The 72,089-nt window shown below is 43.0% G+C and overlaps 1 protein-coding gene across 1 annotated transcript; it reads right to left on the bottom strand.

Moving 5' to 3' along the window:
• Positions 1–26,132: 26,132 nt before the first annotated feature.
• On the bottom strand, positions 26,133–27,328 carry LOC147985181 (uncharacterized). The gene is made up of 2 exons (XM_087541454.1): positions 27,045–27,328; positions 26,133–26,562 (listed from the first exon to the last, which is right to left on the bottom strand). Exons 1-2 carry the CDS (start codon positions 27,326–27,328, stop codon positions 26,133–26,135), a joined length of 714 nt encoding a protein of 237 aa, XP_087397580.1.
• Between the last annotated feature and the right edge of the window lie 44,761 nt (positions 27,329–72,089).

Below are 72,089 nucleotides of genomic sequence, written 5' to 3'. Positions count from 1 at the left end.
TAGTATCTCTATTGGCAAGTTTAATTGTGACATCAATATCTTCTAACTCAGCAGGTGCAATTTCATGCTTGATTTCTTTATACAAGTCATAAGGTATAACACTAGCACTAGCACCCATATCACATAAGCCATGATAACAATGATCTCCTATTTTAACAGAAATAACAGGCATGCCTACCACGGGTCTATGTTTATCTTTATGACAAGGCTTAGCAATTCTAGCAGTTTCACCATCGAACTGAATAACGTGCCGATCAATATTATCAGACAGGAGATCTTTAAAAATAGCAATATTAGGTTCTACTTTAACTTTCTCAGGAGGTGTATAAGTTCTAATATTGCTTTTACGAACAACAGTTGAAGCTTTAGCATGATCCTTTACTCTAACAGGGAAAGGTGGTTTCTCAACATAAGAAGTAGGAACAATAGGATCATTATAAGTGACAGTCTTTTCTTCAACTTTAATAGGTGCAGCTACTTTTACTTCTATGGGAGGATGATATTTAAACCACTTCTCCTTAGGGAGATCAACATAAGTAGCAAAAGATTCACAGAAAGAAGCTACTATCTCAGAGTCAAGTCCATATTTAGTGCTAAACTTACGGAAAATATCGGTGTCCATAAAAGATTTAACACAATCAAACTTAGGTGTCATACCTGACTACTTACCTTCGTCAAGGTCCCAATCTTCAGAGTTGTGTTTAATTCTATCCAATAAATTCGATTTAAATTCAATAGTCTTCATCATAAAAGAGCCAGCATAAGAAGTATCGAGCATGGTGCGATTGTTTTCAGAAAGCCGAGCATAAAAACTTTGCATAATTATTTCTCTCGAGAGCTCATGATTGGGGCATGAATATAACATTGATTTAACCCTCCCCCAAGCTTGAGCGATGCTTTCTCCTTCGTGAGGCCAGAAATTATATATATAATTGCGATCACGATGAACAAGATGCATAGGGTAATACTTTTGATGAAATTCCAACTTCAATCTTTTATAGTTCCATGATCTCATATAATCACATAGCCTATACCATATCAATGCGTCTCCCTTCAAAGATAAAGGGAAGACCTTCTTCTTAGCAACATCATCGGGTATACCTGCAAGCTTAAATAATCCACAAACTTCATCCACATATATAAAGTGCTCATCAGGATGCTTTGTTCCATCTCCTATAAACGGGTTAGCTAGCAGTTTTTCTGTCATACCCGAAGCAAATTCAAAAGGAGTTTCATTTTCAATAGGTTCAGTAGGTTGAGGAGCAACTCTTTGCACTACTGGATGGGGTGAAGATACCCCGAACAAGACCCTCAGAGAATTACTTTCCATAGTAACAAGTGACAGTAAATTTCAGCACACTATATAAATTTTTCCTTACCAAATTACACCTACCAAAGGCGCTACACTCCCCGGCAACGGCACCAGAAAAGAGTCTTGATGACCCACAAGTATAGGGGATCTATCGTAGTCCTTTCGATAAGTAAGAGTGTCGAACCCAACGAGGAGTAGAAGGAAATTATAAGCGGTTTTTAGCAAGGTATTCTCTGCAAGTACTGAAATAAGTGGTAACAGATAGTTTTGTGACAAGATAAATGGTAACGAGCAACAAGTAACAAAAGTAAATAAAGTGCAGCAAGATGGCCCAATCCTTTTGTAGCAAAGGACAAGCCGGAACAAACTCTTATAATAGAAAAAGCGCTCCCGAGGACACATGGGAATATCGTCAAGCTAGTTTTCATCACGTTCATATGATTCGCGTTCGGTACTTTGATAATTTGATATGTGGGTGGACCGGTGCTTGGCTGCTGTTCTTACTTGAACAAGCATCCCACTTATGATTAACCTCTAGTGCAAGCATCTGCAACTACAACAAAAGTATTAAGGTAAATCTAACCATAGCATGAAACATGTGGATCCAAATCAGCCCCTTACGAAGCAACGCATAAACTAGGGTTTAAGCTTCTGTCACTCTAGCAACCCATCATCTAATTATTACCTCACAATGCCTTCCTCTAGGCCCAAATAATGGTGAAGTGTTATGTAGTCGACGTTCACATAACACCACTAGAGGCTAGACAACATACATCTTATCAAAATATCAAACGAATACCAAATTCACATGACTACTAATAGAAAGACTTCTCCCTTGTCCTCAGGAATAAACGTAATTACTCACAAAGCATATTCATGTTCATAATCAGAGGGGTAATAATATGCATATAGGATCTGAACATATGATCTTCCACCAAATAAACCAACTAGCATCAACTACAAGGAGTAATCAACACTACTAGCAACCTACTAGCACCAATCCCGGGCTTTGAGACAAGAATTGGATACAAGAGATGAACTAGGGTTTGGAGATGAGATGGTGCTGGTGAAGATGTTGATGGAGATTGCCCTCTCCCTATGAGAGGTGCGTTGGTGATGACGATGGTGATGATTTACCCCTCCCGGAGGGAAGTATTCCCGGCAGAACAGCTCTGCCAGAGCTCTAGATTGGTTCCGCCAAGGTTCCGCCTCGTGGCGGCGGAGTCTCGTCCCGAAAGATTTTTTTTATATTTTTCTCATAGAAAGACTTGATATAGGAGAAGATGGACGCTGGAGAGCCACCAGGGGGCCCATGAGGTAGGGGGGCGCGCCCCCACCCTCGTGAGCAGGGTGTGGGCCCCCTGGCCTTCATCTTTGGTGAGGATTTTTATTTATTTATTTTAAGATGTTTCATGGAGTTTCAGGACTTTTGGAGTTGCCCAGAATAGCTCTCTAATATTTGCTCCTTTTCCAGCCCAGAATTCCAGCTGCTGGCATTCTCCCTCTTCATGTAAACCTTGTAAAATAAGAGAGAATAGCCATAAGTATTGTGACATAAAGTGAAATAACAGCCCATAATGCAATAAATATCGATATAAAAGCATGATGCAAAATGGACGTATCAGTTGTGCATGATCTAAATATTTTGTGTGGTGAGATGGAGCATAGCCAGACTATGTGATTTTGTAGGGATAACTTTCTTTGGCCATGTTATTTTGAGAAGACATGATTGCTTTGCTAGTATGCTTGAAGTATTACTATTTTTATGCCAATATTAAACTTTTGTCTTGAATCATTCGGATCTGAACATTCATGCCACAATAAAGAAAATTACATTAAGAATTATGCCAGGTAGCATTCCACATCAAAAATTCTGTTTTTATCATTTACCTACTCGAGGACGAGCAGGAATTAAGCTTGGGGATGCTTGATACGTCTCCAACGTATCTATAATTTTTTATTGTTCCATGCTATTATATTATGTGTTTTGGATGTTTAATGGGCTTTAATATACCTTTTTATATTATTTTTGGGACTAACATACTAACCAAAGGCCTAGTGCAAATTGTTGTTTTTTTGCCTATTTCAGTGTTTCGCAGAAAAGGAATATCAAACGGAATCCAAACGGAATGATCCGGGAGACTCGGAGTGGACGTCAAGAAAGAAGCGAGGAGGCCACGAGGCAGGAGGGTGAGCCCAGGGGGGTAGGCGCGCCCCCACCCTCGTGGGCCCCTCGTAGCTCCACCGACGTACTTCTTCCTCCTATATACACCCATATACCCTGAAAACATCCAGGAGCACCACGAAACCCTATTTCCACCGTCGCAACCTTCCGGCTCTCTGCCGGAGGGGGAATCGATCATGGAGGGCTTCTACATCAACACCATAGCCTTTCCGATGATGTGTGAGTAGTTTATCACAGACCTTCGGGTCCATAGTTATTAGCTAGATGGCTTCTTCTCTGTCTTTGGATCTCAATACAAAGTTCTCCTCGATTCTTATGGAGATCTATTCGATGTAATTCTTTTTGCGGTGTGTTTGTCGAGATCCGATGAATTGTGGGTTTATGATCAAGATTATCTATGGACAATATTTGATTCTTCTCTGAAATATTTTATGCATGATTTAAATATCTTTGCATGTCTCTTCGAATTATCAGTTTGGTTTGGCCTACTAGATTGATCTTTCTTGGACTGGGAGAAGTGCTTAGTTTTGGGTTCAATCTTGCGGTGTCCTTTCCCAGTGACAATAGGGGCAGCAAGGCACGTATTGAATTGTTGCCATCGAGGATAAAAAGATGGGGTTTATATCGTATTGCTTGAGTTTATCCCTCTACATCATGTCATTTTGCCTAATGCATCACTCTCTTCTTATGAACTTAATACTCCAGATGCATGCTGGATAGCGGTCGATGTGTGGAGTAATAGTAGTAGATGCGGAATCGTTTCAGTCTACTTGTCGCAGACGTGATGCCTACATGATCATGCCTAGATATTCTTATAACTATGCACTTTTTTATCAATTGCTCGATAGTAATTTGTTCACCCACCGTAGAATTTGCTATCTTGACAGAAGCCACTAGTGAAACCTATGGCCCCCGGGTCTATATTCCATCATATTATTTTCCTATCAATTTGCTATTTCTATTTTGCAATCTTAATTTCCAATCGATACAACAAAAATACCAAAAATATTTATCTTATTGTGTTTATCAGATCTCAGTTTCGTAAGTGACCGTGAAGGGATTGACAACCCCTTTATCGCGTTGGTTGCAAGGTTCTTGTTTGTTTGTGCAGGTACGAGGGACTTGCGTGTAGTCTCCTACTGTATTGATACCTTGGTTCTCATGAGGGAAATACTTACGCTACTATGCTGCATCACCCTTTCCTCCTCAAGGGAAAACCAACGCAAGCTCAAGAGGTAGCAGGCGCATGCGTAGGCGAGTCTGTCACACCCCGCCGCCTCCCTATCACACCCCATGCGCCTGTCAACCAAGCCAGGGTGTGACATGGGATTGTGCCGTTGTAGCCAAGTGAAAAGATTCGCTAAGTGGAGGAGGCGGTTTAACTCGGGCTAGCTGTGGTAGTGTTCTTGATTGGCTCGAAAAAATAATCGTCTATGCAAACTGCAATGCTTTATTGACAGCACATCTTCGGTCCCATACCGAACTGCACAGCGGACTGCATTTTTTAGGTGAGGGGGTACTAGAGTTATTTGCTAGTTTTGTGTCGTTGGGCTTTGTTTGTTTTCGGCTGTGAGAATTTGTTGGGTCTGTTGGCGTAACGCCCATGATGCGGCTATATCTCCCACGTGTGGGAGCACGACTCGGTTGTGTCACCTTCTCGGTAACATCAGCACCTGCAAACTGGGTTTGGAAGTAATATGTGAGTCACGGGGACTCAGCAATCTCACACCCTCGCGATCAATACTATTTAAGCTTATAGGTAGGGAAAAGGTATGTGAGGTGGAGCTGCAGCAAGCACTAGCATATATGGTGGCTAACATACACAAATGAGAGCGAGAAGAGAAGGCAAAGCACGGTCGTGAACTAGGAGTGATCAAGAAGTGATCCTAGAACAACCTACGATCAAGCATAACTCCAACATCGTGTTCACTTCCCGGACCCCGCCGAGAAGAGACCATCCCGGTTACATACGCGGTTGATGCATTTTAATTAAGTTAAGTTTCAGGTTTTCTACAACCAGACATTAACAAATTCCCATCTGCCCATAACCGCGGGCATGGCTTTCGAAAGATCAAATCCCTGTAGGGGTTTCCCAACTTAGCCCATCACAAGCTCTCACGGTCAACGAAGGATATTCCTTCTCCCAAGACAATCTGATCAGACTCGGCATCCCGGTTACAAGACATTTCGACAATGGTAAAACAAGACCAGCAAAACCACCCGAATGTGCCGACAAATCCCGATAGGAGCTGCACATATCTCATTCTCAGGGCACACCGGATAGGTCAAGCTACGAGTAAAACCAGCCCTCGAGTTGCCTCGAGGTGGCCCCGCAGGCTGCCCATTTCGGACCAACACTCAGAGGAGCACTGGCCCGGGGGGGTTAAAATAAAGATGACCCTCTGGAGCGCGACTCCCAAGGGAAAATTAGGTGGTGGTGAGGCAAATGGTAAAACCAAGGTTGGGCCTTGCTGGAGGAGTTTTATTCAAAGCGAACTGTCAAGGGGTCCCCATAACACCCAACCGTGTAAGGAACGCAAAATCAAGGAACATAACACCGGTATGACGGAAACTAGGGCAGCAAGAGTGGAACAGAACACCAGGCATAAGGCTGAGCCTTCCACCCTTTACCAAGTATATAGATTCATTAATTAAATAAGAGATATTGTGATATCCCAACAATATCCATGTTCCAAACATGGAACAAACTTCATCTTCACCTGCAACTATCAACGCTATAAGAGGGGCTGAGCAAAGCGGTAACATAGACAAACAACGGTTTGCTAGGAAAGGTCGGTTAGAGGCTTGACATGGAAATATGGGAGGCATGATATAGCAAGTGGTAGGTATCGCGGCATGTCAATAGAGCGATCAACTAGCAAGCAAAGATAGAAGTGATTTCGAGGGTATGGTCATCTTGCCTGAGATCCCGCAAGGAAGAAGAACGAGTCCATGAAGAAGACAAGCGGACGTAGTCAAATGAATCCCCACAACTCCGGAACGACACCGAGGCTAACGAGAGGAACAACCCGGAAAGAAGCAAGCAACATAGTAAACAACCCTCACATAAACATGGCATGATGCACAACCAAGTATGATGCATGTCCGGTTTAATGAGGCATGGCATGGAAAAATGCACAAACAATTCTACAAATTAAGTGGAGCTCAATATGCAACTCCATTGCATATTGATGAAACACCACGTGACTTATTTAGTTCTCTCCCGTTTATGTACTCAACAATGTTAAATGTTGGTTAGCATGGCAAGAGTTGAAGCATACATAAACTAACTACCTAGTCAAGTTTAAATGAGGCCGGAAACAACAAACAACAATTCCGGAAAATCCTCATGTGCATATTTTTAGGTTTGGTATTGTTCTGCCCTAAACATAATTTTAGAGTTGTTAAACATGCGAGGTAAATCCACCATGTTAAACTAGGCATTTTTCTACCCCATTTACATCTAAAGTTTGTTACGTTCGGAGTTACGGTTATTTAGTTATGAATTAAAGCATTTTAACATGGCATGTGAACAAAACTACACAAACAGCCTTTTAAACATTTTAAACATGGATGAAAATTGTATATTATGAAACTAGATGAAATTCTAGGCATTTTACGTATATAAAGTTTTTACATGAGATGCACGGTTATTTAGTTATAGGCATTGCAAAATAATGGCATTTCTATGAATATGCATGCAGTGGAAGAATAAAGAAAAACACAGAGAAGAAAAAAAATATGTGCGGGCCAGATTGAACGTACGGTGCAAGAGGCCCAGGAAGATTTGGACCACGGGGCGGAGTGGGAGTGTGGGCAAAAAAACAATGAAAGTGACAGGGAAAAATTGGGGAGACTGGGACTCAAACCCTGGACCTCCCGCTTGCAAAGTAATAGCACCCTGACCAGTGAGCTGAACGCGTGTTTGTGATAAACCTATGCGCGTGGAGTACTTTGACATATGGCCAGAGGGCTGAGCCTTTGGCCATGGCTACACGGAGAACACCGGCGTCGATGGTGTCGAGCTAGGAGACGACATCTCGCAAAGCAGAGCGGCGGTGGGCCTGCAGAAAAAGGCGAGGGTGCTCGCTACAGGATGTGCGCGTACAGTGGCTCGACCTCGAGCTCGCTCTCGACTCGGGCACGACATGGCGGGCGATGCTACGTCTCCAACGTATCTATAATTTTTGATTGCTCCATGCTATATTATCTACTGTTTTGGGCAATATTGGGCTTTATTATCCACTTTTATATTACTTTTGGGACTAACCTATTAACCGGAGGCCCAGCCCAGATTTGCTGTTTTATGCCTATTTCAGTGTTTCGAAGAAAAGGAATATCAAACGGAGTCAAAACGGAACGAAATCAACTGGAGAAGTTATTTTTGGAAAGAAACCTACCGGATAGACTTGGACCCTACGTCAGAAGATGAAGGAGGTGCTCACGAGGGTAGGGGCGCGCCCACCCCCCTAGGGCGCACCCCCCTACCTCGTGCCCCCCCTTCGGTCCACCGACGTACCTCTTGTACCCATATATACCTACGTATCATAAAACTTCCAGAACAGAGATTAGATCGGGAGTTCCGCCACCAGAAGCCTCCGTAGCCACCAAAAAACCAATCTAGACCCGTTCCGGCACCCTGCCGGAGGGGGCAATCCCTCTCCGGTGGTCATCTTCATCATCCCGGTGCTCTCCATGACGAGGAGGGAGTAGTTCTCCCTCGGGGCTAAGGGTATGTACCAGTAGTTATGTGTTTGATCTCTCTCTCTCTCTCTCGTGTTCTTGATTTGGCACGATCTTGATGTATCACGAGCTTTGCTATCATAGTTGGATCTTATGTTTCTCCTCCCCCTCTTCTCTCTTGTAATGAATTGAGTTTCCCCTTTGAAGTAATCTTATCGGATTGAGTCTTTAAAGATTTGAGAACACTTGATGTATGTCTTGCCGTGGATATCTGTGGTGACAACGGGATATCACGTGATTCACTTGATGTATCTTTTGGTGACCAACTTGCGGGTTCCGCCCATGAACCTATGCATAGGGGTTGGCACACGTTTTCGTCGTGATTCTCCTGTAGAACTTTGGGGCACTCTTTGAGGTCCTTTGTGTTGGTTGAATAGATGAATCTGAGATTGTGTGATGCATATCGTAATATCATGCCCACGGATACTTGAGGTGACATTGGAGTATCTAGGTGACATTAGGGTTTTGGTTGATTTGTATCTTAAGGTGTTATTCTAGTACGAACTCTAGGGCTGTTTGTGACACTTATAGGAATAGCCCAACGGATTGATTGGAAAGAATAACTTTGAGGTGGTTTCGTACCCTACCATAATCTCTTCGTTCGTTCTCCGCTATTAGTGACTTTGGAGTGACTCTTTGTTGCATGTTGAGGGATAGTTTTATGATCCAATTATGTTACTATTGTTGATAGGACTTACACCAGTGAAAGTATGAACCCTAGGCCTTGTTTCAACGCATTGCAATACCGTTTACGCTTACTTTTATCATTAGTTACCTTGCTGTTTTTATAATTTCAGATTACAAATACCTTTATCTACTATCCATATACCACTTGTATCACCATCTCTTCGCCGAACTAGTGCACCTATACAATTTACCATTGTATTGGATGTGTTGGGGACACAAGAGACTCTTTGTTATTTGGTTGCAGGTTGCTTGAGAGAGACCATCTTCATCCTATGCCTCCTACGGATTGATAAACCTTAGGTCATCCACTTGAGGGAAATTAGCTACTGTCCTACAAACCTCTGCACTTGGAGGCCCAACAATGTCTACAAGAAGAAGATTGTGTAGTAGACATCAAACTATTTTCTGGCGCCGTTACCGGGGAGGTTAGCACTTGAAGGTATATCTTTAGATCTTGCAATCGAGTCTTTTAGTTTCTTGTTTTATCACTAGTTTAGTTTATAAAAGAAAACTATAAAAAAAATTGAATTGAGTTTGTCTCATACGCTTCATCTTTTTAATATCTTTCGTGAGTATGATGGAAAGGATAATTGTGCTCAAGTGCTAGAAGAAGAAATCTATAAAATGTTTAGCACTAAATATTTGAATGATGAGCATGATTGCAATGTTGTTAGTATGAATTCCTTGAATATCCATGATGCTAATGATATGCAAAGCCACAAGCTTGGGGAACCTATGTTTGATGAAGATGATATTTTTTGTCCCCCAAGCTTTGATGAGCAAATTTACTATGATGAAAGCATGCCTCCTATCTATGATGATTATTGTGATGACACGTATGCTTTAAAGAATAATGATAACAATGAAATTTTTCATCTTGATTTCAATTTTCAATCCCATGATAGTTACTTTGTTGAGTTTGCTCCCACTATTAATCATGAGAAGAATTTTGCTTGTGTGGAGAGTAGTAAAATTTCTATGCTTGTAGATCATGAAAAGAATGCTTTAGGCTCTGGTTATATTGTTGAATTCATTCATTATGCTACTGAAAATTATTATGAGGGAGGAACATATGCTTGTAGGAATTGCAATAATATCAAGTTTCCTCTCTATGTGCTTAAAGTTTTGAAGTTATGCTTGTTTTACCTTCCTATGCTAGTTGATTATTGTCCCCACAAGTTGTTTTCTCACAAAATCCCTATGCATAGGAAGTATGTTAGACTTAAATATGATAGTCATATTCTTCATGATGCTCTCTTTATGTTACAATTCTTATCTTTTATATGAGCATCATTGAAATCATCATGCCTAGCTAGGGGCGTTAAATGATAGCGCTTGTTGGGAGGCAACCCAATTTTATTTTTGTTCCTTGATTTTTTGTTCCTGTTTAGTAATAAATAATTCATCTAGCCTCTATTTAGATGTGGTTTTATGCTTTTAATTAGTGTTTGTGCCAAGTAGAACCTTTGGGAAGACTTGGGGAAAGTCTTGTTGATCATGCTGTAAAAAACAGAAACTTTAGCGCTCACGAGAATTACTGCCATTTTTATTTGGAGAGTGCTATTTAGTTAATTCTTCTTGAATATGATTAATAGATAAATTCCTCAGGTCCAGAAATTTATTTGAGAATTTTATGAGTTCCAGAAGTATACGTTTGATCCAGATTACTACAGACTGTTCTGTTTTTGACAGATTCTGTTTTTCATGTGTTGTTTACTTATTTTGATGAACCTATGGCTAGTAAAATAGTTTATAAACCATGGAGAAGTTGGAATACAGTATTTTTAACACCAATATAAATAAAGAATGAGTTCATTACAGTACCTTGAAGTGGTGATTTATTTTCTTATACTAACGGAGCTTACGAGTTTTCTGTTAAGTTTTGTGTTGTGAAGTTTTCAAGTTTTGGGTAAGGATTCGATGGACTATGGAATAAGGAGTGGCAATAGCCTAACCTTGGGTATGCCTAAGGCACCCCAAGGTAATATTAAAGGACAACCAAGAGCCTAAGCTTGGGGATGCCCCGGAAGGCATCCCCTCTTTCGTCCACTTCCATCGGTAACTTTACTTGGAGCTATATTTTTATTCACCACATGATATGTGTTTTGCTTGGAGCGTCAATTTATTTTGTTTGAATTTGCTTTATGTTATTTAGAACAATTTTTTGCATATTTTATTTCAATAAAAGTGGCATTGATAGCCTTTACTATGCCTATGTCACAAGTATACATGTTGCTGTTTGAAAACAGAAAGTTTACCGCTGTTGCAATAATTCCCTAGAAAAGTCAGAATGTGATAAAATGTTTAAACCTTTTTCATATTAAGCTCTGATAAATTTAATACAGTTGGAATTTTATTTAATAATTTTTGGAGCTAGGGAAGTATGGATGTTGCAGCATTTTTTACAGACTATCCTGTTTAGGCAGATTGTTGTTATGTTTGCATTGTTTGCATATGGTTGCTTCTTTAATGATTATATTTGAGGATAGGACTATTAAATATGCAGAGGCATTTAGTATGCAATGTTGAATAACAATTTTAGTTATTTGCAACAGTAGAGTATGATAAGGTTTTGGCAATGGTTTATACTAACTTATCTCACGAGTCCTTGTTGAGTTTTGTGTGGATGAAGCTTTTGAGATTTAGGGAGATCGTGATATGAGAGGAATTAAGGAGACACAAAAGCTCAAGATTGGGGATGCCCAAGGCATCCCGAGACAATATTTCAAGAAGTCTCAAGTGTCTAAGCTTGGGGATGCCCCGGTTGGCATCCCACCTTTCTTATTCAACAACTATCGGTTAGTTTCGGTTGATCCTAAGTTTTTGCTTCTTCACATGATGTTTGCCATTCTTAGAATGTCATTTTATTTTGATTTGCTTGCTGTTTGAATAGAATACCAAGATCTGAAATTATTAAATGTTAGAGAGTCTTCACATAGTTGCATAATTATTCGACTACTCATTTATCTTCACTTATATCTTTCGGAGTAGTTTGTCATTTGCTCTAGTGCTCCACTTATATCTTTTAGAGCATGGTGGTAGTTTTATTTTGAAGAAATATATGAACTCTCATGCTTCACTTATATTATTTTGAGAGTCTTAAATAGCATGGTAATTTGCTTAAAATCCTAATATGCTAGGTATTCAAGAATAATAAAATTCTCTTATGAGTGTGTTGAATACTATGAGAAGTTTGATACTTGATCATTGTTTTGAGATATGGAGATGGTGATATTAGAGTCATGCTAGTTAAGTAGTTGTGAATTTGAGAGATACTTGTGTTGAAGTTTGTGATTCCCGTAGCATGCACGTATGGTGAACCGTTATGTGATGAAGTCGGAGCATGATTTATTTATTGATTGCCTTCCTTATGAGTGGCGGTCGGGGACGAGCGATGGTCTTTTCCTACCAATCTATCCCCCTAGGAGCATGCGCGTAGTACTTTGTTTCGATAACTAATAGATTTTTGCAATAAGTATGTGAGTTCTTTATGACTAATGTTGAGTCCATGGATTATACGCACTCTCACCCTTCCACCATTGCTAGCCTCTCTAGTACCACGCAACTTTCGTCAGTACCATACACCCACAATATACCTTCCTCAAAACAGCCACCATACCTACCTATTATGGCATTTCCATAGCCATTCCGAGATATATTGCCATGCAACTTTCCACTGTTCCATTTATTACGACATGCTTCATCATTGTCATATTGCTTAGCATGATCATGTAGTTGACATCGTATTTGTGGCAAAGCCACCATTGATAATTCTTTCATACATGTCACTCATGAGTCATTGCACATCCTGGTACACCGCCGGAGGCATTCATATAGAGTCATATCTTGTTCTAAGTATCGAGTTGTAATTCTTGAGTTGTAAGTAAATAAAAGTGTGATGATCATCATTATTAGAGCATTGTCCAAGTGAGGAAATGATGATGGAGACTATGATTCCCCCACAAGTCGGGATGAGACTCCGGATGAAAAATAAATAAAAGAGGCCAAAGAAGCCCAAATAAAAAAAGAAAGAAAAGATGCCATAAAAAGAGAAAAGGCCCAAATAAAAAAATAAAAAAATGAGAGAAAAAGAGAGAAGGGACAATGCTACTATCCTTTTACCACACTTGTGCTTCAAAGTAGCACCATGATCTTCATGATAGAGAGTCTCCTATGTTGTCATTTTCATATACTAGTGGGAATCTTTCATTATAGAACTTGGCTTGTATATTCCAATGATGGGCTTCCTAAAAATGCCCTAGGTCTTCGTGAGCAAGCGAGTTGGATGCACACCCACTAGTTTCTTTTGTTGAGCTTTCATACATTTATAGCTCTAGTGCATCCGTTGCATGGCAATCCCTACTCACTCACATTGATATCTATTGATGGGCATCTCCATAGCCCATTGATACGCCTAGTTGATGTGAGACTATCTTCCCCCTTTTGTCTTCTCCACAACCACCATTCTATTCCACCTATAGTGCTATGTCCATGGCTCATGCTCATGTATTGCGTGAAGATTGAAAACGTTTGAGAACATTAAAAGTATGAAACAATTGCTTGGCTTGTCATCGGGGTTGTGCATGATTTAAATATTTTGTGTGGTGAAGATAGAGCATAGCCAGACTATATGATTTTGTAGGGATAACTTTCTTTGGCCATGTTATTTTGAGAAGACATGATTACTTAGTTAGTATGCTTGAAGTATTATTATTTTTATGTCAATATGAACTTTTGTCTTGAATCTTTCAGATCTGAATATTCGTACCACAATTAAGAAGAATTACATTGAAATTATGCCAACTAGCATTCCACATCAAAAATTATCTTTTTTATCATTTACCTACTCGAGGACGAGCAGGAATTAAGCTTGGGGATGCTTGATACGTCTCCAACGTATCTATAATTTTTGATTGCTCCATGCTATATTATCTACTATTTTGGGCAATATTGGGCTTTATTATCCACTTTTATATTTCTTTTGGGACTAACCTATTAAACGGAGGCCCAGCCCAGATTTGCTGTTTTATGCCTATTTCAGTGTTTCGAAGAAAAGGAATATCAAACGGAGTCAAAACGGAACGAAATCAACAAGAGAAGTTATTTTTGGAAGGAAACCTACCGGATAGACTTGGACCCTACGTCAGAAGATGAAGGAGGTGCTCACGATGGTAGGGGGCGCGCCCCTGCCTCATGGCCCCCCCTTCGGTCCACCGACGTACCTCTTGTACCCATATATACCTACGTATCGTAAAACTTCCAGAACAGAGATTAGATCGGGAGTTCCGCCACCAGAAGCCTCCGTAGCCACCAAAAAACCAATATAGACCCGTTCCGGCACCCTGCCGGAGGGGGCAATCCCTCTCCGGTGGCCATCTTCATCATCCCGGTGCTCTCCATGACGAGGAGGGAGTAGTTCTCCCTCGGGGCTGAGGGTATGTACCAGTAGCTATGTGTTTGATCTCTCTCTCTCTCTCGTGTTCTTGATTTGGCACGATCTTGATGTATCACGAGCTGTGCTATTATAGTTGGATCTTATGTTTCTCCTCCCCCTCTTCTCTCTTGTAATGAATTGAGTTTCCCCTTTGAAGTAATCTTATCAGATTGAGTCTTTAAAGATTTGAGAACACTTGATGTATGTCTTGCCGTGGATATCTATGGTGACAATGGGATATCAGGTGGTTCACTTGATGTATGTTTTGGTGACCAACTTGCGGGTTCCGCCCATGAACCTATGCATAGGGGTTGGCACACATTTTCGTCGTGATTCTCCGGTAGAACTTTGGGGCACTCTTTGAGGTCCTTTGTGTTGGTTGAATAGATGAATCTGAGATTGTGTGATGCATATCATATAATCATGCCCACGGACACTTGAGGTGACATTGGAGTATCTAGGTGACATTGGAGTATCTAGGTGACATTAGGGTTTTGGTTGATTTGTATCTTAAGGTGTTATTCTAGTACGAACTCTAGGGCTGTTTGTGACACTTATAGGAATAGCCCAACAGATTGATTGGAAAGAATAACTTTGAGGTGGTTTCGTACCCTACCATAATCTCTTCATTCGTTCTCCGCTATTAGTGACTTTGGAGTGACTCTTTGTTGCATGTTGAGGGATAGTTTTATGATCCAATTATGTTAGTATTGTTGAGAGGACTTACACTAGTGAAGGTATGAACCCTAGGCCTTGTTTCAATGCATTACAATACCGTTTACGCTTACTTTTATCATTAGTTACCTTGCTGTTTTTATAATTTCAAATACCTTTATCTACAATCCATATACCACTTGTATCACCATCTCTTCGCCGAACTAGTGCACATATACAATTTACCATTGTATTGGGTGTGTTGGGGACACAAGAGACTCTTTGTTATTTGGTTGCAGGGTTGCTTGAGGGAGACCATATTCATCCTACGCCTCCTACGGATTGATAAACCTTAGGTCATCCACTTGAGGGAAATTTGCTACTCTCCTACAAACCTCTACACTTGGAGGCCCAACAACGTCTACAAGAAGAAGGTTGTGTAGTAGACATCAGGCGACTACATCAGCTTGGCGGGCACGGGGGAGTAACAGGGCAGTCAGCGGGCTGCGGGATGCTACTCTGATGTGTGCGTGCAGAGCACGAGCTGCAGGAGAAGCAGGGCAAGCGGCAGCAGGACCTGCTCGAGCACGAGCATGGCTCGGCTCGGGCGACGGCGACGCGAGGCAATCGGCGAAGCTGCCGGGTGCGGCGGCGAGTGTGCGCGCGTGCGGTGGAGCGTGAGGGGCTCGGGTTTTGGGTGTGTGTGTGTGCGTGTGCATGCTGTGGAGGCGCTGAGTGTAGGTGCTCGCGTGCGTGGCCATGGCATGGATCAGGCGAGGCCTACGGGTGTTCAAATATCTAGAGGAAGAAACAGAGAGGAATGGGCATTACCTAGATCACCAGAGGGCACTGCGAGGTCGACGGAGACATGCCAGAGACGACGGGAGGGAGCTCTGAACTTGGCGACAAAAATCTACCCGTGACGGAAGAGGAAGCAGAGGAGGAAGACGGTGATGAACTTGGCGTCTCCGGCCTTGGATCGCAGCGGCAACAGGTTCGTGGAGGTATCGCAAGGACGTAGAGGTACCGCCGAGCGGAGCTCCGCCGGAGACGAGCTTCGGCCTGTCCCGGACATGGCATCGGCGGCGGAGGAAGCAGCTTGTGGGTGCCCGCTTACCTGCTGGCGGCGCGGAGGAGGGAAGGAGGAGGAACGAGGAAACCCTAGGGGATCGCGGGGCAGGTTTTGTAGGAGCAGGGGCTCCTGTTCGGACCGTCAAATCATTCGAGGTACCGACGTGGAGCCCCTGGATGAGCTGCGGTATAGAGGAGGACGAAGAACAGAGAAGGATCGGCGCATGTGGGCTTGGCTGGGCTGAAAGGTGGGTGCAGGTGGGCTGGGGAGATGGGCTGCAATGTTGCTAATATTGCTTTCCTTCTTCTCTTTTCTTTAGACAGAAAACAGTCAGAAAAAGCACAAGTATAATGAAGAAGGTTGAGAGAGATATGAGAATATCCCTGGAGTCCAGAATTTGTGCAGAATTTGAATAAATTGCTTTGGGCATTTTCAGAGGTAGAAAAATAATTCAAGTTTAAATTAAATTCAAACTTGAGCCATTTTTTAACCCAACCAAAACAACTCCAAAATGAATGAAATTTTACAGAGAGGTATAAGGCATGGAGTATGATCATCAGGAAATAAATGAACATTAATGGAGGGGGGAATAAAGTCACTTGCCAAAACATGAAGGGAGAAGGAAGGGAGAGATGATGATACATGGGCATGGCTTGAGAGAGGGATAGCAAGGGTTGATGCACACACAACATGAAAGTAACATGTAACATAAGGATGAGTGTAATGCATATGAAGCACATGGCAACATCATGAATGACCAAAAGCAATATGACAAGAGGTAGGCATGGAAAAACAAACAAGGATGGCATAATGCAATATAATAAACGATGAACATGATGCAAGAAATAAAATATGACAAGGCACTCAACAAACATGCAACAACAATGATGATCATGATGCAAAATAAAATAAAACAAACATCACAAGCACGCAAGCATGGACATAACACAACAATAATGGAGGTCTTGGTCTTGGGGCGTTACAACTCTCCTCCACTTACAAGAGATCTCGACCAGAGATCTAAGGATGGCACCGGGGGGAACGGAATAGGAAGAGGTAAAACAAAGTTGCTTCTTTGACAAATGAGTGAAACCCAAGAACCTTGCGAGGTTCAACAAATTCGAAAAAAGAATACAACGAAGGTGAACAAAGTCAAAAACACTCCGTTAGAAAAGAGGGACAAAGAACATTGCGAAAAACCTTGAGGTTGAAGGGCAAGATATATATTGAAACCACTCCGTTAAGTCAAGATAGAGAAGGATTAAGAATGATATAATTGGACAGCACTCCGACTGAAAAGAAAAGGAATTGAATAAGAACTTGATAATATGAGAAGATACTTGATGAAATCAACAACTCACTACCTCCGGAACTATTAAAAGAATGGCACAATGGGTAAGAACGATTTCAGACGGCACTCCGGTTGAGAAGGGGGCAAAACTTGATAAGATGAGAGAACTTGAATGGAGGACACGACACTCCGGTTAAAAGGATATGCAAAAGCAAGAACATGATCTTCACAAAACAAGAAGAGAGCAACATCACCATGTCTCCGGACAGAAGAAATAGAAGATAGATAATTGAAATAAAAGAGTGGAGAGGAAAATGCCAACTTCTGCCACAATTGAGCTTGAAAAGGCATCCTTAGGAGAAGGGTCGAACGGAGTTGTTGGAAAAACCAACAACGAAAAGAGTAAGCTTGTTGTGGGCTTATAGAAAACATATCAAGAATATGAGGTGACAACCTGCCACTCATGGAAAAAGATTGGATTGATATGAACAAGAAGACGAGAAACTTATTTCACCGGGAGGATAAATGAAGAAATTGGGTCATTTATGAGCACCAGAATTAGCAACAATCCTTAGGGAAGGCTTTAGGTGAAATATAACCCAAGATAACTCCAAAGAAGAGATTGATGGATTTTAAATACCTCATTCTTAACAACATGTGAATCATGAAACATGAACTCAAATTATCAAGAATGACATAATACCACCTCCAATGATACGAAAGAAAGAATTGCACTCCGGATTGCAAGATGAAGAATACTTGAGCTCCTTAGAAAAGAATCTCGATGAAAACTTCGAGAAGGAATTAAATCCTTGATGAACCATCATGTAGAACCTCCATGAAGAAACTCCGATAACAAAAGGATAACGAAAAGAAAGATTAGAAACCTTGTAATGATTTAGATGGATCTCCGTGATGATGAGAGCTTGGAACTCCGGAAAAAAGAAAAGATAAAGCATCTCGAACTGAGAATGTGATATGATGCACCACTCCGGGAAGAAGGAATTAGATCACTTGTATGAAACAATAATAAGAATTACGTTGTGCGCATCCTTCACCAATTTAAATTGATGACAAGCAATGGATTGCATACACTTATTCTCGTAGAAAGGACTAAGATAGATTTAGCGCAAACTTGAGAAGGTCTTCAACGAACCACCGGTAGGATTGGAAAGAACGAGTCAATTGATATTATAACGAAGGAAGAAGAATCTTAGAAGAGCCACCGGTAGAATTCAAAATGAACAAAGAAATATAAAGAAACACCAGGAAGAATTAGAAAATGAATGAAGATGCTTGAGGGAATTTAGATACATGAGAACGAAGAGATCATGAACTGATTAGAGAATACTTGAGCGATGCACCGGTAAGATTTGGAGTAAGAGAGCTGAAAGCTGAGAATGAATAAACCTGAATTGATGGATTCCGGATAATCAAACTGGGAAGACTCTTGAATTGCTTTGGATGGGTGAAAAAAATTCTGACAATCAAAAAACAATTATGAGAGGATGGCCTCGAACTAGAACCACGAATCTCTGAGAGAACGGATAAGATATGGAGGTAAAACTCTTTCTTTGGTCTTCAAATGTTGAGAATGACGATGAGAAACACCACCAAGAATTATTGAGGCACTCCGGAATGAAGAATGGAAAAGGTTGAGCCAACAATGAAAAGAATTTGAAACAAAATCTTGGAGAAATACATATGACTGATGATGAATCATACTTACGTCAAACTTTGGAAAAGAATTGAGAATAACTTCGGGAAAATTAGAAGAGTCAGGTAAGATCCTGGGAAAAGACCTGTGGGTTAGGGCCCACTCAAAAGATACACCGTTGAAATGATTACTTGAAAAGGAGAATGCACCGGTTGAATTAAATGGCTTGAATGAGATAACAACCTCGGAATAAGTTGATTGAATGCGGAGTGGAAACATGAATCTTCGAGATATCTTCAGCACTCCGGAACAATTGAATAGCTAGAAGTGGATGATTAAGAGGTGCACCGGCATGAGGAAAAGCATTTGAAATGAGGAAAAGGATATAATCAACACCAAAAGCTTGAATTGCAACCACTGAAGAAGAAAGAGAACGAAGAATGATGAACTTGAAGCTCCGTTAGCATCTTCCTGAGAATCACCGGATAAGAACATTGAGGAAAGAATGAAGAAATTTCACATCCATAATATGGATACTTGATTCAGAAATCTGAGTCCTTGAAGGAAAAAGGGTGGGAGGGCGGGAAAACAAAGACAACTTGGGATGAATGAAACAAATAGCGTTGAGAAGACTTTGAGTTGATCTTGCGGGTGTTGAAAATGATCGGATCCACTTGAAGAGAAAACACACTGGTTGTAAAGAATTGACATAACAACCTTGATGATTAAGAAGGATTAGTACTCTCATAGAAATATGAGAACACCGCTTAGGAAAGGTATGGAATCAATACTTGACATTGAAGCAACTCAAATACCACAAACCAAAACAAAACAAAGAATTTGGCATGCAGAATAAGCCGGAAACAAACATATGATAGATCCCATATCGTATCATGTGTCTGTTGAAAAGATATTCTAGGAGCTACTTGAATTTCCACTTATAAACTCCCGAAACTTTCTAGTTATGCAATCAGGTGTTGGGGATACAGGGGAAGCATAATATCTCACCCAAACTAACAATTCCTACATCCAGCTGTATCCATCCTTCAACACATAACCAAGAAACCTCCGGAAATCGTGTACCTCAACCTTCGAAAAGCATCCGTTATATGAGTTATGGCAATACTCCCGAACTCCCATCCCAGTACTGGGTGGCGTCGAGGTTATCTCACCAACAACTGCATAAAAGAGATTTTCGATGTCGGCGAAACTCAGGTATTCCAGAACTGCAACAATAAAACTGTGACGACAACACCTCGGAGCTCAACTCCCTGGGACACTGCCATAACCCCTAAATGTCAGGAGGCACCAAGAACAATGTTCTCGTCACAAAACCATCGGAACGATTCCAAGATACCCGCGTGATCCTAAATTTTTTTTAGTGAAATTTCAGAAGAGAAGAGTCAAAACTCTACGTCAGGATGCCTCACCAGAGCGACGAAGGGACTGAGGAGTAAAAAGAATTCCCACTCTCCGATATATATAATCCTAAATGACTCAAAACATTTTTCTAGACTCAACAACGCCAATGATTCGATCAAGCAGGGGGCTCCTAAGGTCGGGGAAGGCTCTGATACTAACATGTAACGCCCACGATGCGGCTATATCTCCCACGTGTCGGAGCATGACTTAGAGGCATAACCACATTGTCAGCAATGTCGCAAGTGAGGCAATCTTCACACAACCCATGTAATGAATAAGAAAAGAGGTACATAGTTGGCTTACAATCACCACTTCACACAATACATGAATAAAGCATTACATCATCCAGATACAATTAGGGTCCGACTACGGAACCCAATATAAAAGAAGACTACCCCAAATGCTACACAGATCCCCGATCGTCCCAACTGGGCTCCACTACTGATCAACTGAAACACGGAAAATCATAATGAACACGATCTTCATCGAGCTCCTCCTTGAGCTCGGTTGCGTCACCTGCTCGGTAACATCGGCACCTGCAAACTGGGTTTGGAAGTAATCTGTGAGTCACGGGGACTCAGCAATCTCACACCCTCGTGATCAAGACTATTTAAGCTTATAGGTAGGGAAAAGGTATGTGAGGTGGAGCTGCAGCAAGCACTAGCATATATGGTGGCTAACATACGCAAATGAGAGCGAGAAGAGAAGGAAAAGCATGGTCATGAACTAGGAGTGATCAAGAAGTGATCCTAGAACAACCTACGATCAAGCATAACTCCAACACCGTGTTCACTTCCCGGACCCCGCCGTGAAGAGACCATCCCGGTTACACACGCGGTTGATGCATTTTAATTAAGTTAAGTTTCAGGTTTTCTACAACCGGACATTAAAAAAATTCCCATCTGCCCATAACCGCGGGCACGGCTTTCGAAAGATCGAATCCCTGCAGGGGTGTCCCAACTTAGCCCATCACAAGCTCTCACGGTCAATGAAGGATATTCCTTCTCCCAAGACAATCCGGTCAGATTCGGCATCCTGGTTACAAGACATTTCGACAATGGTAAAACAAGACCAGCAAAACCACCCGAATGTGCCGCAAATCCCGATAGGAGCTGCACATATCTCGTTCTCAGGGCACACCGAATAGGTCAAGCTACGAGTAAAACCAGCCCTCGAGTTTCCTCGAGGTGGCCCCGCAGGCTGCCCATTTCGGACCAACAATCAGAGGAGCACTGGCCCGGGGGGGTTAAAATAAAGATGACCCTCAGGAGCGCGACTCCCAAGGGAAAAGTAGGTGGTGGTGAGGCAAATGGTAAAACCAAGGTTGGGCCTTGCCGGAGGAGTTTTATTCAAAGCGAACTGTCAAGGGGTCCCCATAACACCCAACCGTGTAAGGAACGCAAAATCAAGGAACATAACACCGGTATGAAGGAAACTAGGGCAGCAAGAGTGGAACAGAACACCAGGCATAAGGCCGAGCCTTCCACCCTTTACCAAGTATATAGATGCATTAATTAAATAAGAGATATTGTGATATCCCAACAATATCCATGTTCCAAACATGGAACAAACTTCATCTTCACCTGCAACTATCAATGCAATAAGAGGGGCTGAGCAAAGCGGTAACATAGCCACAACAACGGTTTGCTAGGAAAGGTGGGTTAGAGGCTTGACATGGAAATATGGGAGGCATGATATAGCAAGCGGTAGGTATCGTGGCATGGCAATAGAGCGATCAACTAGCAAGCAAAGATAGAAGTGATTTCGAGGGTATGGTCATCTTGCCTGAGATCCCGCAAGGAAGAAGAACGAGTCCATGAAGAAGACAAGCGGACGTAGTCAAACGAATCCCCACAACTCCGGAACGACACCGAGGCTAACGAGAGGAACAACCCGGAAAGAAGCAAGCAACATAGTAAACAACCCTCACATAAACATGGCATGATGCACAACCAAGTATGATGCATGTCCGGTTTAATGAGGCATGGCATGGCAAAATGCACAAACAATTCTACAAATTAAGTGGAGCTCAATATGCAACTCCATTGCATATTGATGAAACACCACATGACTTATTTAGTTCTCTCCCGTTTATGTACTCAACAATGTTAAATGTTGGTTAGCATGGCAAGAGTTGAAGCATACATAAACTAACTACCTAGTCAAGTTTAAATGAGGCCGGAAACAACAAACAACAATTCCGGAAAATCCTCATGTGCATATTTTTAGGTTTGGTATTGTTCTGCCCTAAACATAATTTTAGAGTTGTTAAACATGCGAAGTAATGCCATCATGTTAAACTAGGCATTTTTATACCCCATTTACATCTAAAGTTTGTTTGGTTTGGAGCTATGGTTATTTAGTTATGAATTAAAGCGTTTTAACATGGCATGTGAACAAAACTACACAAACAGTCTTTTAAACATTTTAAACATGGATGAAAGTTGTATATTATGAAACTAGATGAAATTCTATGCATTTTACGTATATAAAGTTTTTACATGGATGCACGGTTATTTAGTTATAGGCATTGCAAAATAATGGCATTTCTGTGAATATGCATGCAGTGGAAGAATAAAGAAAAACACAGAGAAGAAAAAAATATGCGCAGGCCAGATTGAATGTACGGTGCAAGAGGCCCAGGAAGATTTGGCCCACGGGGCAGAGTGGGAGTGCGGGCAAAAAAACAATAAAAGTGACAGGGAAAATTGGGGAGACAGGGACTCCAACCCTGGACCTCCCGCTTGCAAAGTAGTAGCACCCTGACCAGTGAGCTGAACGCGTGTTTGTGCTAAACTTGTGCGCCTGGAGTTCTTTGACCTATGGCCAGAGGGCCGAGCCTTTGGCCATGGCTACACGGAGAACACCGGTGTCGATGGTGTCAAGCTAGGAGATGACATCTCGCAAAGCAGAGCGGCGGCAGGCTTGTGGAGAAAGGCGAGGGTGCTCGCTACAGGATGTGCGCGTACAGTGGCTCGACCTCGAGCTCGCCCTCGACTCGGGCACGACATGGCGGGCGACTACATCAGCTTGGCGGGCACGGGGGAGTAACAGGGCAGTCAGCGGGCTGCGGGATGCTACTCTGGTGTGTGCGTGCAGAGCACGAGCTACAGGAGAAGCAAGGCAAGTGGCAGCAGGACCTTCTTGAGCACGAGCATGGCTCGGGTCGGGCGACGGCGACGCGAGGCAATCGGCGAAGCTGCCGGGTGCGGCGGCGGGTGTGCGCGCAGTGCGGTGCAGCGTGAGGGGCTCGGGTTTTGGGTGTGTGCGTGTGCGTGTGCATGCTGTGGAGTCCCTGAGTGTAGGTGCTCGCGTGCGTGGCCATGGCATGGATCAGGCGAGGCCTACGGGTGTTCAAACATCTAGAGGAAGAAACAGAGAGGAATGGGCATTACCCAGATCACCATAGGGCACTGGGAGGTCGACGGAGAGGCGCTGGAGACGACGGGAGGGAGCTCTGAACTTGGGGAAAAAAATCTACTCGTGACGGAAGAGGAAGCAGAGAAGGAAGACGGTGATAAACTTGGCGTCTCTGACCTTGGATCGCAGCGGGAACAGGTTCGTGGATGCGTCGCGAGGACGTAGAGGTACCGCCGAGCGGAGCTATGCCGGAGACGAGCTTCAGCCCATCCCGGACATGACGTCGGCGGCGGAGGAAGCAGCGTGTGGGTGCCCGCTTACCTGCTGGCGGCACGGAGGAGGGAAGGAGGAGGAACGAGGAAACCCTAGGGGAGCGCGGGGTAGGTTTTGTAGGAGCATGGGCTCCTGCTCCGACCGTCAAATCATTTGAGGTACCGACGTGGAGCCCCTGGATGAGCTGCCGTACAGAGGAGGACGAAGAAGAGAGAAGGATCGGTGCATGTGGGCTTGGCTGGGCTAAAAGGTGAGTGCAGGTGGGCTGGGGAGATGGGCTGCAATGTTGCTACTGTTGCTTTCCTTCTTCTCTTTTCTTTAGACATAAAACAGGACAGAAAAAGCACAACTATAATGAAGAAGGTTGATAGAGATATGAGAATATCCCTAGAGTCCAGATTTTGTGCAGAATTTGAATAAATTGCTTTGGGCATTTTCAGAGGTAGAAAAATAATTCAAGTTTAAATTAAATTCAAACTTGAGCCATTTTTGAACCCAACCAAAACAACTCCAAAATGAATGAAATTTTACAGAGAGGTATAAGGCATGGAGTATGATCATCAGGAAATAAATGAACATTAATGGAGGGGGGAATAAAGTCACTTGCAAAAACATGAAGGGAGAAGGAAGGGAGAGATGATGATACATGGGCATGGCTTGAGAGAGGGATAGCAAGGGTTGATGCACACACAACATGAAAGTAACATGTAACATAAGGATGAGTGTAATGCATATGATGCTCATGGCAACAACATGAATTACCAAAAGCAATATGACAAGAGGTAGGCATGGCAAAACAAACAAGGATGGCATAATGCAATATAATAAACGATGAACATGATGCAAGAAATAAAATATGACAAGGCACTCAACAAACATGCAACAACAATGATGATCATGATGCAAAATAAAATAAAACAAACATCACAAGCACGCAAGCATGGACATAACACAACAATAATGGAGGTCTTGGTCTTGGGGCATTACAGTTGGGGTGTAAGACGCATTGGGCCCGCGTCGGCCTGTGAGCACGGGTGGTTCCCCGTGCACTGTGTGTGCGCTCTAATGTTTAGTCCCACCTCGCCTGCGGAGACTGCGCTCGACCTGTTTATAAGCGCTGGTGAGGCATCTCTATCGAACTCCTCTGGTTACTTGTTTGGGCGCTTATACACGACGTCACTGCTCTATGATCTCTGACCTATGGGACCATGTGTGCCCGGCCCCATGCATTGTGGCTCAGAACGACTCGCCTAATGTGGTTGCAGACCTGTTACGGGACTGGCTGGGGCCTGGTTGCACCTGTGTGGTCAAAAAATTTCCTTATCTGAAGCATTTCTTTCTTTTGGAGTATATATATTTCATGCTAGTACAAATGATGTCATTTGTACTGCGTGCACCAACGTTGAGTACTGCACTACGCGTACCAAGTCTGTGTGTTGTGCACTGCACGAAAGTTGTTGTAGCCCCTCGCGTTCTACATTTAAGAATGTACTGCACTTCATGTATACACTTTGTGAACTACCTTATATTTGTTCTGTTAACTGTATTCACGTTTGTTTAGAATGGTTTGCGGATTATATTTTTTAGAAATATTAATATTAATGTTCTTTTTATATAATTACTATTGTGGACTGCATGTGGACACATGTGTACTGCTTATTTTTACCATTGTGAACTGCATTAGTCTTTCTCTTTTAGGTACGAGTTGTAGTCAGATTACTTATTTTTTATTGAACATTGGTTTTGAATATGTTTTGTATGTGTGTAGTATGTTTTGGTATCACACATTAAATTTTTCAAATTTTTCTGGATACTTGTTCTAATACAAACTAAGTTCAGCAAAAGCAAATGATCACAAGCAAACTGACGATACATAAGCAAACAACAGAAAGAAAATTTGATGATAATTCTAAAACGACATTGTTTTTACAAAAGAAATGTTCGATATGAAGCAACGGACATAATCAAAAGCTTGCAGACATGAAACAAAGATCAATACAACCACTAAAGTAAAATGAAACTAAACATAGCCTTGATTATTTCTAGTTGTTGTATTGGATTACAACCTTTTTCTTCTTCTTCTTTGCTTCTTTGTCTCTTTTTGCCCTGTCCAGTCCCATTATGACATCATAGATGACTCTCCATGACTCATATGTTGCGAACGCATCTATTGCTGCATACTTGATAAGCTTTTCTGGCAGCAGGCAAAATCCCCACAGAGTATGGTCCTCCTTGCGGTTAATTTTTTTCTTCATGTCATGGTAGTGAATGTCTATCATCCTGCCGGCAACATCAGCCGAAGAGTCAAACTTCTTTTTATTGTATGGGTCTCTCCATTCCACCTGAATATCAATGTAGTTGTCGGAGTTGATACCCAATCCAGATAGCTTCAGCTTGCTTTTGTCTCCTTCAATGGCGAATCCGACGAAGGTGTACTCACCATTCATGAGGAATTTGTCTAGTTCCATTGGCCTGCAAGATGTTTGTATAGACTGAATGCAATTTATTTCTTAGAACTACCAATGTTTTTTTGTTCTTTCTGAAACTGAAGTGCAATATGAATACTTTAATCTATTGCAGTGAGTAGCTGCTAATACTTTGTTCAGCATAACTAGTAAATCTGATAATAGATTGCATAAACAATGCATGTTTTGTGCAAGTTTGTATTCTTGAATTGAATTTCATACATGTTTTGTATAGTAATGCTGCAGTTTTCTATTGTTCAGTCAAATAATTTGTATTTGGTAAAACAAAATAAAACTGCGTGTATCGCTAGATCATATAATTCAAGAATTGAACACATGAGTTACATGGAGCCAGATGAAAACTTTTAATGAATTCCTATGCCATGCTTTTTAAAAATGAGAACCAAAGTTTAAATAATGGAAATTGCAGTGAAGAAAATTTAAAATCAATATTGACAGGCAATAGTACAGATTGATAGTTATTCTGACTTGTCTTTAGCTGCAGAGATGTGGTAGACAAGGCATTCTTTTTCTACGCATAGCTGGAGCACTATTGCTCGATGTGGCTTCACGTAGTGCGTGTACTCGACATCAACGCCGACTAGTTTGACAGGCATTCCGCCGAGCTTCCTCCTGAGCATGGACAACATCTTGTCCATGTCTTCACCCTTGCTTGTGCAAACGACGTGGAGCTTGTGGTTGCCGTGGAGGTCGATGTCGTGGAGCTCCCTGGTGTACCTGCGGCGCTGCTTGTACAGAGGTGCATCCGCCATGACTCTCCTATGCTCTCTTGTGTTTGTTCTGGAGGGAGAGGTTAGTGAAAGGAAGTGTGGAGAAGAAGATGCAATGGAGTTTTTAGGGGGACGAAGTAGTTGTGTTTTCTCCTCTGCTCTCCTTGACAGGACGTGGGAGAGGTGAAGCGGGGTGGTAGCATGGTGGGGTTGTGTTTTTAGTTACGTGGGAACTGCAGAGAGGTTCCGCTATGAGGAGGCTGTGTTAGTGCATTGGAAATCCGGAACGTCGTCGCCTCTTTTTACGTGACTAGTTCAGGTATGCACACAACTATCAGAAAATGTGATGATCGTGTTTTCGGTGAATTTTCCTAGTAAGAGCACTTCTTCGCTATCAGAACAGAACTGCATATGTCCACATAGTGTACTGCATGGAAGTGAAATTTATTCTTCGTACACTGAATTATATCAGATCAGGATTCACACAGATGTACGCACATTTAGTTTTTTGATGGAGTTCTTTCTTTTTTATTTTTTTTATTTTTGATGGTAATGCAACTTTTGTGTGGATGGAGGGTAGTGTGGGTAGGGGTGTCGGACTGCTTTGCTTAACTAACAGGGATACATTCTTCATTTTAGCCATACTCATTGTAGTAGAAAGAGAATTGCATTCCATAAAAAAGAATACTTCGTGCTTCCACGTGGCAAACTGCATTGTTGTACGTCGCAGACTGCATTTGTACGTTTACTTGGGGCTCCTGTGTTTTATTTATTAATAGAGAACTGTAGTTTCTGGCAGTGCCCATGCACATTCATCAAAGAAAAATGTTTCTTATTTTTCTTTGATGTTTTATTTTTGTACTTATTGTTTTTTAGTGGGCCATGTTGGGCCTGTTTTCGGGGAGTGAAGACGCATTGGGCCCAAGTCGGCCTGTGAGCACCGCTGGTTCCCAGTGCGCTGTGTGTGTGCTCTAATGTTTAGTCCAACCTCGCCCATGGAAGGCGCGCCCGACCTGTTTATAAGCGCTGGCAAGGCAGCCATGCCGAACTCTTCTGGTTACTTATTTGGGCGCTTATATACGGCGCTCGCTGCTCTATGCTCTCTGACCTGTGGGCCCATGTGTGCCCGGCCCCATGCATCGTGGCTCAGAATGACTCGCTTCCTGTGGGCGTAGATCTACTACGAGACTGGCTGGGGCCAGTTGCACCTGGGTGGTAAATTTTTTTAAATATTTTCTCTCAGGTATTTTTTCCAATATAGGGGTGTGCACTGCTTAGTAAATCATTCGTGCACTGCATTGGTCAGTATTCTATGCTGCATGTGCACGCATTCCGCACTACACATGTTTGTGCTACATTTTTGGGCACTGCATGGGTAGCATTTTTCTTTATTGTTTTTCCTCTTACGTATCATTTTTCTAGTGTACGGTTGTGCACTGCTTTGTTGGCTCTATGTGCACTGCATTCGTCATAGTCCTGTGTTGCATGTGTACACATTTTGCAGTACGTGCATCCTTCTTTGCGCCAAAGTTGTGACTGCTTATACCAACGTTGCGGACTGCATGACTTACATTTAAGGCGTGCACCAGGTGCACTAATTCTGCCAAAGTTGTGCACTGCGCGAAAGTTCTTCTCTTGTGCTTCATTTTGAGCATGTACTGCACTTCATGCACACATATAGTGAACTTCCTGATATTACTTTGGAGAACTGCATTCACTTTTATTTAGAATGGTGTGCGTATTATATTATTTAGAAATAATTATTTAATGATCTGCGGTTAGTTCATGGGAATTGCTGCAATCAACGTACACCTTTTTGTGGGTCCTTTTTCTTTTGTATCATAAGCCTTTATTGATTGTCATTCATTCTTGGTAACATAATTTTCATTAAATCCCCTTTAATTTTCAGTTTTGACCTTTTTGCATTCCTCTTCTATAAATGTAAGCCAACTTCTACCTTCCTTTGTAGTTCATTTCTCCTCTAGCCGCAACTTCTCTCCTTTCTCCAGCCTCTCTTTATTTTTTTTCCTTTTCTAGGTTTTTTGTTGCGATGGCTCCAGGCCCCTGCACGAATCTCTCCTGCTGTGGCCATGGTTGTGGTGTGCCGACGCACTATGATTGCTCTGCTTGCTCGCAGGCCCGTCGTGCTCGTCGTGGGGGCAAGGTCTTGTGCCGAGCTGGGCGAGCGGAGCAGCTTGCATATGGCACATTATTCACAGAAGGATTGGATATGGGCCACATCAACGTTGTTGCGTTCTATTCCGCCCTGCTTCATCATGGCCTTGGCCGCACAAGTCCTTTTGTCCATCAGCTTACGCCAATAGATGTGGAGACTCACTACAAGATAGTATTTTTCGCTTGATCTGATTTTTTCTTTGTTTTTTCTATTTTCTGTATAATTCCATACTATTCTGAACTTCTAGTTTTTTACGAACGCACTTATTTTGTTTTATTGAAGTGTACTGCACTGTGTACTTATATCTTGTTTTTATTTTTTTTGCTTGTGTGCATGGAGCTCGTGTTTTAGTTTGCATGGTTACAATATGTGAACTGCTTAGATATTAGATGAGCACTACTAGTTTCCACAATTTTTCTCGCTTGTACGGTGTGTACTACATGCAGGTAGTCTCAAGAACTTCATGATAGTTAGAAGCATACTGCATATTAGATTTGGTTTAATCTGTACTGCTTGTTGGACTGTTGTACACTTCATGTAGCTCGTGTCTATACTGTGTGTAGGTTTTTACTGGTCTGTGCAAAGTATGAGAATTGTACTACTAGTATCGTCGCCAAACAGTTTTAATTTTTTGCATAAAATCCCCCAACGAGCTATTAGGTATCTTCGGCTCAAGAAGAAGGGAATTCTCCAAGTTGTTCTTGGTAATGGACACCTTAAACCATCCAAGTACCGTGTAGGCGTTGACGGGCGGCTGTGTCTGCAGAAAGGATGGAAGGAATTTGTCATTGATAGTGGCCTGAAGTCTGAGCAAGTTGTTGTCCTCAACTTCTTTGAACTCGAGGATCATACGGTTAGAATCATGTTTGACGTGATTGGTTAAGGTTATGAGGTTGATTTGTAATAAGTACTTTTGCGTGTCGAATGCTTCATCTTTTTGATGTGTTTTGTAATAAGTACTTTTGTTATCTGAACCGCTTCAATTATTATTCAGAACTTCGTGCTGCTAGTGAGCTAACTGCATTTTTACATGGTTTTTGGATCAAAATCTGTCGATGTTTACTCTAGATTGCTATATATGTGGTATACTCTATACACCATTTCTGTTTACATGGTTTAGTTGAATAACTCATAGTCAGCGGGAAATTTGTGTTTACGCAAAATTTAAACTGATACATAAGTTGTACAAATAAGCAAACTGCTATGTATATGATTAATTTATTGAAGTTCATCTATTTGGTCGTTAACCTGCTGCTTCTCCGCGGTGACTAGAGCATGTCTAATGTCTCACTTTCTTTTGTTTTCTGTGGCGGTGTTGCTGGTTCTTTTCTCTGCACCGTTGTGTTTGTAGCCCCTCGCGTGCTGGTTGATGGCGGCTTTTGTTTTTCTATGCTGTGAACTGCATCCTTCTTTGCTCCCCGCGTGCTGGTTGATGGCTCCTTTCGTTTTCCAGTGCTGTGAACTGCATCCTTCTTTGCTCCCCACGTGCTGGTTGATGGCGGCTTTTGTTTTCTAGCATTGTGAACTGCATCCTTTCGTGCTCCTACCTTGCTTTTTGAAAGTGGCGTCGTTCTGGTTGTTTCTGTACAGCAGCATTCCCTTGTGGTGGTCTTGTTGGCATTGTTTCTTCATGTTCTTCGTCCTCTTCACTCTCTTCTTCCTCTCCCTCCTCTTCTTGATCTGTTTCTTCATAAGCCACTCCTTCTTCAGTTTCTTCATGTTCTTCTTCCTCTTCACTCTCTTCTTCTTCCTCATCTTCTTCATCTGCTTCTTCATAAGCCATTTCTTCTTCAGTTGTGTCACCATCTTCTTCTTTGATTTCATCTTCTCCGTCTTCCTCATTTTCTGATCTTGTTCTTTTGGGGCAGGTTCTTGAATTATGTCTCTTCCTCTTTTTGCAGATGCTACAACATCTCGGTTTCGTCCATTTCTTAGTGTTGTGAGTGGAATTTGTGTTTGGTTGTGCATCGCCATGTCCTCGTTTTTCTTGTTCATGTCTTTTTGTACATGTCCTGGAATTGTGGCCGCTGATTTCATTACATGTCTTGCACCTTCTTATTCCCAATGGGTGACCATCACTGTCCAGCTTAGGCTGTGGCTTACTGTTTTTGTCATCTTTTTCTCCTTGCATGCAACCTTTCTCTGGGTTGCGTCGCCAGCTTTCTTCCTTACTCTTGTGTTTGAAACAGGAGGTGGAAGAATTGTTTCTTTTTTGATAGCACCAGTTGCGTTGTGTTTGGTATTTTCTACTTGCTCGACTTGCTTTAGTTTTGCTTCTTCTTCTTCTTCTTCGTTAAGCACATCAACTTCCTCAATTAGTGCCCTCATACCAGACAATGCTCTGTGGCACCCAGCGTCGGACCTTGTCGCTCTATTTGCAAGGTCCATTGCTATTTCTGTCAGCAATTTTCTACGGCAAAAAAGCGAGCTTCCATCTGGTGCTGTTTGTTCGTAGTCTCTCCTGTCAAACGTTGCATTTGATCTTGTGTTATGGGTGTATCTTTTCATGATGTACACCTCAGGAATCTTGAGTACTCTCAAATGAGAAAGCATACATAACACATGGACACAAAAGAGCCCTGTAGACAACACATTATTTCATTGTTTTGTAAGTGAACTACATGAAATTAATAAACACATATTTTTTTCGTTATTTGTTCATCTTAAAGAAGTGCATTTCATTTGGTTTTTTGAATTACTCATGCATGTGGACTTTTAAAGTTCAGTAAGTGAGCTTTCGAGCATGACTATCAGAAACTAGATTTTTTTGCTAGGAGTCGCACTTGTGTGTGTCCAGAGTTTGCACTCACATTTGTAGACACCTTTCTTTTCATCGGCGACCACTTGGAAATTATGCTTTGCCCAGTCAAATGCATCCGATCTGTTGTAGTGGTGTACGAGATACTTTGTCGGGTTCTCAGGGCACCGTTCTACTCTGAATGCAGTGCTACGGTAGAGTGTTTCTTTGAAATCTGCAAACACTTCCCTTGTATCACTTTTGATAGCTAAACTTCGAACCCAAACTGGGTTGTTGTCTTTACTTCTGATTGCATGATCAGAAATGCACTGTTACGAACTAGAGAAATGAAAAAATTGTTTGTTTTTGTAGTTATATTATAGCAGTTTTTGATGGACATTTTGTTTACCTAATTTGCTATTGTCTCTGCATGCTCGATGACCTTCCTGGTCTGAATGCACTTGTCCACCTGCTGAGCAAATAGATGGAGATCATGCTTCTCTTTGACAAAGTTTTTCTTCAGTATGCGGTTCATGCTCTCGCTTCTCTTCGTGGAAGTCATCCGAGAACAGAAAATTTCCTTGTAGTAAGCCGAGATCCACTCGTGCCTGTCATCCCACAGCGAATTCATCACTTTGTCATTTTGCAAGTTGTATCTCTGAATGAGGTCCTTCCATGCTCGTTCAAATTCTGACGACATTAGTGGGTGGTTCAGCACCGCATTGAGGTCATCCTTGAGTTTCTTGTGCGCCTTATACAGCAAGGCGAGGTGGTCTTTGTACTTCTTCATGATATGCCACTGACACAACTTATGCAGTGTATCTAGGAGGATAGTCTTTAATGCTGCCTTCATCGAAGAACACTGGTCTGAGAAGGCAGAAATAGTGTTTTTTATTAAGTTGTTTGTGTGTGTAAGATAGATGGAAGAAATATAAGTGTACCAAACAAACGTAAGTATATAGGTGTTCTTTTGTTTGTACCTATGAGCATGCAGATTGGCGGCTTGTTGTTCGTACACCTCAGAAATGTTCTGAAAACCCACTTGAATGACGGTATTGTTTCATCTCGCACGAGGGCAACAAAAAATATGGTGCTCTATAGATGATGGTTCACTCCCACAAAGACTCCCAGCGGCATGTGGAATTTGTTAGTTTTATATGTCGTGTCAAATCTAACGCAGTCTCCAAAATCTTCATACGATCCTTTGCAACTTGCGTTGGCCCAAAAGACGTTTCTTACACGGTTATCTGCATCAACGTCATAATCATCGAAGAACTCTGGTTTTATCTTCTGCATCTTCTCGAAGAAATCTAGAAGTTTCTTGACGTCATCTTGGGACTCTTCTCTGGCAAACTTTTGTTTCCTGCATTTTCAAACGCAATGCAAACTCATCTCATCAAACAGGAAATAATTACCGACAAAATGCTCTAGTGATATGCTATGTGATGTGCTTACTTGTTTACCCAGTCGCGACTAGTATGTCCCATGTACTGCAGACCATCGGACATACGCGACAGCGTTGACATCATCTGAGCGTGTGTCTGGTTGTCCAGTTGCACGTCTTTCACTAACTGGTCTATCAAAGGATCGTCTTTTTTGTGCGATCGCATGTGCAAAAGCATCCCGGGGCTTTCCAGCATCTTGTGATTGTGGTTGAGTTCAACCATTTCTATCACAAATTTGCCATCCATCCTCTTTTTGAATCTAATCTTTGCCTTGCAGTCAATCCTTTTTGATGTCTTTTGACATTTCCGGTGATAATCTGACACAGTCTGCTTGTGCATCCCTTCTCTTGAGCAGACAATGTAGGCATTTGTCCTGTGTTTTGCCCTCTTGTGTATGCCAAACCCTGCACATCTTGCATAATTGTTGTAGAAGTCCCATGCCTTGTCGTACGTGGTGAACTTCACTCCAGCGGCAGGTATGAGGTTTGGCGGCATGTTTTTATCCTGCATTAAGTGCAATGCTCTAAGATAATTTGTTCTGTTCTGTTTTTTTAATACGAGGAGTGCATATGAGTTTAATAAAGCATTGCAATGTTCCTAAGTTTTCAGAAGAATCCAATGTATTAGATGTTAGGTAAACCTCACAAGAAATATCAGTGTGCACTGCAATGTTATCTGAATGGACTGCAACTATTATTATTTTTTCAGAACATAAACTTACATGTGTGTAGAGTTGTTCACCCGATGGTGTTTGCAGCTCGTCGGGTTGTATTGGACATGGCGGGGTTATAGCAGATCTGTGTAGTTGAGGATCTCGCGGCGGCAATAGTGAGGACGTTTTGTACCTGCTGTTGACTTTTGACTGAGGCACCGTTGGTGGTCGCAGTGTCAAAGTTGATGCAATAGGTCTGCTTAGAGCTCTGTTCTTTGGTGCAGCGCGTGGACGCTGAGCTCTGTTTTGGGGTGTAGCAGGTGGACGTGGTGGTAATCCAGTGTTGTGACGATGTCTCAGTGGATTGGTTTGAAAATTTTGGAGTGGTGGCACATCATCATAGTCATAATCATCATCTGCTGCAACATCGTGTTCAACTGCATCATCATTGTCTGTTCGGACATGCTGCCCAAACGTAGTGAACTCGTGCTTATACTCTAGGTTGGGACCTGTTATTGTCTCATCTTCATCGTCATCATCTTCATCATACCATCGGTGAGTGCCCTCCCAAACGAATGTGGCATCATCGTCATCTTCGACTACCTCTTCTTCCTGGAAAAAATCATCTTCCGGAGAGTATTGCACCCTGTTTGTTGTCATGAAGAATCCTTGAGGAATCTCAGGGGTAACTCAGCCAGTATCTCTTTTAGAAGAAGCTTTACTCTTCTGAAAGTTTTTGTTCTCAGTGTTGTCAATTATGCGAGGCATTTTGTATCTGGTGAACATCATTTCCTGCACACAAAATGACCGAGTTGCATTGTCAGGTTAAATGAACTGAATCATGCGAACTACAATGTGTTTGAAAGGGTACTGCAAAGTATTGCACGCTGACTACATCACCCCGCAAGGTGAACTGAAGCAACCACACTGCATCGTTATCCGTAATGAACCTATACAAGCATACTGCATAACCGAGCAAGCGTACTACATAACCGAGCAAGTGCACTGCATTTTTTCCCACAACAAACTGAAGCAACCGCACTGCATCATTTTTGGAGGCGTACTGGACTGCATGTACTGCATTGTTTGGAATAATTAAACTAAGACGGTTGAGGAAGTGTACTTCTTACCTCGTGTTGTAATGATTTCTTGCGTTTGCAGGAGGAAGTTCCCTTCTCGTCCGTCTGCACAACTTTTGCGTACGCCCGTGCAGTCCACTTGCCCTACAAAAGTTCATGAGCGGTCTGGACATTGCTCAAGGTGAACGGAGACGGAGGATTTGCTCTGAAGGTCTTTGCAGACTTAATCCAAGAAGCCGTCGTGGATAAAGGAACCTTGCGCACAGTCGTCCTTGCTCAAATTGGTTTGATGTCGAGGCAGCACCAATCCACATCTGATGAAGTACGGGTAATTGAAGCCCCGGAGGAGTTCGGCGGCGGCGCTACCAAGCTGCTACCGCGGAAGAAGGAAGATATGCGTGCGGGGGACGCGTTGCTCGGTTGCTGCCGCTGAAGAGGCCACGGGCGGCAGTGCTGCTTGGTCGCTTTCGCGGAAGAAGGCCTGGAGGGGAGGGGCGGCGTCGCTGCTGGCCGTTGCCACGGAAGAAGGCAGGGAGGTGAGGGGCGGCGCCGCTCCCAGGCCGCTACCGCGGGAGAAAGCGGGGACGGGAGGGGCGGCATCGCTCCCAGGCCGCTCCCGTGGTAGAAGGCGGGGAGGGGAGGGGCGGCGGCGCTCCCAGGCCGCTGCCGTAGAAGAAGGCGGGGAGGGGAGGGGCGGCGGCGCTCCCAGGCCGCTGCCGTGGTAGAAGGCGGGGAGGGGAGGGGCGGCGGCGCTCCCAGGCCGCTCCCGTGGTAGAAGGCGGGGAGGGGAGGGGCGACGGCGCTCTGCTAGGGGATGTGCAGAATAAGGTGGGTGTTATTAGAATAAGACTCTTAAGGGGTGTTATCATAATAGACCCACCCTATATATATATGTGTATGTGTGTGTTCATAGGGTGGAGTAAAATGTCCATATATGATGGAATATCAAAATGTAGGACCACATCCATTATAAACCGCAAGGTCACCTAACGATATATTCAAATTCAACATAACGTGGATTCAAAAATTGAAATTCGAGATCTTGGCATTTGTAATCATATAAAAAGGTACATGACTCTTTCTTTTGGTGGGAATTGATTTGGTTTTTGTTGTTGTTGAGGGAAGTGCGAAATGATTTGGTACTATACAAGGTAATTTTGTTCTCCCGTTTTTTTACATTTTTCTTGTAGTTTTTTCAATGGCATTTACAGCAATATAGTAAAAGGGGACATGACTCTCTTGTGTCTTGCATGAATTGTTTTTTTGTACACGTTAAGTTTGTTCTGCCGAACATGGAATCCGCGCCTTATTATCCAGAAATTTTCAAGCTCGAGTATCCTTTGTCTCATCTGCTTTGAAACTCCTGCCTCTTCAACCCGTGTCGCACCTTGTTATCCCGAAATTTTGATGCGCGCAAAAACTCCCTCCTCATCCGAAATCGGTCCCGTAGCCCAGACACGCGAAATCCCCCTTCTACCCCTCAGCTGTAAATGCCAGCTCGGCGTCGCATGGTAAAAACTGGTGGGGGTACGCTGGTAACTTACCCTACATTTCGGACAAGCGTATCCCTAAGACATGGCTTCCCCCTACCTTCCCCTTCGCCCCCCATTCTTACACCGAGGCCGCCAAAACCCGTGAAACCCCACGCTCCTCCGTCGGCCTCCTGACCGCCGACCAACCGGAGACTCTTCCCCGACGTTGCTGCCCACCGCAATAGCTCGCCGTCCCTCATCCACCGCACCGGATGATGATCCGTCGTCGATCTCGTCGTCCCGTCCGATCAGCCGCCCCGTCCTCCACCTCCAAGGAGCTGCCCCGATGTTCGCCTCGTCTATCGCGCCACCTCCATCCCCACAACTCTGTCTTGACCTGCCCCACCGGAACCGTAGCACCCTCACCAATTCCTCTGATGAAGCCGAGGCCAACTCGGCGCCACCAAGGAGGTTCTGCATTCACCACTACATTTTATCTTTTATTCGATCTCATGGGGCTACTGGTTCTCGATACCGAGCAGCAATGGCGGGTCTCCATCGACGGCGCCGTCACCGGCCACTTCATCCAGCACGTCTCTCCCCCATGTCGTTGCTTCCTCGGCGGCGACTTCCACACCGGTACTAGATGTAGCTGCTCCGGCTCTCGCTCCCGCTGCTGCCGCTGCTTCGGCTCTCACTCGCGTCGCGGCTCTGTTCTTGCTATCGGTCGCGCTACTACACTGCTCTTGCTTTCGTTCGTGTTGCTGCTCTACTCTGCTATTGCTGTCGGTCGCGTTGCTGCTCCGCTCTTGCTCTCGTTCATGCTGATGCTCTGCTCTTGCTCTCGCTCGTGCTGCTACTACTGCACGACCTCCGGCAGCTACAGGAGTTGCTGCTTTAGCACTCGCTCGCGACGCTGCTGCACGACTTGCTCTCTGCTAGTGCGTTCCCTGCTCGAGCATCCGTTGATTTAGATCACTACTTCTCTGCAACTAGTGTTCGAATGCCTAAACATCTATTGCAATGCTCTGCTACTAGTTCAATCAGTTTCGACAGTAAAATTCAGTTTCGACTGTAAAGTTTAGCTTCTTCAATTAAGTTCAGAGTGAACAGTATTTACAACATTTGTCGGAATGGTCGTGGTGCGGCTGATGCGTTTTACATCTAGCACTTTTTGGTGATGTATTTTACATCATCTATTGCAGATGATATTAGAGACCCACTTCTGATTAACATTGTTTGTCCTGTCCTGCTTCAGCCTTGCCGCCATACACCTTAGCGGAGCTGCTGCAACGATGGAACCGTCCATCACAATGGAGCAGTACCCTCGGCGCCATTTCCAGAGGCCTCATATCTTCTTCCCCGCCTCTGACAGTCACACAAGCATCACCATCCTCCATGTCCAACCAAATGATTCCGAGGTCGACAAGGCTATGCCAAAGAGGTTGTACACTCGTCGCATCACTTTGTTACTCTGCATTCATGACGATCCCTTAGGGATCCTTTGCTATGGAACTACTATCATACTATTCGTGCATTTGGTTAGAAGGAGTGGAGCAAAGAAAAACTGGAGGATTTTTCCCTTTGGTGTCTCTTTCAAAGAAAAAACGTAGGAATTTTAATATCCACTTGGACGTCCTCTTCAAGTTAATATGCATGAAGAATAGGACTAATTGCATTACTGGCATAATAAGATTCTTATTTTTTTCATTTTCACGTGGTTTGACTTCAATTTGACCATGTTTCTCCATTCATGTGTTCTTCCAATTCATGTGAACCAAACACCCAGGTTGACAGAAATCCTATGTTTCCAAATGCTCTGTTTTGCACGTGCATTACTATCCTATTCCTATGTTTTTCCTGTCCCTGCGTTTATAGAATCCTCCAATTCTAAGGATCCCTTACATATTTACTTCATTTTCAGATAGGCGTCAAAGAAAACTCTGTGTGTTATGTCCTGCTCCTGTCGTGCCATCATCCACCCCACCTGAGGTGCACCATCAACACAAGCATTGACTGCAGCAGAGATTCCCCCTGCAGACTTTCTTTCGCCGCCTCAGATCATCTTCCCCGTTGCCGGCAGCAACACCAAATTCATTACCATCAACAACTGAGCAGATGAACCTGAGGACTACACAGTTCCAGAAGAGAGGTCACACTCTTTCGCGTTTGCTTACATTATACATCGGTTATTATTACCTGCTACTTTATCGTTCAAACTTGAGTTTTAAAATGCCCATGGTGCACATATCGAGGCAGCAACGAATAGTATCTGTCTACTATCTGGTTCATCTGGGGTCTTCTATGTGCTTCATGTTGGGTGGGCAACAAACAGTAGATGATCCATTGTCTATCTTCTAAACTGAAGCTATAATCTACCTACTATCATTAGTTTTGGATCTATCCACTCATTTTCTACCATCAGTCTTGATTTCTGCATGCACCCCTTAGGCCTTACAAAATCTAACTATTTTTTTATTATGCATGTTAGTTATTGTAGACAATTATACTAAACATGTAGAGAAAAAGAGAAGACTGTTGCGTGGGAATATAATGTCATGCAGATGTTGCTCCATGGTGGGCGAAGTGAGCCCCCTCCCGCCATTCTAGATTGTATTTCAGAGGAAGATAACTGTTCAGATGGGGTTTTAGAGGGAGCCTACCACTCCTATTTACCACCTAAGGTGTTTGCTCTAACCTGGCATGCTGATTTTGGTCATATCATGCATATGGCGCCTCGCATTGCTTACATTATACATCTTATATGTCATCAGCTTAGTTTAGATTTGCTTTGTGTGAATGCCACCTGTTTGGTTTCTATATCACACTCCCACCATTCCTAAATATGTTTATATACATCTGTATGTGTTAGTCCATTTGAAATCTCCAAAAAGACAAATATTTAGGAACGGAGGGAGTATATGGGAATTATGCAATGCCATCTTCTTTAGCCAGGCATCATATACATGAATCATGCAATGCCATCCTGTTTAGCCAGTCACCGTATTTGTGAATTGTATCATGCCATATAGTTTTTCATAATGTATTCCATTTGTCAACAATGTTTATACATTCATCTACTCTTCATGTGCATCAGCCATTTGAGTCGGTCATGGGAAAATCTGGAGTGAAAACAAGGTCTTCTGAGCAGTCAGTGCTACCTGTGGATGCAGATTTCTTGCTGGTTACAGATAGCTCCTTAGAGGAGGATTCAGAGACATATGACCAGTCATATCCCCCCGAGGTGCATGCTCTAACTTGGTAGGGTTATATTGCTCATATCATGCATATGGTGTCTTGCATTACCATGCCATCTACTTAGAATAGACATGCTTTGTGTGAATGCCTCCTATTTGCTTTCTATATCAGATATGTGCATTATGCAATGCCATGTTTTTCAGCCAGTTATCATATATGTGAATTATGCACTGCCATGTAGCCGGGCATCATATATGTGACTTATCTCATGCCATCTTTTTTTCATTACGTATTCCATTTGTCGACAATCTGTGTATATTGAACTACTTTTCATGTGTATCAGCCATTTGAGCTAGTTATGGAAAAATCAGGAGTGAAAACAAGGTCTTCAGAGTAGGCAATGGTACCTGTTGAAGCATATATCTCGATGGTTACAGGGAGCCCCTCAAAGGAGGATTCAGGGACAGATGACCAGTCTTATATCCCACCTGAGGTGTATGCTCTAAGTTGCAATGTTTATATTTCTCATATCATGCATATGGTGTCTTGCATTGCTTAGTTTAGACATCATATGCACAATATTGAATTCCATCTTCTTAGTTTAGATATCATACATGCGAGTGCCAGCTGCTTAGTATATGAATCAATTGTGTCAATTATATCATGCCATCCTGTATACTTAGACAACATATATGTGAATTATTTCATCCCAACCTATTTCATAAAGACATCATATAGTTTTGTCATGTCATCCTGTTTAGGTACTCATCATACGTTGAATTATGCCATTATATCCTGTTAAGTTATCCATCATATATCTGAAACTATTTAGTTAGGCATCGTATATGTGAAATTGTGTCATGCTATCCTGTTTGGTTAGGCAAGATATATGTGAATTACCACATCTGTCTATCATACAATGTCTATACGTTCAATTTATTTTCTTGTTTATCAGCCATTTGAATTGGAGGGGGTGATGGCAGTATATAAGGGAGCAAAAACCCGTTCTTCACAAAAGACAGTGCTACCCATTGATGCAGATAGAACAACGGTTGTGCTGGCCCACAAACTAGCCCCACCACACATAATCAAGACTCTTCCAGATTGCACACTTGCACCATTGAGCAGAGAACTAGCTACAACCCATCTATCCCCAACCCCAGCGGATAGTAACCCACTTCTAGTTGACAAAGCACCATGTCCACCACAGAGTACCCCCACATGAGCAGTTTGTAAAGCAACTGCAGTGCCCAAAGCACGAAGACCACCATAGCGAACCCAATCTCCACGTTTAAAGCAGAAGGGCATCTGTTCTCATGTCAAATTCCATAGCTATGGTCCATACTCCTTTGCTGTTGCATCACTGTATTTACTCATACTAAGTACTTTTGAATTTGAAGGATCCAACTGAAACTCCAATGGCGCAACAGGTATGTTTTAAGCCTATTTATTTAACTGGAGTGCTGTTCTAACTTCTTGCTCTATGTTGATTTCAGGTTCAGTTGTATAAACAGTTATGTTCTCATGTGATGCACATTACAAGTGTTGCCAATGTTGTGTAGATTCTCACACTTATATTCTGTCTATGCTGCTGTGTCTTTAAATGTATGAGTTGAACTGTGTCTCTATCTTGATTTGGCAACATAAACTAGAATGATATGGACAATACAGTGACCGTAATACATAGATATATGTTTGTTTCATGTTGTTATCATGTCCACCTTACTACTGAACCGGTTTACCAAAATGAGTTTCGTATACTACATGCTAAACCTGTGATGTGTCTGCTTGTTTCTCTTGTAGTATGCGAACGGAATATTGGAGAATAGCACCCCCACTATGCAATGGTAGAAAAAGTAATGCATATAAGGTTCAAGATAGTAAGACAACCCTGTTGGTCTCCAAGAAAGGTGATAAAAACGATTTTGTGGACAGTGAGAAAACCCCACAGTCCTGCGTTGATGTAGTGTTCAAGTTACTGGCCAGTACCGTTGGCACAAGCTCTTCGAACTCGCTACCTGAATCACTTTGGCTTCTTCAATCTCAGCTACAAGCTGAAAGGCATCAGTCAGCTATGCTGCGGCAAGAAGCTGAAGGACCGAGGAAGTCCCTGCAGAATTCAGATGCATACTTTCTTGTGCAACAGCAAGCGCTGGAGAATTTAAGCGCCAAATAAGAGAAAGTTAATAAGCTTGATAAGCATCTTGCCAGCATTATGGGTACCCAGGATATTGTTTCTTGAGCTCTTCTGAAGTGGTTTCAGTTTTGGACTTGTTTTGTTGCGGCGATTATTTGCACTGGTCGCCAACTTTGACAACCAGTGTACGTGATATGCTGCTTTGTTCCCTATATTTGCACTGGTGGTGAACTTTGATGCCCAGTCGATGTAATATGTGTAATAGTCATGATAGCCTAGTGTAAGTTGCTTGCTTGTTTATTTCCTTTTTGTCTTTTTTATTTGTTTGCTTGTAGTCAGTGCAGTCCTTTTTCTGTGGTTTGCTAGTGGCCGCAATAACCTATTTTTAAAACTAGGCCACAATAACCACGGGCTACATATCTACTGTAGTGACCCTGGGCCTCCTACGGGCCGTAGAAATATTGGGCCTTCTACGGACCGTATGATGGATTGGCCAAACATGGGCCAACAACGGACCGCATTATGGGGCTTAAACGGGCTAGAGTTGGAATCATCCGTTCATGGGCCGACCATAATGGGCCATCGTTAATCGACCGTATTTGATGACGTTATGAAAATGGCCCAACAGATTAACGGTCCACAAATGGGCCGGCTGTAACCACGAGCTGAATTTGGTCCACAATCAGAAAAGGCCAGTAACAGGCCATAAGTAATCGAATGCTAGAAATGAGCCCAAGAATAAATGGGCCCTGAGAAGGCCGAAAGATAACATGGGCTTGAAACGGCCCAATGGAATAATGGGTATGACTATCTTGATTCTTTCATAAAATTGCCATGGATGTACATGCATGACAGAAAACGTGACCTACTGTGGCAAACATGTATCATCACGAAAGTGTATTTTTTGTAGTGCATACACACACTTTTCATCTCCTCCTTTCTCTGTCCATGCCTCATATCTCTCATATGGTCCCACACGCGTGTAAATTCTTGCCCCTCTTTTCATCGATCTCATAATCGCACACTCCTCCCCCTATCTAGTAGGCCTCTCGCACCACCTCCGAGCTCCATCCCTCTCTCTATATTTGTCTCGCTGGGCCTTATTTGCCTCTAACAAAGGGATGTACACCGACCGATCTCCATTATACATATAGCTAGCTAGGTCGTTTATAACTCGTTTTTCCCGTGCGCTGATCGATCTACCTCGTTATTTATGTCTCTTCCTTCCTCTGACACACAACAATTGATTTACCGATCTAGTTAGGTCTACTTACCAAACACATATGGTCCCCTTCATCCTCCATGCATGCCTCCCGACACATCTATCATGCACACGCACACACAGAAACACATCCCCCTCTCTTCTTGGTATTGCAGTTGTACCCTCAAGTTGTCTAGTAGGCCTCTCCCACCATCTCCGAAAACAAATCAACCACCCCTCCGGCACTCTCTCTCTCTCTCTCTCTGTGTGTGTGTGTGTGTGTGTGTGTCCCAACCTATTTCCCATCCTTCACTTATGTATGGATGTCGACCAACCTCCCTCAAGATATAGCTAGATCTCTCCTTCTCAACACATATACGAGTCGATCTACCTCTCTAGTTAGGTCTCTGCCTCCCTCCCCCCCCCCACACACACACTGATACATCGAGCGCACTAGTCATGTCCCCCTGCCACACACAAACTTGCCCTCTGCCCTCTAATGTTCTGGTAGGTCAGTCACCCTATATCTTTGATGTGCACACACACAATTTCGATGGCTCTCTTCATCGATCTCGCACCCACACAGTTGATCCTCTCTTCGACTCTATCGATATCTATGACCCCTCCCTCTCTTCTCGTGGATCTCCCCCTCTATATAAGATATAGGCGGGCCTCTATTTCACACACATTGCTTGTGTCAAATTTTTGTTTGAGATATCATCAACACATATTCCCACAAATACATTCCCGAAATCACCCCCCATAACAAAAAACACTCATGAACACACACAACATCTCTCTAGGTTTGTATCTCTCTCTCTCACACACACCCACGTAGGTGGGAGATGTCGCTTGAAGCTACGTCGGTATTTCCCAAAGAGGAAGGGCTGATGCAGCACAACGGCGGTAGGTATTTCCCTTAGATATGAAACAAAGGTTATCGAACTAGTAGGAGAACCAAGCAACACAACATAAACAGACCCTGCACACAGATAACAAATCCTTGCAACCCGATGTGTTAAAGGGATTGCCAATCCCTTTCGGGGTACAACGCCTCACTTGGCAAACGGACGTGATAAAGTTGTGATAGATTGAATAAATAGATCACAGATAAAATAAAGTGCAGCAAAGTATTTTTTTTATTTTTGGTTTAATAGATCTGAATAAGAGCAAGAGAAAAAATAGATCGCAAAGGCAAATATATGAGAAAGAAGACCCCGGGGCTGTAGGTTTCACTAGTGGCTTCTCTCGAGAAAAATAGCAAACGGTGGGTAAACAAATTATTGTTGGGCAATTGATAGAACCTCAAATAATTACGATGATATCCAGGCAATGACCATTACATAGGCATCACGTCCAAGATTAGTAGACCGACTCCTGCCTGCATCTACTACTATTACTCCACACATCGACCGCTATCCAGCATGCATCTAGTGTATTAAGTTCATGGAAAAACGGAGTAATGCAATAAGAACGATGACATGATGTAGACAAGATCCATTTGTCTATTGCAGTATATATAGATCCCATCTTTTTATCCTTAGTAGCAACGATACATATGTGTCGGTTCACTTTCTGTCACTGGGATCAAGCACCGTAAGGTCGAACCCACTACCGGGCACCTCTTCCCATTGCAAGATAAATATATCAAGTTGGCCAAACAAAACCCAAATATCGGAGAAGAAATACGAGGCTATAAGAGATCATGCATAAAAGAGATCAAAGAAACTCAAATACTTTCATGGATATAAAAAGATAGATCTGATCATAAACTCAAACTTCATCGATCCCAACAAACACACCGCAAAAGAGTTACATCATATGGATCTCCAAGAGACCATTGTATTGATAATCAAGAGAGAGAAATGAAGCCATCTAGCTACTCACTATGGATCCGAAGGTCTACAAAGAACTACTCACGCATCATCAGAGAGGCACCAATGGAAGTGATGAACCCCTCTGTGATGGTGTCTAGATTGGATCTGGTGGTTCTGGACTCTGCGGCAGCTGGATGAATATTTCGTCGACTCCCCTAGGGTTCTAGGATTTTGGGGGTATTTATAGAGCAAAGAGGTGGTCCAGGGGGCACCCGAGGTGGGCACAACCCACTAGGGTACGCCTAGGCCTCCTAGCGCGCCCTGGTGGGTTGTGCCCTCATCGGGACTCCCCCCAAGTGCAACCAGGGCCCAACATCTTCCTTCTGGTCCGTAAAAAATCTTCATAAACTTTCATGGCATTTGGACTCCGTTTGATATTGATTTTCTGCGATGTAAAAACATGAAAAAACAGCAACTGGCACTTGGCACTATGTCAATAGGTTAGTACCAAAAAATGATATAAACGACTGTAAAATGATTATAAAACATCCAAGATTGATAATAAAACATCATGGAAAAATCAAAAAAAAATATATACGTTGGAGACGTCTCAGCATCCCCAAGCTTAACTCCTACTCGTCCTCGAGTAGGTAAGTGATAAAAACAGAATTTTTGATGTGGAGTGTTGTTCATCATGACATATCATATTCTTTTCTGTATAGCATGGACATTTGGACTTTTATGTGATTCAAAGGAATAGTCTAGTTTTGACATAATAATTTAGATACTCAAGCATATCAACAAGCAACCATGTCTTTCAAAATATCAACGCTAATGTAGAGACCCGATCCCAATGGACCATAGTCTATGTGCTTAAGTGTCATCCCTGGATCGGTATTGCTGACACACACAGTACTAGAGGATTTATTGCAGAGTTCAATAACACACTTATTACATCGAGTGTCTCAGAATGAGTACTTATTACAATAATATGGCTGAAGGCCATCTAAATAAGATAACTACGGAAGCATAAAAGATTAATGAGTCCATCCAACTCCACGGCAATACTGAGTGCATAACAACGACCTATCGCACCTTACTCTTCGTCTGAAAGTTATGCAACATGCTACGTTGCAGCCTGTAGGTCAGCACATGGAATATGCTGGCAAGATAACACTATAGAGAAACAAACAAATAACAGCTATCACTACATGCATATTTGGCTGTGGAGGCTCTATGGTTATCATTTGCATAAAGCTAATTTTTACCTACAGCAAAGGAATATATTTTATTTAACTACAAAATTTGTGACATTATTGAGAAGGTTCCTCCAACTCAATCCCAAAATAATAATTATAATCCAACAAATTCATAAAGTAAAGTGATGAGATCAAATCAATAAATCAAGTACCAGATACTCAAGATGTCCATAACCAGGGACACGGCTAACCATGGTTAGTTTATACACTCTACAGAGGTTTGCGCACTTTTCCCCACAAGACTCGACCACATCATGATCGGAAGATCGAAACGTAGTCTTTTTGAAGCATTAACTCTTTACTTTGGGTAGACAGTACCACCTACATCCCCTACATCTACTAGCCTACCACTGAAAGAGGTCACACAACTTACTCAACTATGCTACAGCCCATAATGGCTTGTGTCTGCACACGGAAGTTTCTAGCATGAATAATCTTATGATCCCTTTGAGCCTGGGTGGCCAACCATAGGATGATCACACGGGTACTCCGGGATATCCTGGGACAACACTGGATTGCTCTAGGTGCCCACAACCAATCCACCCAGATGTGTATTAAAGTAGCCACCTTAAGTTTCCCTTAGTTATAAATAACTCTCACATCTTTCATCCATGTCTACGAGCATAGCAAAGTAGTGCAATCATACCGTAGTAATACCCGGGGTTTGAATATAAGACAATAGGTTCCTACCTCATCAACTACTTCCCATACCCACATGTTATCAGAACCTACTCATTCAATGTTTGAGGATTGAAACTTATGCATAAAAACTGGGTAATAAAGGGGTATGATCAAAGTGTTACTTGCCTTGCTGACGATCAGAAAACCCTAGAGATTCGTAGTAATAAGCCTCGCACTCTGAAAACTCTATCATGAACAAACAATAGCATACATAAGCACTCAATCATAGAAAAGATCTAAACAGGCAGTTCAAGTGAAGAGATTCGATTTGCAAAAAGAATCAATCGAATCGGAGTTACAAAACTCAAACTACGATCAAGAGAAGTTCGAATTCAAATCTTCTTGAAACCAAATTTTAAATTTCCAAAATCATGTTCAAGTTGTTTATCTGGACAGAGGGGAACAAGACGAAGATTTTGGCATTGGTTTCACTGGATTTGGATAAATGAGTAAAAAGTAGTGAGGGTTTGAAGATCAGGGACTAATCTGGGATAAAAATAATTACGAATAGGTCCCTGGCCAAAAATTACACTAAAAAGAAAAACCTAACGAACGGACGTTTGCTAACAGAAACTAACGAACGAATTCATTCGCTAAAAGAACTAATCGGGTGAACGTTTACTATTTAACAAAACCTAACAATTAAACCATCTAAAAGAATAAAACCGAACTTTAAAAAAAACGGTCATGTCTTTTCGATTTATACCGTTCGGAGGGGGAAAACTGGCGGCGGCGGCATACTTCGGCGAGCGGGGCGAGGCGGCGCGACAGTGGGGCAGCGGGGAGCGGCGCGGGCGGCAGTGGCGCGGGAAGGCAGCGGCGCAAGCGGCGACGCGGGCGGCTGGGGCGCAAGCGGGCGACGGTGAGCACGGGCGGCAGCGTCGGCTTGGGCGGAGGGGAGGCTCGATGGGGGAGGAGAGGGCCGGGCCTCAGCCCTATATAAAGGTGCCTGGGGGTGCTTGGGGAAGGGCCAAGGCGGCGGGGAGGAGGAGTCCGCGCCGGACTCGAGTGCCGGCGGCGTGCGGTACTCCGTCCCGGGGACGGGGACGAGGCGGCGGCGAGCTGGGCCATGGCCTGGCGCTAGCTGGGCCCGCCCAGTTCAGAATCTTTTTTAAATAATTTTGCCATAGGAAAAAAATCCAAAATAAAATAAATAAAAATCCTAAAATCCCAAAAATAATTTTCACGGTCCTCTCCTAATAATTAGGACCACGTGAACATTTTTCTGGGCTAAAATGAAATTTTCAAAAATGCAATTTTCCTTAATTTAACCGAATAAAAATCTCAAATAAACTTCAAATAAAAATATATTTTTATTCAAAATTAAATTTCCATCATTTCCTATGTTTTGAAGAAGTCATATTATCTTCTCTCATTATTTTATTTATTTTGAAATAATTGGAAAAATAACTTCAAATAAAAATCACATTGATCCAATTTACCAATTTTGAAAATTCAAAAATGAAATTTTATGAAAACCTCCAACTCTCTCACATGGTCCTTGAGTTGCTTAAGGTCTCTTGGATCAAAATGTCCAAATAAAACAAATTCAAAATGTAAAGAGCATGGATGCATATGATGACCTAATGATTAACATCCAAATTGAAAATTGGGATGTTACGGCTAAAATAAGTTATCCCTGGCCCATCATGCTCAAACATTGATCCATTCATGAAACACACTCGAATATTAACTACGCCTAATACTTAAGCATGATTATATTGCCTCCTTGTTGGTGCTTTCATAAGAGAAGATGGAGACTCAAAATAAAAATTGCATAAAGTAAAAGATAGGCCCTTCGCAGAAGTAGGCATTTGTAGAGGTGCCAGAGCTCAAAGCAAAAAATTTGAGATAAAAACATTTTGGGAGGTGTGTCCATCTCGCCAACAAAAACGACTTAGAGTTCCCAATAGTTTCCATGCATAGATATATCATAGGCGGTTCATAAACAGAAAATAAAGTTTATTCCCTTTTCCACCATAACTTTCACTTTCCATGGCTAGCATATCCACGGTTGCCCTCCACACCAACACTTTCCAAGGAATTTATTATTTTACAACATAAAGTAAATTCATTTTTTTTTCATTTCGAGACTGGGCATCCCTAATACCTTTGCCTTACTCTCGTGCAATGACAAGTGAATAAACACTCATCTTAAGAATAACACATCTAGCATGTAAAATATTAGCCACCCCTCGCTGCTCTGCGAGCGAAACAAACACACAAAAGAGAAGTTTATTTTGAAAATTAAAGATGGAACATGCAAATTTGCTTAGTATGGCAAAATAATACCGCATATAGGTAGATATAGTGGACTCATGTGGCAAGACTGGTTTAAAGGATTTTGGATGCACAAGTAGAGGTCATACTTAGTGCAAAATGAAGGCTTGCAAAAGATTGGAAAGCGACCAACCAAGAAACAAATAATCACATAAGCAAGCATTAAGCATAATTAACACCGAATAATGCACCACAAGTAGGATATAATTTCATTGCATGATTATTGACTTTCGTGCATCCATAGGGAATCACAAACCTTAACACCAATATTCTTACTAAAGCATAATTAGTCATCAAGATGACTCACATATCACATCATCATATCTCAAAACTATTACTAAGAATCAAGTTTATTTTGTCCAATGATCTTCATGACATTTTTTCTTTATCCTTCTTGGATATCTATCACTTTGGGACTAATTTTCATGTGTTGCTTTTCATAAGCTCAAACAAATATAAGTGAAGATCATGAGCATAACAAATTTTCTTTCTCTCAAAATAATTTAAGTAAAGCAAGAGAGAATTTCTTCAAAATTTTACTAACTCTCAAATAAATCTAAGTGAATAAAGAGAGCATTTCTTCAAAAATAACAAAGCACGCCGTGCTCAAAAAGATATAAGTGAAGCATTAGAGCAAGTCCATTGCTCATAAAAAACTTACGTGAAGCATAGAGAGAAATTCTAACAAGTCAAGATATAATTTTGGATCTCTATAATAGGTGTGTCCAGCAAGGATTTATGACTTAAAACACAAAATGAAACAAGCAAAGACACATATCATACAAGACGCTTGAAGCAAAACACATATCATGTGGCGAATAAGAATATAGTCTCGAGTAAAATACCGATAGTTGTTGGAAGAAAGCGGGGATGCCACTCGGGGGCATCCCCAAGCTTAGTTGGTTGCTCATTCTTGGATAATAGCTTGCGATGCCGGGGCATCCCCAAGCTTAGGCTCTTACATCCTTTCTTCATCCATCGTAAGATAATGCAAAACTTGAAAACTTCAATCACACAAAACTCTACAAAGCCTTTGTGAGATCCATTAGTATAAGAATAATAAATCACTACTATAAGTGTTGTATCAAACCAATTCATATTTTTTTTTGTATTATATCTACTGTATTCCAACTTTTATATGGCAAAAAGTCATCAAAGAAAACTATAGAGCCATCAAAATAAGCACACAACACAAAGAAAACAAAATCTGTCAAAACAGAACAGTCTGTAGCAATCTGACTATTTCGAATACTTCCGTAAATCAAAAAACTCTTAAAATTTTGGACAACCTGAGAAATTTGTATATTGATCTATTGAAATTGGAATGGGTATTTTATCGCTCTCTGGTAATAGATGAAAATTAATTTCGTGAGCATAAAACTTTCTATTTTTTTCAGCAAGATCAAACAATTGTTGACCAAGAATATCCTAAAGGCTTTACTTGGCACAAACACTAATTAAAACAGAAAAACACAATCATAACAGTATCATAATTGTTCTAACACTCAAAAATAGGAAGAAAAAAGCAAAAATAAATTGTATTCAGTGGGTTGCCTCCCAACAAGCGTTATAGTTTTACGCCCATAGCTAGGTATAAGGCAAGGATCTAAGTTTTGTCATTTTTGGTTTGAGATCCATAAGATGCCCTCATGATGGTTTCATAGGGTGGCTTAATTATAGTTCTAGGAAAGTGTTCCATAACCTTACTCAAAAGAAATTGGAAGTTAATATTGCCTTATTTCATATCAATCACGACACCGATAGTGCGTAAAAACGGTCTACCAAGAATAATTGGACAAGACGGATTGCAATCAATATCAAGAACAATTAAATCTATGGGCACATAATTTCTATTTTCAAGAATAAGAACATCATTAATTATTCCCATAGGCTTTTTAATAGTAGAATCCGCCAAATGCAAATTCAAGGAACATTCTTCAAGATTGGTAAGACCAAGCACATCACATAAAGATTTTGGAATTGTAGAAACACTAGCACCCAAGTCACACAAAGCAAAACACTCATAATTTTTAATCTTGACTTTGATAGTAGGTTCCTACTTATCATGTAATTTTATAGGAATTGAAACTTCCAATTCCAATTTTTCTTCAAGAGCTTTCATCATAGCATCAACAATATGTTTAGTAAAAGCTTTATTTTGTTCATAGGCATGGGGTGAATTTATCATGGATTGCAGCAAAGAAATACAATCAATCAAAGCGCAACTATCATAATTAAAGTCTTTGTAATCCAAAAGAGTGAGTACATCACTAGCTAAAGTTTTGACCTCTTCAAACCCACTTTCATCAATTTTTTCAACAAGATTTTCACCCTCCAAAATATTTGGACGCCTTCTACCTAAAGTTGACTCTTCTCCAGTCCCCTTTTCATCAATATTAACTTTACTAAGCAAGGAATCAATAGAAGAAACACCAATCATTTTAAGATCTTCATCACTTTTGTGAAAGAAATCACTAGTAAATGCTTTTTCTAAGAATTCTCTTTTAGCTCTAAGCATAGCGGTTCTTTTCTTACTTTCATCCATAGAAACATAAAGAGCTTTAATTGATTCATCTTCTTTAGGCACAAAAATTCATCTTGAGATTTTCCACATCATGAGCAATTCTATCAACACTTCTAGGCAAATCATCAATCCTATTCAACTTTTCTTCTATGGAAGTGTTGAAAACTTTTTGCGTGTTGATAAATTATTTAATATTATTCTCAAGATCAGAGGTATTCCTATTATTATTATAAGATTGATTTCCATAGGAATTACCATAATTATTAGAAGAATTACTAGGAAAAGGCCTAGGATTAAAATTACCTCTATAAGCATTGTTGTTGAAATTATTTCGAGAAATGAAATTCACATCAATGGCATCACTATTTTGCTCAATCAAAGTAGACAAAGGCATATCATTAAGATCAATAGGAGCACTTCTACTAGCAACCAATTTCACAAGAGCATCAACATTTTCAGTCAAAGAAGAAATTTCTTCAACTGAATTAACTTTTTTACTAGTAGGAGCCCTTTCGGTATGCCATTGTGAATAATTTGCCATGATATTGTCAAGCAATTTGGTGGCTTCACCCAAAGTAATTTCCATAAAAGTACCACCCGAGGCAGAAACAAAATTCAACCCCACATAAAATTTTTGTATGATCACCCAAAGATTTAACCCATGAGTTAGGCAATTCCTTAGCATCATTTTCATCCTTTCCCAAGATTGTGCAACATGCTCATGTTCAAGTTGCTTGAAATTCATGATATGGGTTCTAAGGGAAATAATTTTTGCGGGAGGAAAATACTTAGTGATAAAAACATCTTTGCACTTATTCAAAGAATTGATACTATTGCAAGGCAAGGAAGAGAACCAAATTTTTGCAGAATCATGCAAAGAAAATGGAAATAATTTCATTTTGACCACATCATTGTCCACATCTTTTTTCTTTTGCATATCGCATAATTCCTCGAAGGTATTAAGAAGGGATGCGGCATCCTCATTATGAGTGCCGGAAAATTGGTCTTCCATAACAAGATTCAGTAGAGCAGTATTAATATCATAAGTCTCCGCACTAGTGGCGGGAGGAGCAAGCGGAGTGCCAATAAAATCATTGTTGTTGGTATCTGAGAAATCACATAACTTGGTATTCTCTTGAGTCATGATGACTACACAACAAGATTTCACTCAAAAACAGATCCGGCAAGAAAACGACGAACGGAAAAGAGAGGCAAATAAAACGGCAAATTTTTGTGAAGTGGGGGAGAGGAAAACGAGAGGCAAATGACAAATAATGTAAATTGCGAGGAGATGTGTGATTAGGAACCTGGTTATGATGAAGATCCTCCCCGGCAACGGCGCCAGAAATTCCTTTTGATGTCGCTTGAAGCTACGCCTATATTTCCCCAAAGAGGAAGGGATGATGCAGCACAGTGGCGGTAGGTATTTTCCTCAGATATGAAACCAAAGTTATCGAACCAGTAGGAGAACCAGGTAACACAACGTAAAAAGCCCCTACACACAGATAACAAATCCTCGCAACCTGACGTGTTAAAGGGGTTGTCAATCCCTTTCGGGGTACGACGCCTCAAGTGGCAAACGGACGTGAGAAAGTTATGATAGATTGAATAAATAGATCGCAAATAAAATAAAGTGCAGCAAAGTATTTTTGTATTTTTGGTTTAATAGATCTAAATAAAAGCAAGAGAAAAATAGATCGCAAAGGCAAATATATAGAAAGAAGACCCGGGGGCCGTAGGTTTCACTAGTGGCTTCTCTCGAGAAAAATAGCAAATGGTGGGTAAACAAATTACTGTTGATAAATTGATAGAACCTCAAATAATTATGAAGATATCCAGGCAATGATCATTACATAGGCATCATGTCCAAGATTAGTAGACCGACTCCTGCCTGCATCTACTACTATTACTCCACACATCGACTGTTATCCAGCATGCATCTAGTGTATTAAGTTCATGGAAAAACGGAGTAATGCAGTAAGAACAATGACATGATGTAGATGAGATCCGTTTATCTATGGCGGTAGATATAGATCCCATCTTTTTATCCTTAGTAGCAATGATACATATGTGTCGGTTCACTTTCTGTCACTGGGATCAGGCAGCGTAAGATCGAACCCACTACCAGGCACCTCTTCCCATTGCAAGATAAATAGATCAAGTTGGCCAAACAAAACCCAAATATCAGAGAAGAAATACGAGGCTATAAGAGATCATGCATAAAAGAGATCAAATAAACTCAAATACTTTCATGGATATAAAAAGATAGATCTGATCACATACTCAAAGTTCATCGATCCCAACAAAACACACCATAAAAGAGTTACATCATATGGATCTCCAAGAGACCATTGTATTGAGAATTAAGAGAGAGAGATGAATCCATCTAGCTACTAACTACGGACCCGAAGGTCTACAAAGAACTACTCACGCATCATCAAAGAGGCACCAATGGAAGTGGTGAACCCCTCCGTGATGGTGTCTAGATTGGATCTGGTGGTTCTGGACTCTGCGGCGGCTGGATGAATATTTCGTCGACTCCCCTAGGGTTCTGGGATTTTGGGGGGTATTTATAGAGCAAAGAGGCAGTCTGGGGGGCACCCGAGGTGGGAACACCCCACTAGGGCACGCCTGGGCCTCCTGGCGCGCCCTGGTGGGTTGCCCCCTCCTCGGGACTCCCCTAGGTGCAACCAGGGCCCAACATCTTCCTTCTGGTCCATAAAAAATCTCCGTAAAGTTTTGTGGCATTTGGAATCCGTTTGATATTGATTTTCTATGACGTAAAAAACATGGAAAAACAACAACTGGCACTTGGCACTATGTCAATAGGTTAGTACCAAAAAATGATATTAAATGACTATAAATGATTATAAAACATCCAAGATTGATAATAAAATAGCAAGGAACAATTAAAAATTATAGATACGTTGGAGACGTATTAGTGGGGGACATGCACAAAGAGAAGAGGTGCACGCACGACGCACGTACTCCCGTCTGTTTCCCAACCACACCCCCGCGGGTACACGGTGGAGCTCATTTCTGTACGAAAAGGCAGCCCACGTGGTAATTTGACAGGTGTACTGGTTGTCCACTTCATGGAGGATCGTGTACCACGGGTGAACAAACAAATTGCTACTTGATGCGTTATTTAAAAAAAAGGCAAACCATGTGGGGCCTACCTTAGAGGAAAGGCTCTATACACTGGAGATGCTCTGTATTACTTTTGATGTGTCCCGTCAACTCGTAGAATGAGGAGAAGCTTTCTTAGTATGCCCTCTCCCCTTCCCATGGGCGCGGTGGCTCGCAGAGTCGCATGACGAGGAGAAGCTTGCTTACTATGCCTATGCCCGCTCCCTCGCCCACGTGCGTGGTGGCTCGCAGGACGAGGATAAAATTTCACTACTCCCTTCGTTAGACATATAGTACTCCCCTACCTTGGTTAGAGAGATTATATCATATTGTTTGAAATATATCTCTTTTGACATATTTCAATATGAACTACTAGTACATACTCCGAACATTGATGTGTATAGATGTATTTTAGAGTGTAGATTCACTCATTTTGCTCCGTATGTAGTCCATATTGAAACAGACATAGTAGTACGCACTCTCCCTCGCCCCTCACCCCTCGACCCTCGCCCGCGTGGTGGACGCGCAGAAAATCATTCGGTCTCAGATAGCCAGAACATTATACTGTAGTACCATCATTGATCGACTCCCCGAAGAGGCGAAGATCCAAGCGCAAGGTTAATATTTTTGAGATTCCAAGCGCAAGGTTTATAGGAGAACGAGTAGTAGTACTAGTAGTACGTACCGTATGAGGAAGAAGGCAACAAGAATGTATGCTTTGCGTGACAGTTTCTTCTTATAGGACGTGCTAGACCTAGTGGACCTCACTGTTGCAATATGAGTACTATCACAGATCACTGGTACATCGACGTCCTAAACAAACGGTTTAAAACCCCTTTCCACGACGGCATTTGGAACAGTCGCTAAGTGAGTGTGGGTGATAGGGGGGTCCTTCCTACATGACCCAGAAATCGTCAGGGATAGGCCCTCGTGGGACCGAGGCTGGGGCCGTGTGCGATCGGGCGAGGCATGGAAACCCAATCATTTCCGTAGGTATGTACATCCCACACGGTGAATCCCAGAAATCATTTCCGTAGGTATGTACATCCCACACTGTGAATCCCAAAAATCATTTCCGTAGGTATGTTCATCCCACACGGTGAATCCCAGAAATCATTTCCGTAGGTATGTACATACCACACGGTGAATCCCAGAAAATCATTTCCGTAGGTATGTACATCTCACACAGTTCTTTGTGTGGAAATGTCTGTGCAAGGTGGCCTAACGCAAATAGTTCGCTGCCGGAAGCCATTTGTGATTGTTAGTTGATTGAACACACCTACTTTCTAGAAACCGTGCGGGTTGTTTGAGTTCATCGCCCACGGTGTTGTCTGAGTAACCGTTCGCAATAGAAAACCCCAATAAGCAGGGTAATTAGCCTATTATTGATAATCCATGTACTAATCAAACTGATAATTCTTATAAAACACGCTAGATATTTCATATCCATATAAAAGCAACCAGGATTTCGTAATCAAATTACATCAGATAGCTTCGGCACTCAGTTACGCCATTACACAACAGCACCATGTTTCACATGCAACATCAAAAACCTTTGGAAAGTAGCATCATACACGGTAAATAGACAGATGAATCTCATCTAGGAAACTGTAGAAGCGGAAGGCAAATATTGAGCCTTTAGTGATGTTGAATGTCCTTGCAACTTTAGGCCAGTGGCTATGGATAATTGCCCGCCCAACCTTCGTCCTCTTCAGCAAGACTTCAATATTGTACCATGGGTGTTGAATGAATACCTTCCTCGCCTCTTGACCATGCTGGTGGTTTGAGAGGTAATCATCGGTGAACTGCTTTGAAAAGTACTGAAAACGAAGCTATGCATAAATCGATGTTGTAAATTCTGAAATGGCGCAAGGGGTAAAAACAAGGTAAAAGAGTTGGTAACATCCTAGAGTTGACTGATGTCTTCTTCATTGTGCAAACAAAGATCTTGCTGTTATTCGTCGTAAGATTCTTCAACCTGACAATCTTTCTGAGTTTCTTAACTTGACTAATATTCATGGATATCTCATTTCCCCATATGCAAAATGGGTCGAACAGTGGGTCCAAGCCTCTGACAGCAGGACCTACATGTGCAAGATCAAATTGTAAGAAACCTAAATATTAGAATGATTCTTGCAACTGCACAACAATGTGCTATTAGCCAAAGGATCCTGCTTGAACAAACCTCGATGGTAAACCGCAGTGTCTCCCATTGTTCCCCTGCAACAAACATAAGGAAGATCTTGATCAGGTTAATTGAGAGTTGCCATACTATCAGTAGAATATGTATTGAGTATAGCCAAACACGATTGGTGTCAAATGCATAACAATAAAAAAATGTACCCACAGCAAAATGAAAATCAAATTGTAGAACTGAACCAGACAGTTAAATAGACAGCAGACCAAATGAACCAAAATATTTAACTGAGCACGACATTGCAGAATAGAAACATGTACTAGAAGATAAGACAGTTAAAAACAAAGAATGCTTGAGAACAGTACTATGAAATGTAGCAATTGTTGGACCAAAGTGTTAAGTGAACATTACATTTCAGAGGACCAAACTGTTAATTGAACATCAGATTGCATATTAACATTACAGAGGACCAATCACTAGAAGGCACTGGCGGTGGCCTCGGGAAAACATCACGAACTGTATTTTCAAGTAGACAACCGTGGGCGGTGTCGCCGGTGGCCTCGTAGACGAGGTGCTCCTTCAAGATCTGGCAGTTGACACGCATGTCAGCCATAGCAACCGCGTTCGCGCGTGCGGCCACATGCTACTCAGCTCCATGTTATATTGCGTGTAAAATGGTTGTGGGCGGCGCTTAATAGGAGGAGGGCAGTGATTTCGGTGGAAGGTGTCGCTCCGTCAGTCGGGGCATGTGGGACGGCAAAGGAGGAGGATGGTGTGGGTGGGGTGTGGATTAGCTGACCATATCGACGAGGCTGTGCAGCAAGAAGAAGGGTCGGCAGCACGGAGGCGGCGCTGCAAGAAGAAGGGTCGCCGGCGAGGAGGCGGCGCTGCAAGAAGAAAGGTAGCCGGCGAGGAGGCGGCGCTGCAATAAGAAGGGTCGCCGGCAAGGAGGCTGAGTTGCCAGTAAGTAACAGTGAAGGTTTGAACATGGAAATCAAGGAGGAATAGTGGAAATGTGGCTTTTGGTAGGAGGGAGGGGCGGGGAGATAGATATTTCCGCGATGGCAAAAAATTTCGCTCGGTCCAGCGAGAAACTGGCACGCAAGTGTGGTTCAAGCGGGGGCGGTGGACTGTAGACGACGAAGCTTCCTGCGTAAGCCAAGAAGACGGTGCGCCAAGATATTTTATATCGCATCCCACACGATTCTTTCTAGTAACTGTTTGTGGTATACCTGATTTTTTTCATTATGTTTTGAAAGACAAAATGGTGTTACGGAAGGAAAGGATGGTGTTTGAATTGCTAGAGCATTTACATACAGTGAGCATGCAACTAGTACATGAGTGTCGTGTTTAAATTTGGAATTATTTCAGGTTCGTTTGGCATTTTTATGCATTAATTTAGTTTCTGGGCATTTAATGTGCATAATTCAAATTTGAACTACAAGCACATGCTCCAATGCACCAAAGTTTGCTGAAAAATCACATGTGTGTCTTTGGGTGAATTTATAGGTCCCATGCAAGAAATGGGAGTGAAATTCAAACATCTGGGTGTCGTGTCTCGGCCGGAATGATTGAGAAACTTGGTTTTTTAATTCCTGTAAATCCAAAACACGGCAGAAAATCATGAAACTTGGCATGGTGTCATGACATGGCACCAACATGCTGCAGTAATTTTTTTGGCCGAATTGGGACAAGCTTTAGTGTAAGCTTCTCGCAATCTGGAGCTTCCCTCAAGAAGGCTCCTGGTTCCGAGAGGGAACGTGTCACCTCCGTGTGCGAAATGACATACGTACACTGCCTTCTCCCGCCTTAATTTTTTTACACAGCCAGATTAGACCAAATAGAAGTATCATGCTAAATTTTGGAATTATTCCGTATGTTTGGCCTTTTTATACATTAATTGAGTTTCTGGGCATTTAATGTGCATAATTCAAATTTGAACAACAAGCACGTGCTCCAATGCACCATAGTTGTTTGAAAAATCACATGTGTGTCCTTGGGTGAATTTCTAGGTCCCATGCAAGAGATGGGAGTGAAATTCAAACATCTGGGCGTCGTGGCTCGGCCGGAAAGATTGAGAAACTTGGTTTTTTAATTCCTGTAATTCCAAAACACGCCTGAAAATCATGAAACTTGGCATGGTCTCATGACATGGCACGAACATGCTACGGTATTTTTTTGGCCGAATTGGGACAAGCTTTGGTGTAAGCTTCTTGCAAACCGGAGCTTCCCTCAAGAAGGCTCGTGGTTTCGAGAGGGAACGTGTCACCTCCGTGTGCGAAACGACATACGTACACTGCCTTCTCCCACCTTAATTCTTGTGCACATCCAGATTAGACCAAATAGAAGTACCGTGCTAAATTTTGGAATTATTCTGGGCTCGTTTCGCCTTTTTTATACATTAATTGAGTTTTTAGGCATTTAATGTGCATAATTCAAATTTGAACTACAAGCACATGCTCCAGTGCACCATAGTATTTTGAAAAATCACATGTGTGTCCTTGGGTGAATCTCAAGGTCCCATGCAAGAGATGGGAGTGAAATTCAAACATCTGGGCATTGTGGCTCGGCCGGAAAGATTGAAACTTGGTTTTTTAATTCCTGTAATTCCAAAACACGCCTCAAAATCATGAAACTTCACATGGTCTCATGGCATGGCAAGAACATGCTGCGGTAATTTTTTTGGCCGAATTGGGACAAGCTTTGGTGTAAGCTTCTTGCAAACCGGAGCTTCCATCAAGAAAGGCTCGTGGTTCCGAGAGGGGACGTGTCACCTCCGTTTGTGAAACGACATATGTACACTGCCTTCTCCTGCCTTAATTTTTTTACACAGCCAGATTAGACCAAATATAAGGACCGTGCTAAATTTTGGAATTATTCCAGGCTTGTTTCGCCTTTTTTATACATTAATTGAGTTTCTGGACATTTAATGTGCATATTTCAAATTTCAACTACAAGCACATGCTCCAGTGCACCAAAGTTGTTTCAAAAATCACATGTGTGTCCTTGGGTGAATTTCTAGGTCCCATGCAAGAGATGGGAGTGAAATTCAAACATCTAGGCGTCGTGGCTCGGCCGAAATAATTGATAAACTTTGTTATTTAATTCCTGTAATTCCAGAACATGCCTGAAAATCATGAACCTTGGCATGGTGTCATGACAAGGCACCAACAGGCTGCGGTAATTTTTTTGCCCGAATTGGGACAAGCTTTGGTGTAAGCTTCTTGCAAACCAGAGCTTCCTCAAGAAGGCTCGTTGTTCCGAGAGGGAACATGTTACCTCCGTGTGCGAAACGACATACATACACTGCCATCTCCCACCTTATTTTTTTACACAGCCAAATTAGACCAAGTAGAAGTCTCGTGCTAAATTTTGGAATTATTCCGGGCTCGCTAAGCCTTTTTTATACATTAATTGAGTTTCTGGGCATTTAATGTGCATAATTAAAATTTGAACTACAAACACATGCTCAAATGCACCATAGTATTCTGAAAACTCACATGTGTGTCCTTGGGTGAATTTTAAGGTCCCATGCAAGAGACGGGAGTGAAGTTCAAACATCTGGGCATCGTGGCTCGGCCGGAAAGATTGAGAAACTTGGTTTTTTAATTCATGTACTTCCAAAACATGCCTGAAAATGATGAAACTTGGCATGGTCTCCTGACATGGCACGAACATGCTGCGGTAATTTTTTTGGCCGAATTGGGACAAGCTTTCGTGTAAGCTTCTTGCAAAGCGGAGCTTCCCTCAAGAAGGCTCGTGGTTTTGAGAGGGAACATGTCACCTCCATGTGCGAAACGACATACATACACTGCCTTCTCCCGCCTTAATTCTTTTGCACATCTAGATTAGTCCAAATAGAAGTATCATGCTAAATTTTGGAATTATTCCGGGTTTGTTTCGCCTTTTTTATACACTAATTGAGTTTGTGGGATTTAATGTGCATAATTCAAATTTGAACTACAAGCACATGCTCCAGTGCACCAAAGTTCTTTGAAAAATCACATGTGTGTCCTTGGGTGAATTTCTAGGTCCCATGCAAGAGATTGGAGTGAAATTCAAACATATGGGCGTCGTGGCTCGGCTGGAAAGATTGTGAAACTTGATTTTTTAATTCCTGTAATTCCAAAACATGCTTGAAAATCATGAAACTTGGCATGGTGTCATGACATGGCATGAACATGTTGCGGTAATTTTTTTTGGCCAAATTTGGACAAGCTTTGGTGTAAGCTTCTTGCAAACCGGAGCTTCCCTCAAGAAGGCTCGTGGTTCCGAGAGCGGACGTGTCACCTCCGTGTGCGAAACGACATATGTACACTGCCTTCTCCCGCCTTAATTTTTTACACATCCAGATTAGACCAAATATAAGTACCGTGCTAAATTTTGGAATTATTCCGGGCTTGTTTCGCCTTTTTTATACTTTAATTGAGTTTCTGGGCATTTAATGTGCATATTTCAAATTTGAACGACAAGCACATGCTCCAGTGCAGCAAAGTTGTTTGAAAAATCACATGTGTGTCATTGGGTGAATTTCTAGGTCCCATGCAAGAGATGGGAGTGAAATTCAAACATCTGGGAGTCGTGGCTCAGCCGGAAAGATTGAGAAACTTGGTTATTTATTTCCTATAATTCCAAAACATGCCTGAAAATCATGAAACTTGGCACGGTGTCATGACATGGCACCAACATGCCGCGGTAATTTTTTTGCCCGAATTGGGACAAGCTTTGGTGTAAGCTTCTTGCAAACCAGAGCTTCCTCAAGAAGGCTCGTTGTTCCGAGAGGGAACGTGTCACCTCCGTGTGCGAAACGACATCCATACACTGCCATCTCCCACCTTATTTTTTTACACAGCCAGATTACACCAAGTAGAAGTATCGTGCTTAATTTTGGAATTATTCCGGGCTCGCTAAGCCTTTTTTATACATTAATTGAGTTTCTGGGCATTTAATGTGCATAATTCAAATTTGAACTACAAGCACATGCTGCAGTGCACCATAGTATTTTGAAAAATCACATGTGTGTCCTTGGGTGAATTTCAAGGTCCCATGCAAGAGATGGGAGTGAAATTCAAATATCTGGGCATTGTGGCTCGGCCAAAAAGATTGAGAAACTTGGTTTTTTAATTCCTGTAATTCCAAAACACGCCTCAAAATCATGAATCTTCACATGGTCTCATGGCATGGCAAGAACATGCTGCGGTAATTTTTTTGGCCGAATTGGGACAAGCTTTGGTGTAAGCTGCTTGCAAACCGGAGCTTCCCTCAAGAAGGCTCGTGGTTTTGAGAGGGAACGTGTCACCTCCGTGTGCGAAACGACATACATACACTCCCTTCTCCCGCCTTAATTCTTTTGCACATCCATATTATACCAAATAGAAGTACCGTGCTAAATTTTGGAATTATTCCGGGCTCGTTTCGCCTTTTTTATACATTAATTGATTTTCTCGGCATTTAATGTGCATAACTCAAATTTGAACTACAAGCACAGGCTCCAGTGCACCAAAGTTGTTTGAAAAATCACATGTGTCTCCTTTGGTGAATTTCTAGGTCTCATGTAGGAGAGTGGAGTGAAATTCAAATATCTGGGCGTTGTGGCTTGGCTGGAAAGATTGAGAAACTTGGTTTTTTAATTCCTGTAATTCCAGAACACGCCTAAAAATCATGAAACTTGGCATGGTGTCATGACATGGCACGAACATGCTCTGGTAATTTTTTGGCCGAATTGGGAAAAGTTTTGGTGTAAGCTTCTTGCAAACCGGAGCTTCCCTCAAGAAGGCTCGTGGTTCCGAGAGGGAACGTGTCACCTCCGTATGTGAAACGACATATGTACACCGCCTTCTCCTGCCTTAATTTTTTTACACAGCCAGATTAGACCAAATATAAGTACCGTGCTAAATTTTGGAATTATTCTGGGAACATTTCACTTTCTTATAAATTAATTGAGTTTCTGGGCATTTAATGTGCATAATTCAAATTTGAACTAAAAGAACATGCTCCAGTGCACCAAAGTTGTTTGAAAAATCACATGTGTGTCCTTGGGTGAATTTCTAGGTCCCATGCAAGAGATGGGAGTGAAATTCAAACATCTGGGCGTTGTGGCTCGGCCGGAAAGATTGAGAAACTTGGTTTTTTAATTCCTGTAATTCCAAAACACGCCTGAAAATTATGAAACTTGGCATGGTCTCATGACATGGCACCAACATGTTATGGTAATTTTTCTGTCTGATTTGCGAAGGCGCACACATTAACAATCAACAAAGTCATTTTGGAACAAGTGATGTCACGTTACAAATCGGAAATGCAAGTATTATTGAAACCATGGGCGTTCGACCTACCAATTACATGCGTCCACGCGTCCCCTTTTTTTATTGGCTAGGAGGTACCATGCGGGGTAGCTATTTGATTACGGGAGGCGTGCAATCCGACCCCTGCGCATGCTCATCGGGAGGAGAGCCCTTTTGACCGCTACCCGTTGCGCACCTCCCTCCCAACGTCTCCATTAACGGCGCCCGAGCACCTGTTCTACGGCGTGGCTATATGTCTCACTGGACTGAGATTTAAGAGAGAAAAATGAAAATCTGAAAAGAAAGTTTTGCACGGATCTTGATGTAAGATCCAACGAACCTATATAGCATCGACTGTGACTTACAGCAAGCATGATGAATATAAGGATGATCACATTGGATAATAATTGTCTTACATATTTATAAACATAATTAAAAAAGGCACATGCGACAATGCCCGATATACGCAAGGGAAAAAGAAGAAGGAAGCCACAATAGGAACTAATCTCCACGGCGGGCGGCGACGAGCTCTTTCTTGTCCTCAAGATGCTGGTTAAGAGCATCCACAGATTCCTCCACCAGCCTTCTGCGCTCGATGTGCAGCATGGCATTCTCGTCCATAAGTTTCTCGACGATGGCGCCGGTCCTCTACAACATGGCAGTGGTCTACTCCTACTGCTCCGCACTTCCAACGATCTTCGCCCTCATCAGGTCGCGCTCGACCCAGAGCTTCGCATTGCTCTCATTTAGTTGCCGGATGACGTCGGTAGACTGTTCAAACGAGGCTTGCAGGTCATCCTGCAACCTCGTCCACCTGGAGATTTGATCCATCTGCCTGAGGACGAGGGCACGCATGTGCCTGTAAGAGTCCTCGCCTGCCCGCGTGGCAATTTCCTAGGCCGTCGCGGTGTGGGAGGACATCTCTGCTGCATTCGCGGCACGGAGGGACATCTCTTCTGCTTCTGTGGCACGGCCAGAACAGTCTGCTGCATCGACAGCATGGCGGGTCCTCCGTGCTGCTTCGGTGGCGCAGCAGGACCTCTTTGCTGCTATGGCGTGCGGCGGGACATGTTGGCTGCTATCGCGGCGAGGCGGGACATCTCTCGTGCTCCCGCTTCCAGGCTCGCCTCTCCCTGGTCGCAATCCGATGAACCGCATGCCGTATATTGCACACACCTTGATCTGGCTGACCGTTTCTTTTGTGTTGCCTAATCACAAACAGTTCATCCGAGTGAACCGTATGCTGTATATCGCACACACCTTCATCTGGCTTCCCATTTCTTTTGTGTTGCCTAATCAGAAATAGTTCATCCAAGTGAACCGTATGCTCTATATCTCACACGCCTTCATCAGGCTGCCCGTTTCTTTTGTTCCGCCTCATCGCAAACAGTTCATTGGACTGAACCGTATGCCCTGGATCGCACACACAACTAAAATCTGAACCGTGTTTGATGCATCCTCCATCGCAAACGTTTTCACCTTTTTTGACGATTTTCATACAACACCGTTTGCAATTATGGCATCGCACACAGTTTCTCGAAGGGTCTCTGATCGTAGTGTCATGTTAACAGCATCCTGCAGTAGTGGATGGCACAATTCAGAGTGGTGGGCAGCAGGAATAATTTGGAGCTGCTTAGTATTAAACCCCATGAAGAAGTCACATCAAAAGGAATAGCCATCCTCCACACGTGCTCCTATGTAAAATGAGTAAATGAGACAAAAAGAGAAAGAGACAAAGTAAAAAAATCACCAGCCTTAGAGCCAGCCCTATTGTATCAGTGAATGATATTTCTACATCATGATTGACATGGCTATATTATTAACCATGCTGCACAGGTAGCAGCGGATTTTTATTTATTTGCGGAGGTAGCAACCGATGGATAGTCAACGAGGAGTGAAATGATGGTTGCTTCCTCGGTCAAACATAGAGAAAGGTGGCCCTCGTGATTTGACGGCTCGTTAGTCATTATAACTACCTATACTCTTTGCCCATATAATAACCGGGTGATAGAGTAGTGGGCTATACTTTTAAAACCATGCTCGAAGAGAAGGCGTGCACGCACCCACGCACGTACTAGTAGCACTCTTTGCGTCTTCCCCAACCACACACGTGACATGATGGATCTCATTTCTATACGATGATGCAACCCATGTGATAATTTGACGCGTCTAGTAGTAGTTACTCACTTAATGGAGGGTCGGGAACTAAGCATGAACGCTGTCGCGTCATTTATAAATAAAGTTTTTTTTCTTCAGTGGCACGTACGCAATATAAATAGGTTCATATGGAGAGAAAAAGAAACCGGTCCACTATATACATAGCCAGGAGCCTACACGGTTGCTTGATGGGGTTGCTCTCTTCACACTCTCTCACACAAAATGACTGTGGCCACATCTCTAACATTCGGTTATATCACGTCCGCCGGGGAAGAGGTGGATGCTTTGTGTAGATGCGGTCACCGTCGCCAATGGAGAAAACCCTGTGCCGGCGCGTCCCGGTCAGGGGTCCCCGCCGTTCTCTCTCACAAAGACAGCGTGGTTTCCTTCATCCCTTGCTGACTGTCGCGACATGGGCAGTTGCCGCCTCCCACTTCCCTCCTTGTCGTGGGAAACCACGACCACATATGGGGCCAGAAGGCCCCTTGCTGGTTCGGCAGGGGGACGTCGCGTTGCACAAAGAGCAGAAGAGCGTGGGGCAGCATGGAAAAGATCACGCAGGCAATTTTACCCAGGTTCGGGCTGCCTGAGGCGTAAAACCCTACTCCTGCTTTAGTGGATTGATGGTGGAAAGATGGTGGTGGAGCGTAGTACACTTGCCCGGCAGGGGTTGCCTCAGGGCGGTAGTGGCTACACGCGTATGGGGTGTGAGTTATCCAATCTTCTAACCCTGTCTATGGTTGCCATGGGCCTCCATTTATAGATCAAGGGGTTACCACAGTGGCAAACTAGTCATTATGCACTGATAAGATAGCAAACAGTGCTATCATACCTAACTCTGCGGGCTGACAGGGCGCATTAAATGCGTCGCTCAACGTCACATCGTTGGTTGCCCGGCAAGGCTTGCCGGGCAATCTTGCCAGCTCCACACCTTCTCGTTTGACACATCGCAAGACGGGCGTCATCTGTGGGTTTTACTGTAGAGAGAGGCTGCCATGTGGTGAACGGCTGGCACTTAGTCACTTTGCGGCTTGGCACCGCATTGATCAACGACGTGGGTCGTGGCGAACTGGTTGGTGAGGTGGCCTTGTGTTTGTGAGTCCTAGCAGGCCCTGCTGGGACGCCTTGGTTGTCTTCTTCTGGGCGTGGCCTTGCCCTTTGCCGGGCTCGCCTGCCTGGCAAAGGAGGCCTTTCTCTTGGTGGTATCTTGCTTCTCTGGTTCGATCCTGGTCTCTCTGATCCGTATGTTGGTCCTTTGAATCTCTTAGCTCCTTGAACTCTAACTTGGGCTGGTACTTCAATCTTGTCCCCGTGCCTGTGCATAGTCTGGGAAACAGACCTAGGGTTTGTTGTACCAACAGAAGCCCCCGGGCCTGCCCCGAACGCGCTGCCGAGCGTTGCGGGGGTAGGGCCTAATAAGTGCACAGGCAAGGTTGCTAAAGAGGCTGGTTTCTTGAGGTATTCGTTGCTTCTTTATTAGCCTTGATCCCGAGCCAGTTTCCAGTTTCCCCGCGCGTCGTGTAAAGCCAATTCACTCTTCCCACCACGCCCTTATCCCTGGCCACTTATGCTGCATGCATCACACGGGTTAGGTAATGGAGGCGCGTGGCATGGGAGAGCATCAAGGCGAGGGCCCGGTCCTCTTGAATTGGAGGAAGAGGAGGACGGTGGCCGCCCATTGAGGGAGCAGCTCCCCTCCCCGGCTCGCCTATAAAAAGGAGGGGCAGAGGAGGGCGGAGCCACTCATCCTCGCATTCTTCCCCTTCAATCTTCTTCTGGTTAAGCTGATAAAAAGAGCTTGGGGCTGTGCCTCGGGCTTCATCTTGAAGCCTTCCCTGGATCTGAAAGGGGGACTTGGGCGGCGCGGCGACAACACCAGGAGTGGAAACCTCGGCGTGCTCGCCGCCGGGTCACCCGTGGCCTTGACTCCAGTGGGAGGGGATGCGAACGACACCATGTCGAATCTCGAGGCTGGCGTGGCGTGTGGTAGTGGAGCGCTCCTCATTCTTCTTCCCTTCACGGCACCGAGGAGGGGTCGTTGAAGGAAGTCGCCATTGGCGAAGGTGACCCCGACTCCTCCTGGGCGCTGTTCTACTACTGTGCAGGAGGGCTCCTTGCTCTCATACATGTCTCCGGGACGTGTAGTGACTTCTAACGTCAGGGCTCCTGGGGACGACCGTGCTCTCTATGGGAAGACCCAGAGAGCATGGCGTCCGACGGGACGGCCACGCCGAGGTCTTCGGGTGGTAGTGATGCAGACGGCAGTGGCAAGCCATGACGCGTCAAGAACGGGGGCGACCTTTCTGACAAGTCGTGTTTGCCGGTGACTCCGCGTCCCCCATCTGGTCCTCCGGCAGGGTCACCATCCACACCTGCCCTCCGGTTTCTTCCTCCCTGCCAGGGAATGACGCCCCCCTGGGGAGGCGCCCAATCCTAGTTGGGTCCGCCGCCGGCCTCTTCGACCCCTTCCTGTAGGAGATGGACAGGGGCAAAGGCATTACGGGGCACTTATCTTTTTTCAATCTTAAATCTATAGGCATTAGCCAAATTTTAATTCAAATAATGTAACCTCTCGCAACCTTGTTTGTGTTCTGTAATGCTTGTACTTGTTATCAACATATTAATGAAAAAGATGAACCTTGCCGGGAACCCGTGCATGTGTATGTCCATGCAGAGGTGAGATGCCTCTTTAATGTAAATAAACGAGTTTTCCCCAGCAGGCTATCCTGCCGGCACCCTTTTTATTTGCCGGAGAGCTACGTCTACCGGGTGACAGACAAAGGGGCCAACCCCCTGCCAACTTGTTTTTACCAAAGGCCAGTGCGACCATCCTAACCGAAGCAACGTTCGAGTCAGGGATAGGAGCACCTAAGCCTCAAAGCATGGTGAGGTTTTCTTATGTGCAAGTTATAGCATACAGAACACTAACGGATAGGAGGTAGAACTTATCTGTTTGGCTTGCTGGGGATCGCAGTGATGGGCAATCTTCTCAACTCCTTGTCAAAGCCAAGTTCATGGCAGGAACCTGCAGCTTCATGCAGATGAGAATGAATGCAGCATGCGATCCTATCTATATGCATATGCAAATGCTCATGAAATGCTTATGCAATGATCTTGGAATGCTCATGCATGCATGCAGTCTTGGTCGGGGGCCCCCCACAGCGCTTCTTTATTTTCTCTTGCACAGGGTCATCGCCCTGGCTTTGTACAAGGGGTTACATGCAGCTGAGGCAAGGCCTGTACAAAAGGGTGGCTGCCGGGCAGGGCCCGACAGCCGCGCCTTACAGGTAGAACTTGCGGAGATGCTCAGTATTCCATGAGTTTTGTAATTGAATCCCATCTCCAGTCTCCAGATGGACTGCGCCAGGTCTGGTGTCTCGTACTACCCGGTAAGGGCCTTCCCACTTCGGTGACAACTTGTTTGTACCCTTGGCGGACTGAATGCGCCTAAGGACAAGGTCACCTTCCTCAAAACACCGGGCACGAACCTTGCGGCTATGATAGCAACACAGGGCTTGCTGATAGCATGCAGAACGCATAGCAGCACGGAGACGGTTCTCCTCGAGTAGCACAGCGTCATCACGCTGGTGCTAATCTTGCGCTACTTCATCGTAGGCAAGTACCTGAGGCGACCCATAAATGAGTTCCGTGGGGATAACTACTTCTGCCCCGTAGACGGGAGAAGGGAGTCTGCCTGGTAGCTCGGTTCGGTGATGTTCTGAGGGACCAGAGAACTACCGGCAGCTACTCGATCCACCGCCTGCCGTGCTTATGTAGCGTATCAAAGGTTCTTGTCTTGAGTCCACGCAAAACTTCAACGTTCCCCCTCTCTGCTTGTCCATTTCTCCAGGGGTGTGCCACACAGGCAAATGAGATCTTGCATCTGAGGGCATGAACATATCGCATGAAGGCGTGGCTCGTGAACTGGGTGCCATTGTCGGTAATGATCCTTGTCGGAACTCCAAAACGACAAACCAGCTCTTTCAAGAACTTGATAGCTGACTGAGCAGTCACCTTTCTCATGGCAGTCGCTTCCGGCCACTTTGTAAACTTGTCGATATCAACGAACAAGAATTCAAAGCCCCCGATTGCTCAGGGGAAGGGGCCGAGGATATCGAGCCCCCAGACCAAAAATGTCCATGATAGAGGGATTGTTTGAAGAGTTTGGGCAGGCAGGTGGATTTCCTTGGAATGGAACTGGAGGCTTGACACTTGGTGTAGCGATCCGACCTCAAACAGTCAAATCTCTGTGTATAAGTGTCATCCTTGGATCAGTAATGCTGACACACATAGTACTCGAGGATTAATAACAGAGTTCAAACACACACTTATTACATCGAATGTCTCAAAAGTGTACTTATTACAATAATATGGCTGAAGGCCATCTAAATAAGATAACAGCGGAAGCTTTGAAGGTAAATGAGTCCATCAACTCCAACAGCATAGCTGAGTCCACGACAACAACCTAGCGCACCTTACTCTTCATCTGAAAACTCTGCAACATAATATGTTGCAGCCTGTGTAGGTCAGCACATGGAATATGCTGGCAAGATAACACTATAGAGAAATGAACATGTATCAGCTATAACTATATGCATATCTTGCTGGCGGAGGCTCTATGGTTATTTTTGCAGAAAGCTAGTTTTTCCCTTCAACAAAGGAATAGATTTTATTTAACTACAAATTTTGTTGAAAACATTGAGAAGGTTCCTCCAACTCAATCCCAGATTAATAATCTTCAACCCAAAAAATTAATTAAATAGAGTATTGAGATTGACACGTCTCCAACGTATCTATAATTTTTGATTGCTCCATGCTATATTATCTACTGTTTTGGACATTATTGGGCTTTACTATCCACTTTTATATTATTTTTGGGACTAACCTATTAACCGGAGGCCCAACCCAGAATTGCTGTTTTTTTGCATGTTTTAGGGTTTCAAAGAAAAGGAATATCAAACGGAGTCCAAACGGAATGAAACCTTCGGGAACGTGATTTTCTCATCAAATACAACTCAGGAGACTTGGACCCTACGTCAAGCCACGTAACAGGAGGCCACGAGATAGGGGGCGCGCCTACCCCCCAGGCGCGCCCTCCACCCTCGTGGGCCCCCTGTTGCTCCACCGACGTACTTCTTCCTCCTATATATACCCGCGTACCCTCAAACGATCAGATACGGAGCCAAAACCCTAATTCCACCGCCGTAACTTTCTGTATCCATGAGATCCCATCTTGGGGCCTGTTCCAGAGCTCCGCCGGAGGGGGCATCGATCACGGAGGGCTTCTACATCAACACCATAGCCCCTCCGATGAAGTGTGAGTGGTTTACCTTAGACCTACGGGTCCATAGTTAGTAGCTAGATGGCTTCTTCTCTCTTTATTTGGATCTCAATACAATGTTCTCCCCCTCTCTTGTGGAGATCTATTCGATGTAATCTTCTTTTTGCGGTGTGTTTGTTGAGACCAATGAATTGTGGGTTTATGATCAAGTCTATCTATGAATGATATTTGAATCTTCTCTGAATTCTTTTATGTATGATTGGTTATCTTCGCAAGTCTCTTCGAATTATCAGTTTGGTTTGGCCTACTAGATTGATTTTCTTGCAATGGGAGAAGTGCTTAGCTTTGGGTTCAATCTTGCGGTGTCCTTTCCCTGTGACAGTAAGGGCAGCAAGGCACGTATTGTATTGTTACCATCGAGGATAACAATGGGTTTTCTTCATATTGCATGAGTTTATCCCTCTACATCATGTCATCTTCCTTAAGGCGTTACTCTGTTTTTAACTTAATACTCTAGATGCATGCTGGATAGCGGTCGATGAGTGGAGTAATAGTAGTAGATGCAGGCAGGAGTCGGTCTACTTGTCTCGGACGTGATGCCTATATACATGATCATACCTAGATATTCTCATAACTATTCTCAGTTCTTTCAATTGCTCAATAGTAATTTGTTCACCCACCATAGAATACTTATGCTCTCGAGAGAAGCCACTAGTGAAACCTACGGCCCCCGAGTCTATGTTTATCATATCAATCTCCTACTACTTAGTTATTTACTTTGTCATTTACTTTGCCTTTATTTTACTTTGCATCTTTATCATAAAAATACCAAAAATATTATCTTATCATATCTATCAGATCTCACTCTCGTAAGTGGCCCTATAGGGATTGGCAACCCCTATTTGCGTTGGTTGCGAGGATTTATTTGTTTTGTGCAGGTACTAGGGACTGGCGCGTAGCCTCCTACTGGATTGATACCTTGGTTCTCAAAAACTGAGGGAAATACTTACGCTACTTTGCGGCATCATCCCTTCCTCTTCGGGGAAAACCAACGTAGTGCTAAAAGAGGTAGCAAGAAGGATTTCTGGCGCCGTTGCCGGGGTTGTCTACGCAAAAGTCAACATACCAAGTACCCATCATATACCCTTATCTCCCGC

Source organism: Triticum urartu, chromosome 2A (genome assembly GCF_056163025.1).
Source record: "Triticum urartu cultivar PI428250 chromosome 2A, HENAU_Tu73, whole genome shotgun sequence".
NCBI lineage: Eukaryota > Viridiplantae > Streptophyta > Magnoliopsida > Poales > Poaceae > Triticum > Triticum urartu.
This window is presented reverse-complemented; position numbering and strand designations above follow the sequence as displayed.

Coding starts and splice junctions, on each gene's coding strand:
- LOC147985181 (XM_087541454.1), bottom strand. CDS start 27,328: ATGGCGGATGCACCTCTGTACAAGCAGCGCCGCAGGTACACCAGGGAG. Junction 26,563..27,044: donor ATCTCTGCAGCTAAAGACAA/GTCAGAATAACT, acceptor AACATCTTGCAG/GCCAATGGAACTAGACAAAT.